Here is a 72089-nt window from a genome sequence, read left to right as displayed (position 1 = left end):
CTATGGGGAAGGCAATGCCCGTGCGGTCCTAGCGCCGACGGATTCTGTTGGCGCTGGCCGCACTCAGAATCTCTGGACAGATTTTGTCCAGCCGAAAATTCTGAAGTGTGAACACGGCCTTTGAGTACGTTCAGACAAGCGGATCCACAGCGTATTTTATGCTGCGGATCTGCCGCCGATGGACTCTAACAGGGTGACTCAGATGTGCCTGCTCGGAGCGGCAATCCATCGCTATGAGCAGAAACACTGCGATGTGCGAAATTATTTTTGCACAAAAAGTTATGCAGATTGTGGGTGTTGTTGCACCACCCAAAAAAATGAAACAACTAATGTACAAAACAGCAGATGTAATGCCACGACATACAACATCAAAGAAAAGCACTGGCAATAATCTTGTAAAGAAAATCCCAAAATATGCTTTCATGACAAAATGTATAAAAAGTCAAATAACATTTATGATGGCCCCAAAACACATAAATGAAGAAATACATCACAGACAACAGGGTACTGAGCATATGTCAATGTTTTGTTATAGAGTGAATCATCATGAAACATATAAATGGTAAAATGTGGCAAAAATTGCTGATATAAATAGATTAAATATCACAATGCTATTGAAAACAGAGACCTAAAGACCATGTTGCATCTTGATAGTACCGGCCATGTACAGTGCCTCACCAAATACATACAGATCCCGACGTATGTTTCGCACGTCTAAGGCTTCTTCAGGGGGAGCTGACATCATAGACCATAATGAATTGTCTCACAGAACCAAACATCCATTATGGAATCTTCCTCTGACTGGATTATTTCTTGTCTTACTTTTTATTTTATTTTTCTCTGTGTATTTGCAATAAAATCTCTTCTTCTAAGTAATGAATCTGCCATTAGATCAATAAAGACCTTTCTTAGACAATCTAGTGACGGCTGAATCTACCTTATAGTCTCTTATAGGGGTTATCCGGCCAAAGATCAGCACCGGCGGGGCTGCGTCTCCAGTCTTGGAAAGCTCTTTTTTTCCAGGACTGGGGACATGACATAAAGCCATGCACCCTTGTTACATCGCACCACACCCCCTCCATTCATGTCTATGGGAGGGGGCGTGGCATCCATCACGCCCCCTCCCATAGACATGAATGGAGGGGGTGTGGCGTTACGTCACATCCTTTGGATAGGGGATAATATGTCTTTGGCCGGATAACCCCTTTAACTGATGTAGATGTGAATGTTCTCTGTTTCTCAGTCCCAAATTACTAAAACCACTGATGATAATCTTCACAGGTTGGTGCACTATATTGTGTCAATAAAACTTTTCTTTATTGACACAACTCTGGTTCTGTGACACAATTTCCATGAAAGTCTGATCTAAGGCCAACAAACAGATTAGTTTGCAGAGAGGTCCTTGGTCTGCCTTATTTACTCTGACGAAGGCGATTAGTTCCTTCTTGGAGATGAAGAACTTAAGCACTTTATCCTCACAGTGAGGATGGGAATAGGCACAGTCACTTGACTATAGACAAGAATTTACCTAGGTAGGGCGCATGTGGCCTAGGTGTGGGTATGCCAAGCATTAGCAGGGATAGGAAATACGCACACTTTGCTGGCTGACTGGACTACCCAGCAAGAGCAGAGCTAGGAAAAAGCCAGGCCTAGACTTTATCTTGACTAGTTTGCCCAGCAGGAGAAAAGCCAAGAGACATGTGGCACTGACAAGAGCCAGGCCTACATTGACTTACAGGATTTTGGGTTCACCCCTTCTCCTGTAGGTTGGACTGGGGAATTCTACAAGCATTAGTTGGGTGGATCATGTGACCAATGCATTTTTTAACTGTATACAGTTAATGCAGATTTCAACCCTGTACACCTTTTGAATACCTCCTTTATGCAATGAGTCTGTGACGAAAAAAAATAGGGAACCGACGGACGGCTCCTCGCGTATTACCCAGGGGTAAGAGAGTGGTGAGTGGGGGCAATCCTGCGGAGTTTATAGATGGCTGCTCACCTTGTGATAGTATCAACATGGCATGTAACCCACAAACACAATTGGGGTGCTAGGGGTACGAGCCACTGCTGAGCCAAAGGGTTGCAGGAGTAGACAAAGTCATCTTGGAATAGGAGGAAGAAGTAGGCAGGAAAAGGACCCTTTCGCATTTCGGGAGGATCCCTCCTTTCCTCAGAGCACTTCCACCCTGATCTGAGGAAGGCAGGGATCCTCTCAAAACGCGTCATCTGTCCGTTTTTTATTTTCTATCAATAAAATGTCCTGCTGAGGACTTTTGCATCACCTCTGGCTTCGCCTTATCCTTCATACCTGAGTCAGCAGCGCCAACTTAAAGGGTCCTTTTCCTGCCTACTTCTACCTATATGCCATGAGGGCGCTGTTAGATTCAAAAACTTTTTATATGTTGTACATCTTGGCAAAACATGAATCTTTTTTAGTATACTTTATAGGAAAATGTTCTTTCCTTTTTATACAAATAATGGCTTATAAGAAAAACACCACTAGGGGTCCCCATACCATCCAGAACATAATCCTGTCTGGGTGCAGCATCATCTTTGTCCAAGCTGAAGCACAGGCAGGAACAAAGTCCAGGAAGTGAGGGTGGGACTAGTACTCCTCTGTGCTCACTCCTGTCCTATCAGACTGCAGCATGAATACAGATAGGAGGGAGTTAAAGAGCAACCAGTGGTGATTAGATGAAGAGACCCAGCACAGCACAGTAGACTCAGGGAGGAAGATCACAGGATGACAAACCAAGTGAGCAACAGAGAGAAAGTATTTATGAGAGAAATATAGGTGGTAGACAAATAACAATTATATGTACACAATCAGATTTAGGGACTGAGTAACATATAACTTGTTTTTGTGTGCAACATCACAGGTACTCAGGTAAAAAAAAAAATAGACAAAAAACACAAAAGGGGGAATTTATCATTGTACTTACCCTTTTTTGAGTATATTTGTTGCAGAGTTTTCCACAGAGATTTGCAGAAACATTTTGCAATCTAGTTATTTTTTTTCCCTTCCACACTCCTTTAAGTTATTTTACCAAAACTCCTTAGGATGAGTTACAACTTAAAGGACATCTGCAGTGACAACAACTTATCCCTTATCCACATGATAGAGGTAAGTGTCTGATCACGGGGGGTCTGACCACTGGGACTCCCTCGATCTCCCAAACGGGGCCCCCGCATTGCCGCACTGTGCACCGGTTAATGCGTGACCTCACTGAGGTTGATGGTACGCCCCCTCCCATGGGAGAGGCAGGAAGGCACGAATGTTCGGACCCCCGTGATCAGGATAGGGGATAAGTGGTTTTCACTGCATATTTCCTTTAAATTGAGGCAAATTTTTGCACAATCTCGCTCCAGCCCAGACCTCACTTAAAACGTACTTGGATCTAGTTTATTTATGATGATTTTGCACCTTTTTAATACATTTGGCACAAGTACACGTGACGCATGTGCAGACGGCAGGAAAAGTGACTTGATTTACATACAGAACAATGAATTCTCCCTGAAGGTTCCCTATAAATGTCAGGATCTCGTCTCTTGTTCTCCACTTGTCACTAACCGGTCCCTATGTAGCAGCTAATTGAAATCAATACAGTAAGAGACAGAATATCGCTACTTTATGGCCACTTGACTTAAGTCTTCAGCGCATTCCATCCCGATACATTAAGACCTTTTTGTAAGAACATTTCTGCTCTTGTACTTGTCAAGTGGCTGCGAATCTGTAACAGACAATAACATCTGATGAACGGCGCCTCATGGAAGGGTGATCCTCCCCCGAGCCGTCACTATAGGGAGAAGTTGAACAAACTCAGATTGGGTCCGACCTTCGGAGGGATCCCGGATTGCTGAACTTCCAAACATTGCCAGATTTGCGCAGACAGCTGTGAGTACAGTTCAGCCCAGCAAAGAGGGAGTTAATTTGGGCTGCTGAGTCACGTTAGTTAAATGGGCACTGTCACCAATTTTGTTTTTTTGATATGTTGTAGTACTTATGTACTACAACATATCTCTCATATACTTTCATTATTTTTTATTTTATTAAAATAGTTTATTTTATATTTGAAAGCCAGCCACTAGGGGTCTCCCTTCTATTGGCCGGCTGCAGCCTGCCGTGACGTCATGACTGAATTAGGACCGATGCTGGTCAATCAGCCTGCGCTCGCCAAATCAGCCTGTCAATCAGACAGACAGTGAGTGAGCTGAGAGCACAGAGGATGCGGCTCCCTGGCTCCCGGCCTCCGGACTGCCCAGAACTTCGGTAATTGATTTTGCCGGGGTGGGGGGTGGGGGGGGGGGGTGGTATAGAGTGGGTTGCGCACTTCGGCAACTGTTTTTTCGGGGGGGGGGGAGGGCTGGGATAGAGCATGATGCAGCATTTTGGTAATTGTTTTTTTCGGGGGGGGGGGGGGGGGATAGAGCGGGTTCGGCCGTAGCAAAGATATATTGTTTTCACCACAGTATGCACCCAGTAGTTTCCCCACTACAACTCCCAGCATGCCCTGACAGCCAATAGATGTCAGGGCAAGCTGGGAGTTGTAGTGGTGAAACAGCTGGAGGCACCCTGTGTAGATGAACATGAACTAAGGGCGGAAGTGTCGGCCCCAGCAGGCATAAGTGACGTCGCGCCTGCAGTGGAAGTCTGCCTGGTAGTGAACACACTGCCAGGCAGACAAAAAGCCATTTTTAATATAGTAAAAAAAAAAATTGAAAGCAGGGAGGGGGTTAGGGATAGATGGGCAATAGGCAGGGACAGAAAAAAAAAGGATGGTGGGAGCTATTCTTTAACACCTTGGAATGGGTGTATAATGTATATAGTAAGGAGAGTGATACTTACCAACTTGTCATTTGTCTGGGCCTCTTCATGTGTAACTCCACCCTCATTTTGATGTAATCTCTAGAGGAGGAGCTACACAAGAAGACACTCGGACGAGCAACAAGATGGCATCATTCTCTTCCCCAGCACTAATTAACTCACTCCTGTATATATGTGTGTGTATGTGTGTATATATATATATATATATATATATATATATATATATATATATATATATATATAAAGGGGATGAGTATTTATCTCAGGGAGAGATTACCACTCCTGGTATGACGGAGCTTCATAAGGCCATTTTGCACTCCGTGGAAATTCTGGGTAGGGGAATGCCCGGGGAGTGCAAAATGGCCTTATGAAGCTCCGTCATACCAGGAGTGGTAATCTCTCCCTGAGATAAATACTCATTCCCTTTAGCTGCTCTCAGGCCTCTTACCCCAGCCAAGACAGATCACCCTGCTCTGTACTGACGAGTGGCAAAAAACACGAAACAGCTGTCTGCAGATGGGTAGAAACTTCCCTTTTGGGTAGTAGTTTGGCTTGGCATAAATCCCGATTAGCTTTTCATATTCCTTAACAGGAGCTAAACTGATACCAGGGAACACTACCTGAATAAGGTGGTGTAATGAGTTGCTTTGCCTATTCCTATATATATATATATATATATATATATATATATAGATAGATAGATAGATATATATTTATATATATTATTATTATTATTATTATTTTTTACTATAACATTGCAAAAAAAAAGGATTTGGGGAAAAAAAACAATTATGTAAATATTTACGTAAAATAGAGACAACAAAGTGTTAGTAGGAGAAGCTGCTGCTGACAAAAAGCAGTTCGGCAGAGCAGCGGCGCCAGAGTGTACGCCGTAGCCAAATTGTACCAATCTGGGGATGAAAATATCTGATTTATCTGATTTAATCCATAGGGACCAATCACAGTTCCTGATTGGTCACAATTGCAAATCAGTAAAATCAGACACATTTTGTCCGGGTCAGGGTGCCCCCAGCTGTTGTAAAACTACAACTCCCATCATGCTCGGACAGCCTTTGGCTTTCCAGGCATGCTGAGAGTTGTAGTTTTGCAACAGCTGGAAGCACCCTAGTTGGGGAACACCAATCTGGGCCAAAGAATGGGTGACCTTTATTTAAATGGGAAATGCACTGCAGTACCTAGTGCCACCACTACACAATAAATGGCGCCACCTGATTGTGCCCTGTTTATTGTGTTTATCCCTGAACCGCAGCTCTGCTGATCATGTGATCTGTCATATTCTGAGGACATCAATATATAATATTGAGAAATTCTCCTGTAACAAACCTGCACTAAACTTCATTCCCCGCGGATGGCGCTGTCACTTTTTTTCTCGCCACATTTTTGTCGAGCTCTGAGAAATGTTGCAAATTTTACCACTAAAATGTTGCACTTCATTATCTGGGCCATTTCGGCGTTTACACTGAAACCTGGTGTGAATTTCTTCATAAATGCCTATAAATGGCTTAATAATACTTATTGAACTGGAAAAAATGTCAGCGTTCAGACTTGCAGCTTAACCCCTTGAGGACGCAGGAATTAATTAAATAATACATTTTTGTCGTTTTTTCCTCCTTGACCTTCTCATAGCCAAAACACTTTCACTTTTTCCAGCTACAGATCCATATGAGGCTTGTTGTTTTGTGCGCTACCAATTTAACTTTGTAATGACCAATCATTTCACCACAAAATCTACGGCAAAACTGACATTGTAAAATTTTTGGGGCGAAATTGAAAAAACATCACAATTTTGGCTTTCGTATCTACGCAATGCACTTTTTGTTGCAAAAATGACACCGTATCTTTATTCTGTAGTTCCATACGGTTACAACGATACCCAATTTATATTGTTATTTTATTTTACTACTTTAAAAAATTATAACTTTTTTCCAACATAAATTAACATGCTCAAAATCGTCCTCTTCTGACCCCTATAACGCTTTTATTTTTCTGTATAGGGGCTCATTTTTTGTGCTGTGATTTGTAAATTTCATTGATACCACTTTTGTTTTGATGGGACTTTTTGTTCGCTTTTTATGATTTTTATTTTTCTGGTATTTGAAGTGACCAAAAATGTGCAATTCTGGACAGTTTTATTACGTTTATGCCATTGACTGTGCAGTTTATTAACATTATACTTTAATAGTTTACGCATGCGGCGATACCACATATGTTTATGTTTATTTTTGTTAACATTATTTTATTTAAAAAAATGTTTTATTAGGGAAGGGGTTACTACACATCTTTACATTGTATTTTACCTTTTCTTCGCTACTTTTAAGTCCCCATAGGAGACTATTACATAGAATTCTGATATTGCATACACTGCTCAATGTTGTGCCCTAGCACAGCATTGATCAGTGTTATATGTGCTCCATTACTACAACCTGTCATAGCAAAGCATTGATCAGTGTTATCTATGCTCCATTACTACTGTCTGCCATAGAACAGCATTGATTAGTGTTATCAGCGCTCCATTACTATCGACTGGCAAAAAACAGCATTGATCAGTGTTATACGCACTCCATTACTAAATTATGCCGTAGCACAGCATTTATCAGTGTTATTGGTGCTCCATTACTACAGCCTGCCATAGCACAGCATTGATCAGTGTCATCTACGCTCCATTACTACAGTCTGCCCTAGCTCAGCATTGATTAGTGTTATCAGCGCTCCATTACTATCGACTGCCAAAAAACAGCATTGATCAGTGTTATACACGCTCCATTACTACAGCCTGCCATAGAATAGCATTGATCCGTGTTATCGGCGCTCCATTACTATAGCCAGCCATAGCACATCATTGATCAGTGTTATCTGTGCTCCTTTACTACAACCTGCCATAGAACAGTATTGTTCAGTGTTATCGGCGCTCCATTACTACAGCCTGCCATAGAACAGTATTGATCAGTGTTATCTGTGCTCCATTACTATAGTCTGCCATAGCACAGCATTGATCAGTATTATCAGTGCTCCATTACTACAGTCTGCCATAGCATAGCATTGATCAGTGTCATCTGCGCTCCATTACTACAGTCTGCCATAGCACAGCATTGATTAGTGTTATCAGCACTCCATTACTATAGTCTGCTATCGCACAGCATTGATCAGTGTTATCTGTGCTCCATTACTACAGCCTGCCAAAAAACAGCATTGATCAATGTTATCGGTGCTCCATTACTACAGCCTGCCAAAAAATATCATTGATCAGTGTTATAGGTACCCCATTACTGCAGCCTGCCATAGAATAGCAGTGATCAGTGTTATCGGCACTCCATTATTACAGCCTGTCATAGAACAGCATTGATCTTTGTTTTCGGCACTCCATTACTGCAGCCTGCCATAGAACAGCATTGATCAGTGTTATCGGCACTCCATTACTGCAGCCTGCCATAGAACAGCATTGATCAGTGTTATCGGCACTCCATTACTGCAGCCTGCCATAGAACAGCATTGATCAGTGTTATCGGCACTCCATTACTGCAGCCTGCCATAGAACAGCATTATGGGTGCTCAGTTGCTCCAGGCTGCCATGGCTTCCTGGGGATAAGTTTTTCTATAGGATACTTCTCCTTTCATGGACATCCCTGTGAACTGCCAAGGGTTCCGGCTTATGCTTAACACAAGTCAGAAATACAGTACATGTGTATATTTCATAGTGTGAATACAAACGAAAAATAAAATCACTAATTCTATCACGAGGATCGGTTCTATGTATATGAGGATCAGATCTCTATATATGAGGATCAGATCTCTGTGTATGAGGATCAGATCTCTGTATATGAGGATCAGATCTATGTATAGGAGGATCAGATCTCTGTATATGAGGATCAGATCTTTGTATACGAGGATCAGATCTCTGTATATGAGGATCAGATCTCTGTATATGAGGATCAGATCTCTGTATATGAGGATCAGATCTATGTATACAAGGATCAGATCTATTTATACGAGGATCAGATCTCTGTATATGAGGATCAAATCTCTGTATATGAGGATCAGATCTATGTATACGAGGATCAGATCTCTGTATACGAGGATCAGATCTCTGTATATGAGGATCAGATCTATATGTAGGAGGATCAGATCTCTGTATATGAGGATCAGATCTATATGTAGGAGGATCAGATCTCTGTATATGAGGATCAGATCTATGTATACGAGGATCAGATCTATGTATACGAGGATCCGATCTCTGTATATGAGGATCAGATCTCTGTATATGAGGATTAGATCTCTGTATATGAGGATCAGATCTATGTATAGGAGGATCAGATCTATGTATGCAAGGATCAGATCTATGTATACAATGATCCGATCTCTGTATACGAGGATCAGATCTCTGTATATGAGGATCAGATCTCTGTATATGAGGATCTGATCTATGTATATGAGGATCAGATCTCTGTATATGAGGATCAGATCTATGTATATGAGGATCAGATCTATGTATAGGAGGAACAGATCTATGTATATGAGGATCAGCTCTATAAATATCAGGATCAGATCTCTGCATATGAGGATCAGATCTATATATAGGAGGATCAGATCTATGTATAGGAGGAACAGATCTATGTATACGAGGATCAGATCTATGTATAGGAGGAACAGATCTATGTATACGAGGATCAGATCTATGTATACGAGGATGAGATCTCTGTATAGGAGGATCAGATCTATGTATAGGAGGAACAGATCTATATGTAGGAGGATCAGATCTCTGTATAGGAGGATCAGATCTCTGTATATGAGGATCAGATCTCTGTATATGAGGATCAGATCTCTGTATATGAGGATCAGATCTATGTATAGGAGGAACAGATCTCTGTATATGAGGATCAGATCTATGTATAGGAGGAACAGATCTATGTATACGAGGATCAGATCTCTGTATATGAGGATCAGATCTATGTATAGGAGGATCAGATCTATGTATAGGAGGATCAGATCTCTGTATAGGAGGATCAGATCTCTGTATATGAGGATCAGATCTCTGTATATGAGGATCAGATCTCTGTATATGAGGATCAGATCTCTGTATAGGAGGATCAGATCTATGTATATGAGGATCAGATCTCTGTATATGAGGATCAGATCTATGTATAGGAGGATCAGATCTCTGTATATGAGGATCAGATCTATGTATAGGAGGATCAGATCTATGTATACGAGGATCAGATCTCTGGATATGAGGATCAGATCGATGTATATGAGGATCAGATCTATGTATACGAGGATCAGATCGCTGTAGACGAGGATCAGATCTCTGTATATGAGGATCAGATCTATATGTAGGAGGATCAGATCTCTGTATATGAGGATCAGATCTATATGTAGGAGGATCAGATCTCTGTATATGAGGATCAGATCTCTGTATATGAGGATCAGATCTATGTATACGAGGATCAGATCTATGTATACGAGGATCCGATCTCTGTATATGAGGATCAGATCTCTGTATATGAGGATTAGATCTCTGTATATGAGGATCAGATCTATGTATAGGAGGATCAGATCTATGTATGCAAGGATCAGATCTATGTATACAATGATCCGATCTCTGTATAAGAGGATCAGATCTCTGTATATGAGGATCAGATCTCTGTATATGAGGATCTGATCTATGTATATGAGGATCAGATCTCTGTATATGAGGATCAGATCTATGTATATGAGGATCAGATCTATGTATATGAGGATCAGATCTATGTATAGGAGGAACAGATCTATGTATATGAGGATCAGCTCTATAAATATCAGGATCAGATCTCTGCATATGAGGATCAGATCTATATATAGGAGGAACAGATCTATGTATATGAGGATCAGATCTATGTATAGGAGGAACAGATCTATGTATACGAGGATCAGATCTATGTATAGGAGGAACAGATCTATGTATACGAGGATCAGATCTATGTATACGAGGATGAGATCTCTGTATAGGAGGATCAGATCTATGTATAGGAGGAACAGATCTCTGTATATGAGGATCAGATCTATGTATAGGAGGAACAGATCTCTGTATATGAGGATCAGATCTATGTATAGGAGGAACAGATCTATGTATACGAGGATCAGATCTCTGTATATGAGGATCAGATCTATGTATAGGAGGATCAGATCTATGTATAGGAGGATCAGATCTCTGTATAGGAGGATCAGATCTCTGTATATGAGGATCAGATCTCTGTATATGAGGATCAGATCTCTGTATATGAGGATCAGATCTCTGTATAGGAGGATCAGATCTATGTATATGAGGATCAGATCTCTGTATATGAGGATCAGATCTATGTATAGGAGGATCAGATCTCTGTATATGAGGATCAGATCTATGTATAGGAGGATCAGATCTATGTATACGAGGATCAGATCTCTGGATATGAGGATCAGATCGATGTATATGAGGATCAAATCTATGTATAGGAGGATCAGATCTATGTATACGAGGATGAGATCTCTGTATATGAGGATCAGATCTCTGTATATAAGGATCAGATCTATGTATATGAGGATCAGATCTATGTATAGGAGGATCAGATCTCTGTATATGAGGATCAGATCTATGTATATGAGGATCAGATCTATGTATATGAGGATCAGATCTCTGTATATGAGGATCAGATCTATGTATACGAGGATCAAATCTATGTATAGGAGGATCAGATCTATGTAAACGAGGATCAGATCTATATGTAGGAGGATCAGATCTATGTATACGAGGATCAGATCTATGTAAACGAGGATCAGATCTATATATATGAGGATCAGATCTATGTATATGAGGATCAGATCTATATGTAGGAGGATCAGATCTATGTATACGAGGATCAGATCTATGTATATCAGGATCCGATCTATGTATACGAGGATCCGATCTATGTATACGAGGATCAGATCTATGTATATGAGGATCAGATCTATGTATAGGAGGATCAGCCCAGTGCAGAACCTAAAAAGGTAAAGAAGATCACAGTAATGTCGGTGTAAATGACTATTTATTTATGTAAATCCATTATACAGCGCGGTAATGTGGATGTAATTGTGCAAATAAATAGACATTAGCACCATGACGTTCCTAAGATGCTGCGATCTTGTCTGAATATCAAGTTCACATGTGGTGAGAGGAGAACGAAGAGCAATGTGAACAGACGCTTATCTGTCAATCACAATGATTGCAACAAAATAGATAAAACATAAACACTGAAACCAATAAAAGGGAATAAAAAGGAGACATTCTGGGGCAGAAAGTGATGAATCCAACTGGATGAGAATCGTCTACAGCCATGTCCCACAATGCTCTATTCCAGGTCCGAGATGTTCAGCTCCACAGCAATCAAAGAACAAAACGGACAATGAGATGTAACAATCCACTGACTCCACTGTATATACCACGCAGAGGACCTGAGAAACAAACACTTCCTGACAAACCAATGGATTTGAGAATAGTGTCATACTAAGTAAATAGTATAATACTGCTCCTATATACAAGAATATAACTACTATAATACTGCTCCTATATACAAGAATATAACTACTATAATACTGCTCCTATATACAAGAATATAACTACTATAATACTGCTCCTATATACAAGAATATAACTACTATAATACTGCTCCTATATACAAGAATATAACTACTATAATACTGCTCCTATATACAAGAATATAAATACTATAATACTGCTCCTATATACAAGAATATAACTATTATAATACTGCCTCATATATACAAGAATATAACTACTATAATACTGCTCCTATATACAAGAATATAACTACTATAATACTGCTCCTATATACAAGAATATAACTACTATAATACTGCTCCTATATACAAGAATATAACTACTATAATACTGCTCCTATATACAAGAATATAACTACTATAATACTTCCTCCTATATACAAGAATATAACTACTATAATACTGCTCCTATATACAAGAATATAACTACTATAATACTGCTCCTATATACAAGAATATAACTACTATAATACTGCTCCTATATACAAGAATATAACTACTATAATACTGCTCCTATATACAAGAATATAACTACTATAATACTGCCCCTATATACAAGAATATAACTACTATAATACTGCCTCCTATATACAAGAATATAACTACTATAATACTGCTCATATATACAAGAATATAACTACTATAATACTGCTCCTATATACAAGAATATAAATACTATAATACTGCTCCTATATACAAGAATACAACTACTATAATACTGCTCCTATATACAAGAATCTAACTACTATAATACTGCCCCTATATACAAGAATATAACTACTATAATACTGCTTCCTATATACAAGAATATAACTACTATAATACTGCTCCTATATACAAGAATATAACTACTATAATACTACCTCCTATATACAAGAATCTAACTACTATAATACTGCTCCTATATACAAGAATCTAACTACTATAATACTGCTCCTATATACAAGAATCTAACTACTATAATACTGCTCCTTTATACAAGAATATAACTACTATAATACTGCTCCTATATACAAGAATATAGCTACTATAATACTGCTCCTATATACAAGAATATAGCTACTATAATACTGCCTCCTATATACAAGAATATAGCTACTATAATACTGCTCCTATATACAAGAATATAACTACTATAATACTGCTCCTATATACAAGAATATATCTACTATAATACTGCCTCCTATATACAAGAATATATCTACTATAATACTGCTCCTATATACAAGAATATAACTACTATAATACTGCTCCTATATACAAGAATATAACTACTATAATACTGCCTCCTATATACAGGAATATAACTACTATAATACTGTTCCTATATACAAGAATATAACTACTATAATACTGTGTCCTATATACAAGAATATAACTACTATAATACTGCCTCCTAGCTGAGAGGTTGTGTGTGTGTTGCTCTCCTGATGTCTGGAGAAAGCCCAGGGAGGGGCCACCCTGGGTGGGGAAGCTCCCCAAGCAAGGCCCAGGCTTCTCGGCCTATTCTGGGAATTAATCCCCAGACACCACAATCCATGGATGAAAATCCTAAAGTTTCTATGGATGTGAGAAATGTTCAGAATGTTGTCAGTTCTGGTGCAGTAAGAAGCACAGATGAGAAGAAAGCTGTGGAACTAAAGAAGGAATCATCAAGTCAGGTAATGGCTGCAGGTACAATCCACCCCTCCTGCAGTCAGACAGAGGAGAACATCCCTGGAGAAGCAGACCATGCAGGAGAATCTGCAGCAGCCTGTCCTGATACGTTCTGACCGCACACGATACGGGAGCGGGAGCAGCGCAAAAGTTACAAGCACGCCAGAGGGGACCAGAGGGAGTACACCAGGAAGGCTTCAGGGGGCCACAAGTGCGGTCACTGAGAAGAACCAGGGGCCCAGTCCCCAGTCTGGAGATTGTGGCCCCGCAGCAGTGACCACAGCCGCACCGAGACAGATACCACCTCAGAAGCAGAGTCCTGTGAGTACCCCACCAGCGCGGCCCCCCAATACTCAGCGGGCACCTGAACTATGTCTGGCCGAGCAGATCCCAGCTCTGGTAAAGAGACTTGAGACTTTAAAAAAGACAAAGTTACAGCTGCAGAAACAGATAGAATGTATATACAAGCTAAAGGCAGCAAACCCCAATAACCAGGCCGTCCATGACAAGAAGCTGAGCTCCCTCGCTGTGCAGCTCGCTGACACTGTGCAGGACATGGAGGACGTATTGGACCAGATGGGACCAGTCGCTGAAACCTTCAGAAACCAGCAGCGATTTGAGGGATATAAGGAAAGACCAAAGTCATCTACATCTACTGCTGCACCCAAGTCTACAGCCTCACCAGGGGACACCCAGCAGTCCTGTACAAGACAAGAGGACATCCAGCAGTCCTGTGCAAGACCAGTCCTCAGACCAGCCAGCTTCCCTTTTGAAAAAGGGGATTTGTACAGACAAGCAGAAGCAAGCGTCCAGCAACATCAGAGACCTGCAGAGACTCCTCCAGAGGTACCGCAAGTCCCAGCAGTCAGCACGGTGAAGCAAGACTATGGACTCCTACCAGAAGGTAACTCTGTAACCGTTGTGCAGTCACCACAAGCCCCTGGGGGCAGTAGAGAGCAGCAGGACTGTGGACTCTTACCTGAAGGCAGCAGTGCAGCAGAGAGTTCACAGGACATGGCTCTGCAGGGCTTGCTGGGCTCTGTAGTGCAAGATCATTCTGCCAGTGACTGCATTGATGTGAATGTATGTGATATTACTGATAATGTGTCTGCAGAGGGGGGCGCTTCACAGTCTGTGTGGGATCTGGGGTCATCTCTGGGGTCAGGTCCACCATTAGTTCAGCCTTCAGAGGCTTGTGACCCCCAGAGTATAGAGGTTGATGGTGGGGAGGGGGCTGTACAGTCTGATGCACAACACTTCCCCCCTTTAGTCACACAAGTATCAGACCCCCCTAGTACGGCTGGTCAGCAGCCACCACAGCGCCCCCAAGTACAGCAGGAGGGTAGAAGTAGTGGCGCCTCCTCTGGTAATGCCTGGAGTCGTGGGTCACCATTCATGTCCAATGTAAATTACACGGGTCAGGCTTTCAAGAGGAGGAACGTGGTCAGGTTCAGACATAGAGAGGCCAAGGAGGAGCTGCCTGACAGGAGGTTTGTGGTCCGTGAACTTCTGTGCCACCAAATGGGCTTCCTGCCATCTAACATCCTGGCAGTGATAAACCTTCCTGACAGGCAGGGCTATGACGTCAGCTTCAAACTCATGTCTGACCTGGACCGCTTCTGGGCCCATGTCACCCGGGTGAGAGATGCTGATGGCTGGAATAAGTTCAGCTTTGTCCCCATCTCCAGACCGGACACAGCGAATGTCACCATTATATTCTGGAACGAGTCTGTCCCCCCCCAGGATATTGTTGTGTGGTTAAAGAGACACTGTGACCTAATTTCAGACCTGACTAAGACCAGGGATGAGGACGGCATATGGACGGGCGGGTGGAAGGTCCTGGTGAAGTTACGGCAGATAAACAACATAACCCAACATTTGCCCAATTCTTTCTTCATTGGCCGGGAGAAAGGGGTTTGCTTCTATGCAGGTCAGCCCAGAAAATGCTTCAAGTGTGGGAAGACCGGTCATATCGCGAGTGTCTGCACCCTGGTGAAGTGTAATTTATGTGGGGAGATCGGCCATGTCAGCGCCACCTGCCAGAACATCCGCTGCAACCTCTGTGGTAAGACCGGTCACTCCCACAGGGACTGTCCTGACGCCTGGCATAACATCTGTAAGGACTTCCCTGATGAGGACCTGCTGGAGGGGGCAGAGGACCTGGAGGAGGAGACGTTGGTGTCAGGGTCAGCAGTGACACAACCCGAGCCTCAGCATAACATGGGTGACACTAGAGGTGACGATATGGGTGACAATATTGGTGACACAGTGCCCGACCAGTCCCAGCCAGGAGCCACTGAGGGGAACAGGGAGGTCACTGAGCAGGTTGTGGCCATGTCTTCTTCTGCCCCAGCATCAATAAACCCGCAGAAGAGACGGAAGAAAGACAAAGCCAGCCGTAAGCCTGAGGAGGGATGGACCACTGTCCAAAAACCTTCCAAAAAGAAAGTAGACCCCGGGTCAGGTGTAATGACCATCACAAATAGGTACAGTGTCCTATCAGAGTCAGACATTGAGGAAGAGATGGAGAGGGAGCTAAAGCGAGTGGTAGATGAATTTAATGAAGACCAAGAGGGTGATCCCCCCACAAAAAGGAGACCCCCACGAGCAAAACGTCTGTCCGAATCGGACATGGAAACAGGTGGTCAGCAGGAGGGCTCAGACTCAGATCTGTGATGATGGGGGTGACATCTCTGCTTTTTCTTCTTTCCTTTGTTATGATGGCCGACTTTACCCTTAAAGTGTTCTCCAGTAATGTGAACAGTGTCAGAGTGAGGAGGACCAGACACGTCGTATATGACCATCTAAAGTCTATTGATGCTGACATCTTCTTCTTACAGGAGACACGTTTAAATACTCTAGGACTGTTACGTGAGGCAGAGCGTGAATGGCGGTCTGGTCCATCCTTTTGGTCACTGGCTGTGGAACCAAGTGCCGGGGTCTCTATCCTGTTTACCACCAATGATGTAACTGTACATAGGCTGACAGAGGTATTGATGGGAAGGTGCCTAATGCTGGAAGTTACTATACGGGGTAGAAGGCTCCGACTTATTAATATCTATGGTTCACAGACAGTGACTGAAAGGGTTAACCTTTATAATGAAGTGAAGCCATATCTCTTCACGTCTGTCCCTGTCATCTTGGCCGGAGATTTTAATGCCTCCAGAACAACTAGTGACAGATCCTCTAATAGACCTCTAACCCGAGACTCCAAGGTCTTAAACAACATTATTCTACAGGCCGGGTTGTCAGATGTGTTTGTGCAGGGTGGTCGGAAACCAAAATTTACCTATTTCTGTGGTGGAAGAAGTAGTCGTATAGATTTAGCTCTGGTTAGTCCCACAGAGACCATTGGTGAGAAGGATGAGAAGATCGTCCCTTATTCTGACCATCTGGCCTTATATTTTTGTTTGGGTGTCACACAGTGTCCTGAGACAGGTAGAGGGTTGTGGAGACTGAATTCCAGCCTATTAGAGGATCCTTCTGTGCAGAGACAGGTTCACTCTCTTATACAGAGTCAGCTGGAGAGGGTGGACTTCTATGATGATATGGCCGCCTGGTGGGAGGATGTCAAGGATGAGATCAGAACCCTCTTACAGAGACTGTCAGTTATAAAGGGGAAGAGTAAGTATGGCCAGTATCTCAAGCTGCGGAAAGAATTGGAGTCACTATATTCGGCGGGTGGGGACCAACAAAGGATAGACCGGCTGAAATCTGAGATAAGGCAGTATCAGTACAGCAGGTATACCTCCCTGGTTCTTGAACGGGATTATGGGTCCTTAGGGTCTCCTGATCCCTTTGAGAATTGTCGAGAGCGGGTGGCAAATAAATCTGTCACCGGTCTCACTGACTCCCAGGGTGTTTTGCAGGAATCTCGGGAGGGTATCCTGGGGGTGGTGAGATCGTACTATGCTGACTTGTTTCAGAGGAAGGTTTTGGATAGAGACAAGATGACCCAATTCTTGGAGGCGACTCCGCTCCCTGATACTAATGATTTGGACTTTTCTCCTTTGACAGCAGAATTGACGGTGGCAGAGGTCAAAGAGGCCATTGATAAGTTACATCTGAAGAAGGCACCAGGTCCAGATGGGATAACAGCAGAATTCTATAAGACATTCAGAGACCTCTTGGCCCCAATCCTCGTGGATGTTTACACAAATTGTCTAGAAAGTCACCTGATGCCTCCATCCATGAGAGTGTCCTCGCTGATTCTGCTGTCTAAAGGTAAAGAGCCGAGTGACATCAAGAACTGGAGGCCAATTGCCCTCTTGAATGTCGACAGGAAGATTCTGGCAAAGATCCTGTTTTCTAGGTTAGTTTGTCTGTCCCCGGCACTGTTGGCAGGCTGTCAGTATGGCACAGTAAAAGGGCAGAACATCTCTGGGGCAGTGATCTCCATAAGGGAGATGTTTGAGAGATGTAAAGCCCTGAGGTGTGGGAGATATGTTGTGAGTCTTGACCAGGCTAAAGCCTTTGACAGAGTAGATCATGAGTATCTATGGGCCACTTTGTCAAAGTACGGTATTCCGGGACAATTCATCGACTGGCTGAAGACTTTGTATTGTGAGGCCGAGAGCTTTCCTCTGATCAATGGTTGGCAGGGTGACACGTTCAGGGTTGAGGCGGGGGTGAGACAAGGTTGCCCACTGAGCCCGCTGCTGTATGTATTTGCCTTAGACCCGTTTCTGAGGTCACTGCAGGAGTGTGGTTTTCAGGGGGTGCCGGTCCCCCACTGCCTGCCCCTGAGTGTTGTTGCCTACGCGGATGATGTGACTGTAGTGATATCTGAGCCTCGTGAGGTGGAGATGTTGTCTGCGGCCATCAGAAGTTACTCGGAGGCCTCAGGGTCTCTGGTCAACCTTGAGAAGAGTCAAGCTCTCTGGGTATCAGATACTGATCCAGATTTTGATCTGCCCCAATTTGTGAGAGCCTCCTCCTATATTAAAATCCTAGGGGTCAAATTCGGGAGGGACGATAACGCCAAACTAAATTGGGAAGAGAAGTTGGAAGCCGGAAATGCAAAGGTTCAGCGATGTAAGAACTGGAGGCTGACCTATAGAGAAAGGGTTAATATGTTGAAGACTTACCTGGTCCCCGTCTTTTTGTATGTCTCTGTTGTTTTTCCTTTGCCAGAATCTTTCTCTGCTCAGCTCTTTAGCCTGTTCTTCCAAATGTTCTGGGGGAACAGGTTGAACCTGATAAAAAGAGGGGTCACCTACCTACAGAGGAGAGAGGGTGGGTTGGATATGCTGAATCCAAGGGTGTTCTTTGACTCCATGTTTCTAAAAGTTAATTTTGGTTGCCTGGACTCAAACAACAGCTCCCTGTGGGTGAATAGTATCAGGGACTGGTTATTGCCTTTTGCAGAGTCTTGGGTGCGAGGCGGCAGTCTCAAGAGGGGGAGATGGACGCGTGACTACCTCCCCCCGTACCTGGAATACGGGCTCAGATGTCTGAAGAGATGGCGCATTGAGAAGTCCTATATAGAGAGTAAGCCAAGGAAGGATCTATACGTAAGGGTTTGTAGGGCTTTCTTCTGCTCTCCGCTTGCCTTGAGGGATTGTGTGACCAGCACTTTACAGGAAAGTCTAAAGTTCCTCAATGGGAAACGACTCCCCGCAAAATTCTTTGACATAGCTTGGCTGTCGCTCCATGGGAGGCTCTTTGTCAGGGGTAATCTAAAATATCTAAGCATTTCTGATAGGAACTGTCCTCTGGGTTGTCAGCAGGAGGAGACCATGGAGCATTTCATATCTGACTGCAGGGGCGGGAGGAGGATATGGGAAGAAGTGTCCAGTAAGCTGAACATCCCATTACTGCAGAACCTGACGTATCCTGACATCATCTACGCTGTACCATCCAGTAACAGGACTGTAGACAGGGGGACTATGTACATTATAATTACTATCACTAAATATTACCATTGGCACATGAGAACTAGAGTGTCCATACACAATGAGCCATTCCACCACATCACAGCAGTAAGTCAGATAATGTCCGAGCTCCAGTGGGTAAAGTCATTAGAGATACGGAGGAACCAAAATAATGGGAAATTATGGAGGAATGTCTCTTTGGTTTAACACGGATGATGTCATGTTATTTATTAAATTTTTTTTGTGTTTTTCCTTTTCCAGCAAATGTGGACTTTCTAAGTTTAATATTACTCTGTACATACTCTAGTTGAGTAGTCATTGTGTGTACAATGCTTGTTATTTTTGTTTTGCATTGTAAGAATTTATGTTAATTGTAATTTTGTTTGTTTTCACAATAAAAATTGCCTCCTATATACAAGAATATAACTACTATACTACTGCTCCTATATACAAGAATATATCTACTATATTACTGCTCCTATATACAAGAATATAACTAATATAATACTGCCCCCTGTATACAAGAATATAACTACTATAATACTGCTCCTACATACAAGAATATAACTACTATAATACTGCTCCTATATACAAGAATATATCTACTATAATACTGCCCCTATATACAAGAATATAACTACTATAATACTGCTCCTATATACAAGAATATAACTACTATAATACTGCCCCCTATATACAAGATTATAACTACTATAATACTGCCTCCTATATACAAGAATATTACTACTATAATACTGATCCTATATACAAGAATATAACTACTATAATACTGCCTCCTATATACAAGAATATAACTACTATAATACTGCTCCTATATACAAGAATATAACTACTATAATACTGCTCCTATATACAAGAATATAACTACTATAATACTGCTCCTATATACAAGACTATAACTACTATAATACTGCTCATATATACAAGAATATAACTACTATAATACTGCTCCTACAGTTAAAAATCAAAACAATAAAATACAATACGGTAGGTGTCGAGTAACATCTGGAGGCACACAAAACTACTAGAAAACAAACTAAACAGACACACAGAAAAGCATGGTCAGACAGGCCGGGTCAGCAACTAGAATATACAAGGTACTAATTTGCAAATACAGAAGAGAGGTCAAAAACAGAGCCAAGATCAATATCCAGGAAACAGAGAACAATAAACACTGGCTACTCAAAACTAAGTTCTTTCACCAGTGACTAGACACAGAGTGAGCTGGACTTAAGAAGCCAAGCCCACAGGTGCAGGCTCAGCCTGGTTAGCTGCTACAGCCCAGATTGGCTAAGGCGTAGCCAAGCAATCAAGCCAAGCCACAGCTCAGGGAAGGTTAAAGGGGTACTCCGCTGCTCAGTGTTTGGAACAAAATGTTCCGAATGCTTAGAGATGGCGCCGGGAGCTCGTGATGTCATAGTCCCACCCCTCATGACATCATGCCCTGCCCCCTCAATGCAAGACAATGGGAGGGGGCGTGACAGCCATCACGCCCACTGCCATAGACTTGCATTGAGGGGGTGGGGCATGATGTCATGAGAGGCGGGGCTATGATGTCACGAGCTCCCGGCGCCATCTCTAAGCATTCGGAACATTTTGTTCCAAACACTGAGCATACTTTTTTCGGAAGTATTTTATTTAGTTTTTCTTACATATTGTGTGCACAGGCGACCACTGTCCCATAGACTAAAATTGAGAACATTAAAGGGGTACTCCCGTAGGAAACTTTTTTTTATTAATCAACTGGTGCCAGAAAGTTAAACAGATTTGTAAATTACTTCTATAAAAAAAATATTAATCCTTCCAGTACTTTTTAGGGGCTGTATACTACAGAGGAAATGCTTTACTTTTTAGATTTCACTGATGTCATGACCACAGTGCTCTCTGCTAACATCTCTGTCCATAGCAGCATATGTTTACTATGGGGATTTTCTCCTGCTTTGGACAGTTCCTAAAATGGACAGCAGAGAGCACTGTGGTCATGACATCAGATAAGTCTAAAAAGTAAAGCATTTCCTCTGTAGTATACAGCCCCTAAAAAGTAATGGAAGGATTAAGATTTTTTAATAGAAGTAATTTACAAATCTGTTTAACTCTCTGGCACCAGTTGATTTAAAAAAACAAAAACTTTTCTACAGGAGTACCCGTTTTCTCTATTTGAGTCTATGGGCAGTGGTCGCCTGTGCAAACAATATAAAAGAAATACAAAATAAAAGACTTCTGAAAAAACACTGTGTGAACAGCGCCTTTGCATCTTCTTGTCCACAAACATAGTAGAGCAACCACAGCGGATTTGAGAGACAGCCGACACCCAGTGTACACAAACCTGAGCGCATTATTATACTGTTACGGTTTTACTGTTCACAGCGCCGGAATAATAACCAAAATGCATTTCTTGCTTCAGTAAAAAAGGCAATCAGGTTTAATGGCTGTCTGCAGGAGTCCTCTCTGTGAGAATAAAATAAACAGGGCGAACGGTGCGATCAGGAGGATTGCTCTCAGATTGGAACCCGACGATCATTCAATCTTCCAGCCCTGAGCGCGGCATCAGCTGCTGAAATTGGTTTATTGTGATAGATTTCATGTACATTGTAAAAGCAGAAAGAAATGCAATCTCCCGAATGTTCACTGCACGATGCCTGCCATACGGAGAGATACAGTGTACCGCTAAACCAGGCGACAGCTGGAAATAACAGGACTGGTAATATAGAGACAGGGGTATAGTGATGAGATACCTCTAAATGTATTAATGAAATCAAAACAATTCAGCACATTAATGGTCTACTCACATGTACAGTATTATGCGTGGATTTGATGCACAGGATTTGAAGCTGCGTTCAGTCATTGAAATCTGCAGAAGAAAATCCTGCGCATCAAATCTGCACAGAATACTGTACGTGTGAATAGACCATAAATGGTCCATCTAATTTTCATTAGGACTGTTATCTAATGACAAGAGCATAGCTACTATAATACTGTTCCTATATACAAGAATATAACTACTATAATACTGCTCCTATATACAAGAATATAACTACTATAATACTGTTCCTATATACAAGAATATAACTACTATAATACTGCCTCCTATATACAAGAATATAACTACTATAATACTGCTCCTATATACAAGAATATAACTACTATAATACTGCTCCCTATATACAAGAATATAACTACTGTAATGCTGCTCCTATATACAAGAATATAACTACTATAATACTGCTCCTATATACAAGAATATAACTACTATAATACTGCTCCCTATATACAAGAACATAACTACTATAATACTGCTCCCTATATACAAGAATATAACTACTATAATACTGCTCCTATATACAAGAATATAACTACTATAATACTGCCTCCTAGCTGAGAGGTTGTGTGTGTGTTGCTCTCCTGATGTCTGGAGAAAGCCCAGGGAGGGGCCACCCTGGGTGGGGAAGCTCCCCAAGCAAGGCCCAGGCTTCTCGGCCTATTCTGGGAATTAATCCCCAGACACCACAATCCATGGATGAAAATCCTAAAGTTTCTCTGGATGTGAGAAATGTTCAGAATGTTGTCAGTTCTGGTGCAGTAAGAAGCACAGATGAGAAGAAAGCTGTGGAACTAAAGAAGGAATCATCAAGTCAGGTAATGGCTGCAGGTACAATCCACCCCTCCTGCAGTCAGACAGAGGAGAACATCCCTGGAGAAGCAGACCATGCAGGAGAATCTGCAGCAGCCTGTCCTGATACGTTCTGACCGCACACGATACGGGAGCGGGAGCAGCGCAAAAGTTACAAGCACGCCAGAGGGGACCAGAGGGAGTACACCAGGAAGGCTTCAGGGGGCCACAAGTGCGGTCACTGAGAAGAACCAGGGGCCCAGTCCCCAGTCTGGAGATTGTGGCCCCGCAGCAGTGACCACAGCACCGAGACAGATCCCACCTCAGAAGCAGAGTCCTGTGAGTACCCCACCAGCGCGGCCCCCCAATACTCAGCGGGCGCCTGAACTGTGTTTGGCCGAGCAGATCCCAGCTCTGGTAAAGAGACTTTAAAAAAGACAAAGTTACAGCTGCAGAAACAGATAGAATGTATATACAAGCTAAAGGCAGCAAACCCCAATAACCAGGCTGTACATGATAAGAAGCTGAGCTCCCTCGCTGTGCAGCTCGCTGACACTGTGCAGGACATGGAGGACGTATTGGAGCAGATGGGACCAGTCGCTGAAACCTTCAGGAATCAGCAAAGATTTGAGGGATATAAGGAGAGACCAGCAACAAAGTCATCTCCATCTACTGCTGAACCCAAGTCTACAACCTGTCCAGATGACATCCAGCAGTCCTGTGCAAGACAAGAGGACATCCAGCAGTCCTGTGCAAGACCACTCCTCAGACCAGCCAGCTTCCCTTTTGAAAAAGGGGATTTGTACAGACAAGCAGAAGCAAGCGTCCAGCAACATCAGAGACCTGCAGAGACTCCTCCAGAGGTACCACAAGTCCCAGCAGTCAGCACGGTGAAGCAGGACTATGGACACATACCTGAAGGTAACTCTGTAACAGTAGTGCAGTCACCACAAGCCCCTGGGGGCAGTAGAGAGCAGCAGGACTGTGGACTCTTACCTGAAGGCAGCAGTGCAGCAGAGAGTTCACAGGACATGGCTCTGCAGGGCTTGCTGGGCTCTGTAGTGCAGGATCATACTGCCAGTGACTGCACTGATATGACTGTATGTGATTTATCTGATAATGTGTCTGCAGAGGGGGGCGCTTCACAGTCTGTGTGGGATCTGGGGTCATCTCTGGGGTCAGGTCCACCATTAGTTCAGCCTCCAGAGGCTTGTGACCCCCATAGTATAGAGGTTGATGGTGGGGAGGGGGCTGTACAGTCTGATGCACAACACTTCCCCCCTTTAGTCACACAAGTGTCAGACCCCCCTAGTACGGCTGGTCAGCAGACACCACAGCGCCCCCAAGTACAGCAGGAGGGTAGAAGTAGTGGCGCCTCCTCTGGTAATGCCTGGAGTCGTGGGTCACCATTCATGTCCAATGTAAACTATACGGGTCAGGCTTTCAAGAGGAGGAACGTGGTCAGGTTCAGACATAGAGGGGCCAAGGAGGAGCTGCCTGACAGGAGGTTTGTGGTCCGTGAACTTCTGTGCCACCAAATGGGCTTCCTGCCATCTAACATCCTGGCAGTGATAAACCTTCCTGACAGGCAGGGCTATGACGTCAGCTTCAAACTCATGTCTGACCTGGACCGCTTCTGGGCCCATGTCACCCGGGTGAGAGATGCTGATGGCTGGAATAATTTCAGCTTTGTCCCCATCTCCAGACCAGACACAGCGAATGTCACCATTATATTCTGGAACGAGTCTGTCCCCCCCCAGGATATTGTTGTGTGGTTAAAGAGACACTGTGACCTAATGTCAGACCTGACTAAGACCAGGGATGAGGACGGCATATGGACGGGCGGGTGGAAGGTCCTGGTAAAGTTACGGCAGATTAATAACATTACCCAACATCTGCCCAATTCATTTTTCATTGGTCGGGAAAAAGGGGTTTGTTTCTATGCAGGTCAGCCCAGAAAATGTTTCAAGTGTGGGAAGACCGGTCATATCGCGAGTGTGTGCACCCTGGTGAAGTGTAATTTATGTGGGGAGATCGGCCATGTCAGCGCCACCTGCCAGAACATCCGCTGCAACCTCTGTGGTAAGACCGGTCACTCCCACAGGGACTGTCCTGACGCCTGGCATAACATCTGTAAGGACTTCCCTGATGAGGACCTGCTGGAGGGGGCAGAGGACCTGGAGGGGGAGACGTTGGTGTCAGGGTCAGCAGTGACACAACCCGAGCCTCAGCATAACACTAGGGGTGACAATATGGGTGACACTGTAGGTGACACTAGGGGTGACAATATGGGTGACAATATTGGTGACACAGTGCCCGACCAGTCCCAGCCAGGAGCCACTGAGGGGAACAGGGAGGTCACTGAGCAGGTTGTGGCCATGTCTTCTTCTGCCCCAGCATCAATAAATCCGCAGAAGAGACGGAAAAAAGACAAAACCAGCCGCAAGCCTGAGGAGGGATGGACCACTGTCCAAAAGCCCTCCAAAAAGAAAGTAGACCCCGGGTCAGGTGTAATGACCATCACAAATAGGTACAGTGTGTTGTCAGAGTCAGACGCTGAGGAAGAGATGGAGAGGGAGCTAAAGAGAGTGATAGAGGAATTTAATGAAGACCAAGAGGGTGATCCCCCCACAAAAAGGAGACCCCCACGGGATAAACGTCTGTCCGAATCGGACATGGAAACAGGTGGTCAGCAGGAGGGCTCGGACTCAGATCTGTGATGATGGGGGTGACATCTCTGCTTCTTCTGCTTTCTTTTGTTATGATGGCCGACTTTACCCTTAAAGTGTTCTCCAGTAATGTGAACAGTGTCAGAGTGAGGAGGACCAGACACGTCGTATATGACCATCTAAAGTCTATTGATGCTGACATCTTCTTCTTACAGGAGACACGTTTAAATACTCAAGGACTGTTACGTGAAGCAGAGCGTGAATGGCGGTCTGGTCCATCCTTTTGGTCACTGGCTGTGGAACCAAGTGCCGGGGTCTCTATCCTCTTTACCACCAATGATGTAACTGTACATAGGCTGACAGAGGTATTGATGGGAAGGTGCCTAATGCTAGAAGTTACTATTCGGGGTAGAAGGCTCCGACTCATTAATATCTATGGTTCACAGACAGTGACTGAAAGGGTTAACCTTTATAATGAAGTGAAGCCATATCTCTTCACGTCTGTCCCTGTCATCTTGGCCGGAGATTTTAATGCCTCCAGAACAACTAGTGACAGAACATCTAAAAGACCTCTAACACGAGACTCCAAGGTCTTAAACCAAATCATTCTACAGGCCGGGTTGTCAGATGTGTTTGTGCAGGGTGGTCGGAAGGCAAAGTTTACCTATTTTTGTGGTGGAAGAAGCAGTAGGATAGATTTGGCTCTGGTTAGTCCTACAGAGACGATTGGTGAGAAAGATGAGAAGATCGTCCCTTATTCTGACCATCTGGCCTTATATTTCTGTTTGGGTGTCACACAGGGTCCTGAGACAGGTAGAGGGTTGTGGAGACTGAATTCCAGTCTATTAGAGGATCCTTCTGTGCAGAGACAGGTTCACTCTCTTATACAGGGTCAACTAGAGAGGGTGGACTTCTATGATGATATGGCCGCCTGGTGGGAGGATGTCAAGGATGAGATCAGAACCCTCTTAAAGAGACTGTCAGTTATAAAGGGGAAGAGTAAGTATGGCCAGTATCTCAAGCTGCGGAAAGAATTGGAGTCACTGTATTCGGCGGGTGGGGACCAACAAAGGATAGACCGGCTGAAATCTGAGATAAGGCAGTATCAGTACAGCAGGTATACCTCCCTGGTTCTTGAACGGGATTATGGGTCCTTAGGGTCTCCTGATCCCTTTGAGAATTGCCGGGAGCGGGTGGCAAATAAATCTGTCACCGGTCTCACTGACTCCCAGGGTGTTTTGCAGGAATCTCGGGAGGGTATCCTGGGGGTGGTGAGATCGTACTATGCTGACTTGTTTCAGAGGAAGGTTTTGGATAGAGACAAGATGACCCAATTCTTGGAGGCGACTCCGCTCCCTGATACTAATGATTTGGACTTTTCTCCTTTGACAGCAGAATTAACGGTGGCAGAGGTCAAAGAGGCCATTGATAAGTTACATGTGAAGAAGGCACCAGGTCCAGATGGGATAACAGCAGAATTCTATAAGACATTCAGAGACCTCTTGGCTCCAATCCTCGTGGATGTTTACACAAATTGTCTAGAAAGTCACCTGATGCCTCCATCCATGAGAGTGTCCTCGCTGATTCTGCTGTCTAAAGGTAAAGAGCCGAGTGACATCAAGAACTGGAGGCCAATTGCCCTCTTGAATGTCGACAGGAAGATTCTGGCAAAAATCCTGTTTTCTAGGTTAGTTTGTCTGTCCCCGCCACTGTTGGCAGGCTGTCAGTATGGCACAGTAAAAGGGCGGAACATCTCTGGGGCAGTGATCTCCATAAGGGAGATGTTTGAGAGATGTAAAGCCCTGAGGTGTGGGAGATATGTTGTCAGTCTTGACCAGGCTAAAGCCTTTGACAGAGTAGATCATGAGTATCTATGGGCCACTTTGTCAAAGTACGGTATTCCGGGACAATTCATCGATTGGCTGAAGACTTTGTATTGTGAGGCCGAGAGCTTTCCTCTGATCAATGGTTGGCAGGGTGACACCTTCAGGGTTGAGGCGGGGGTGAGACAAGGTTGCCCACTGAGCCCGCTGCTGTATGTATTTGCCTTAGACCCGTTTCTGAGGTCACTGCAGGAGTGTGGTTTTCAGGGGGTGCCGGTCCCCCACTGCCTACCCCTGAGTGTTGTTGCCTACGCGGATGATGTGACTGTAGTGATATCTGAGCCTCGTGAGGTGGAGATGTTGTCTGCGGCCATCAGAAGTTACTCGGAGGCCTCAGGGTCTCTGGTCAACCTTGAGAAGAGTCAAGCTCTCTGGGTATCAGATACTGACCCAGATTTTGATCTGCCCCAATTTGTGAGAGCCTCCTCCTATATTAAAATCCTAGGGGTCAAATTCGGGAGGGACGATAACGCCAAACTAAATTGGGAAGAGAAGTTGGAAGCCGGAAATGCAAAGGTTCAGCGCTGGAAGAACTGGAGGCTGACCTATAGAGAAAGGGTTAAAATGTTGAAGACTTACCTGGTCCCCGTCTTCTTATATGTCTCTGTTGTTTTTCCTTTGCCAGAATCTTTCTCCGCTCGGCTCTTTAGCCTGTTCTTCCAAATGTTCTGGGGGAACAGGTTGAATCTGATAAAAAGAGGGGTCACCTACCTACAGAGGAGAGAGGGTGGGTTGGATATGCTGAATCCAAGGGTGTTCTTTGACTCCATGTTTCTAAAAGTTAATTTTGGTTGCATGGACTCAAACAACAGCTCCCTGTGGGTGAATAGTATCAGGGACTGGTTATTGCCTTTTGCAGAGTCTTGGGTGCGAGGCGGCAGTCTCAAGAGGGGGAGATGGACGCGTGACTACCTCCCCCCGTACCTGGAATACGGGCTCAGATGTCTGAAGAGATGGCGCATTGAGAAGTCCTATATAGAGAGTAAGCCAAGGAAGGATCTATACGTAAGGGTTTGTAGGGCTTTCTTCTGCTCTCCGCTTGCCTTGAGGGATTGTGTGACCAGCACTTTACAGGAAAGTCTAAAGTTCCTCAATGGGAAACGACTTCCCGCAAAATTCTTTGACATAGCTTGGCTGTCGCTCCATGGGAGGCTCTTTGTCAGGGGTAACCTGAAATATCTAAGCGTTTCTGATAGGAACTGTCCTCTGGGTTGTCAGCAGGAGGAGACTATGGAGCATTTCATATCTGACTGCAGGGGCGGGAGGAGGATATGGGAAGAAGTGTCCGGTAAGCTAAACATCCCATTACTGCAGAACCTGATGTATCCTGACATCATATATGCTGTACCATCCAGTAACAGGACTGTAGACAGGGGGACTATGTACATTATAATTACTATCACTAAATATTACCATTGGCACATGAGAACTAGAGTGTCCATACACAATGAGCCATTCCACCACATCACAGCAGTAAGACAGATCATGTCCGAGCTCCAGTGGGTAAAGTCATTAGAGATACGGAGGAACCAAAATAATGGGAAATTATGGAGGAATGTCTCTATGGTTTAACACGGATGATGTCATGTTATTTTATTAAATTTTTTTGTGTTTTTCCTTTTCCAGCAAATGTGGACTTTCTAAGTTTAATATTACTCTGTACATACTCTAGTTGAGTAGTCATTGTGTGTACAATGCTTGTTATTTTTGTTTTGCATTGTAAGAATTTATGTTAATTGTAATTTTGTTTGTTTTCACAATAAAAATTGCCTCCTATATACAAGAATATAACTACTATAATACTGCTCCTATATACAAGAATATAACTACTATAATACTGCCCCTATATACAAGAATATAACTACTATAATACTACTCCTATATACAAGATTATAACTACTATAATACTGCTCCTATATACAAGAATATAACTACTATAATACTGCTCCTATATACAAGAATACAACTACTATAATACTGCTCCCTATATACAAGAATATAATTACTATAATACTGCTCCTATATACAAGAATATAACTACTATAATACTGCCCCTATATACAAGAATATAACTACTATAATACTGCCCCTATATACAAGAATATAACTACTATAATACTGCTCCTATACACAAGAATATAGCTACTATAATACTGTTCCTATATACAAGAATATAACTACTATAATACTGCTCCTATATACAGCAATATATCTACTATAATACTGCCTCCTATATACAAGAATATAACTACTATAATACTGCCCCTATATACAAGAATATAACTAATATAATACTGCTCTTATATACAAGAATATAATTACTATAATACTGCCCCTATATACAAGAATATAACTACTATAATACTGCTCCTATATACAAGAATATAACTACTATAATACTGCTCCTATATACAAGAATATAACTACTATAATACTGCTCCTATATACAAGAATATAACTACTATAATACTGCCTCCTATATACAAGAATATAACTACTATAATACTGCTCCTATATAAAGAATATAACTACTATAATACTGCTCCTATATACAAGAATATAATTACTATAATACTGCCCCTATATACAAGAATATAACTACTATAATACTGCCCCTATATACAAGAATATAACTACTATAATACTGCCCCTATATACAAGAATATAACTACTATAATACTGCTCCTGTATGCAAGAATATAACTACTATAATACTGCTCCTATATACAAGATTATAACTACTATAATGCTGCTCCTATATACAAGAATATAACTACTTTAATACTGCTCCTATATACAAGAATACACCTACTATAATACTGCTCCTATATACAAGAATATAACTACTATAATACTGCTCCTATATACAAGAATATAACTACTATAATACTGTTCCTATATACAAGAATATATCTACTATAATACTGCTCCTATATACAAGAATATAACTACTATAATACTGCTCCTATATACAAGAATATAACTACTATAATACTGCCTCCTATATACAAGAATATATCTACTATAATACTGCTCCTATATACAAGAATTTAACTACTATAATACTGCCTCCTATATACAAGAATATAACTACTATAATACTGCTCCTATATACAAGAATATACCTAGTATAATACTGCTCCTATATACAAGAATATATCTACTATAATACTGCTCCTATATACAAGAATATAACTACTATAACACTGCTCCTATATACAAGAATATATCTATTATAATACTGCTCCTATATACAAGAATATAACTACTATAATACTGCCCCTATATACAAGAATATAACTACTATAATACTGCTCCTATATACAAGAATATATCTACTATAATACTGCTCCTATATACAAGAATATAACTACTATAATACTGCTGCTATATACAAGATTATAACTACTATAATACTGCTCCTATATACAAGAATATAACTACTATAATACTGCTCCTATATACAAGAATATAACTACTATAATACTGCCCCTATATACAAGAATATAACTACTATAATACTGCTCCTGTATGCAAGAATATAACTACTATAATACTGCTCCTATATACAAGATTATAACTACTATAATGCTGCTCCTATATACAAGAATATAACTACTATAATACTGCTCCTATATACAAGAATACACCTACTATAATACTGCTCCTATATACAAGAATATAACTACTATAATACTGCTCCTATATACAAGAATATAACTACTATAATACTGTTCCTATATACAAGAATATATCTACTATAATACTGCTCCTATATACAAGAATATAACTACTATAATACTGCTCCTATATACAAGAATATAACTACTATAATACTGCCTCCTATATACAAGAATATATCTACTATAATACTGCTCCTATATACAAGAATTTAACTACTATAATACTGCCTCCTATATACAAGAATATAACTACTATAATACTGCTCCTATATACAAGAATATACCTAGTATAATACTGCTCCTATATACAAGAATATATCTACTATAATACTGCTCCTATATACAAGAATATAACTACTATAATACTGCTCCTATATACAAGAATATATCTATTATAATACTGCTCCTATATACAAGAATATAACTACTATAATACTGCTCCTATATACAAGAATATATCTACTATAATACTGCTCCTATATACAAGAATATAACTACTATAATACTGCTGCTATATACAAGATTATAACTACTATAATACTGCTCCTATATACAAGAATATAACTACTATAATACTGCTCCTATATACAAGAATATAACTACTATAATACTGCTCCTTTATACAAGAATATAACTACTATAATACTGCTCCTATATACAAGAATATAGCTACTATAATACTGCTCCTATATACAAGAATATAACTACTATAATACTGCTCCTATATACAAGAATATAACTACTATAATACTGCCCCTATATACAAGAATATAACTACTATAATACTGCCTCCTATATACAAGAATATAACTACTATAATACTGCCCCTATATACAAGAATATAACTACTATAATACTGCCTCCTATATACAAGAATATAACTACTATAATACTGCCCCTATATACAAGAATATAACTACTATAATACTGCTCCTATATACAAGAATATAACTACTATAATACTAGTCACGGAAAGCTAAACATGGCATCTCTTGGAAAAGAACTCTCTGAGGATCTGAATAAAGAATTGTTGCTCTACATAATGTTGGCCTTTGCTATAAGTAGATTTCCAAGACTCTAATACTGAGTTGTATCACGGTGGGAAAGACCATACAGCAGTTTTTCATTGCACATGTTCTCCTGAGAAGTTGAGTGCACGTGCTTAGAGGTTTTCTTTGGGGAGTCTACGTATGAGTGCTGCCAGTATTGCTGCAGAGGTTGAAGGGGTGAGAAGTTCCATATGGGAGATACTGTGAATACATGAATATGAGGGGTGGACTCAATTATGGAAGATGCTGTCCTCTTATCCCATATTCCAATTACAGAGGACCTGACCTCCATCCGCTCTCGTCCTCCTTTCCTTTATTCCATTTACAGAGGACTTGGCCTCCAGCCGTCCTCGTCCTCATATTCTTTATTCCTTATACAGAGGACTCGGCCTCCAGCAGCTCTCGTTCTAATATTCTATATTCCTTTTACAGAGGCTTGGCCTCCAGCCGCCCTCATCCTCCTATCCTTTATTCCTTATACAGAGGCTTGGCCTCCAGCCGCCCTCGTTCTCATATTCTTTATTCCTTATACAGAGGCTTGGCCTCTAGTCACCCTTGTCCTCCTATCCTTTATTCCTTATACAGAGGCTTGGCCTCTAGTCACCCTTGTCCTCCTATCCTTTATCCCTTATACAGAGGCTTGGCCTCCAGCCGCCCTCGTCCTCATATTCTTTATTCCTTATACAGAGGCTTGGCCTCTAGTCACCCTTGTCCTCCTATCCTTTATTCCTTATACAGAGGCTTGGCCTCTAGTCACCCTCGTCCTCCTATCCTTTATTCCTTATACAGAGGCTTGGCCTTCAGCCGCCCTCGTCCTCCTATCCTTTATCCCTTATACAGAGGCTTGGCCTCCAGCCGCCCTCGTCCTCCTATCCTTTATTCCTTATACAGAGGCTTGGCCTCCAGCCGCCCTCGTCCTCCTATCCTTTATTCCTTATACAGAGGCTTGGCCTCTAGTCACCCTTGTCCTCCTATCCTTTATTCCTTATACAGAGGCTTGGCCTCTAGTCACCCTTGTCCTCCTATCCTTTATCCCTTATACAGAGGCTTGGCCTCCAGCCGCCCTCGTCCTCCTATCCTTTATTCCTTATACAGAGGCTTGGCCTCTAGTCACCCTTGTCCTCCTATCCTTTATTCCTTATACAGAGGCTTGGCCTCTAGTCACCCTTGTCCTCCTATCCTTTATTCCTTATACAGAGGCTTGGCCTCTAGTCACCCTTGTCCTCCTATCCTTTATTCCTTATACAGAGGCTTGGCCTCCAGCCGCCATTGTCCTCATATTCTTTATTCCTTATACAGAGGCTTGGCCCCTAGTCGCCCTCGTCCTCCTATCCTTTATTCATTATACAGAGGCTTGGCCTCTAGTCACCCTTGTCCTCCTATCCTTTATTCCTTATACAGAGGCTCGGCCTCTAGTCACCCTTGTCCTCCTATCCTTTATTCCTTATACAGAGGCTTGGCCTCTAGTCACCCTTGTCCTCCTATCCTTTATTCCTTATACAGAGGCTTGGCCTCTAGTCACCCTTGTCCTCCTATCCTTTATTCCTTATACAGAGGCTTTGCCTCCAGCCGCCCTCGTCCTCCTATCCTTTATTCCTTATACAGAGGCTTGGCCTCTAGTCACCCTTGCCCTCCTATTCTTTATTCCTTATACAGAGGCTTGGCCTCTAGTCACCCTCGTCCTCCTATCCTTTATTCCTTATACAGAGGCTTGGCCTCCAGCCGCCCTCGTCCTCCTATCCTTTATTCCTTATACAGAGGCTTGGCCTCCAGCCGCCCTTGTCCTCATATTCTTTATTCCTTATACAGAGGCTTGGTCTCTAGTCACCCTCGTCCTCCTATCCTTTATTCCTTATACAGAGGCTTGGCCTCTAGTCACCCTCGTCCTCCTATCCTTTATTCCTTATACAGAGGCTTGGCCTCTAGTCACCCTTGCCCTCCTATTCTTTATTCCTTATACAGAGGCTTGGCCTCTAGTCACCCTTGCCCTCCTATTCTTTATTCCTTATACAGAGGCTTGGCCTCTAGTCACCCTTGTCCTCATATTCTTTATTCCTTATACAGAGGCTTGGCCTCTAGTCACCCTTGCCCTCCTATTCTTTATTCCTTATACAGAGGCTTGGCCTCCAGTCGCCCTCGTCCTCATATTCTTTATTCCTTATACAGAGGTTTGGCCTCCAGCCGCCCTCATCCTCATATTCTTTATTCCTTATACAGAGGCTTGGCCTCTAGTCACCCTTGTCCTCCTATCCTTTATTCCTTATACAGAGGCTTGGCCTCTAGTCACCCTTGTCCTCCTATCCTTTATTCCTTATACAGAGGCTTGGCCTCCAGCCGCCCTCGTCCTCCTATCCTTTATTCCTTATACAGAGGCTTGGCCTCTAGTCACCCTTGCCCTCCTATTCTTTATTCCTTATACAGAGGCTTGGCCTCTAGTCACCCTCATCCTCCTATCCTTTATTCCTTATACAGAGGCTTGGCCTCTAGTCACCCTTGCCCTCCTATTCTTTATTCCTTATACAGAGGCTTGGCCTCTAGTCACCCTCGTCCTCCTATCCTTTATTCCTTATACAGAGGCTTGGCCTCCAGCCGCCCTCGTCCTCCTATCCTTTATTCCTTATACAGAGGCTTGGCCTCCAGCCGCCCTTGTCCTCATATTCTTTATTCCTTATACAGAGGCTTGGTCTCTAGTCACCCTCGTCCTCCTATCCTTTATTCCTTATACAGAGGCTTGGCCTCTAGTCACCCTTGCCCTCCTATTCTTTATTCCTTATACAGAGGCTTGGCCTCTAATCACCCTCGTCCTCCTATCCTTTATTCCTTATACAGAGGCTTGGCCTCCAGCCGCCCTCGTCCTCCTATCCTTTATTCCTTATACAGAGGCTTGGCCTCCAGCCGCCCTTGTCCTCATATTCTTTATTCCTTATACAGAGGCTTGGTCTCTAGTCACCCTCGTCCTCCTATCCTTTATTCCTTATACAGAGGCTTGGCCTCTAGTCACCCTTGCCCTCCTATTCTTTATTCCTTATACAGAGGCTTGGCCTCTAGTCACCCTTGCCCTCCTATTCTTTATTCCTTATACAGAGGCTTGGCCTCTAGTCACCCTTGTCCTCATATTCTTTATTCCTTATACAGAGGCTTGGCCTCTAGTCACCCTTGCCCTCCTATTCTTTATTCCTTATACAGAGGCTTGGCCTCTAGTCACCCTTGTCCTCATATTCTTTATTCCTTATACAGAGGCTTGGCCTCTAGTCACCCTTGCCCTCCTATTCTTTATTCCTTATACAGAGGCTTGGCCTCCAGTCGCCCTCGTCCTCATATTCTTTATTCCTTATACAGAGGTTTGGCCTCCAGCCGCCCTCATCCTCATATTCTTTATTCCTTATACAGAGGCCTCCAGCTGTTTCTGTTTGAGCAGAATACAGAGTAAACATTCCCTGATTCGCGCCATATTTTTCTTCTCTTTCGCCGCTTCCCGCAGAGAAATAAATGAACTTTTGGTATAATGTCAGGGAGCTCGTGTATCAACAATGTCAGTCCTGGGAACGGCGCGAGGAGAAGCGCATCCACAAATGGCAGCGAGATGTTTCCACTTGACCTGATGCATGATGGGATCTTCATGGCTTTTAGATGTAGCGGACGCCGGAATCATTTACATTCTCTATTTTTGTCTGATTGATACAAATGTGAGATACAATGTTTCTCTTTTGATTTGTAAATATTCTGTTGGAATTAGATTTCTTAAAGGGACAGATACCAGATTTACTATAATATTTACCATAGAGACCAAAATGCCCATCCTAAGTGGCCCCAGGAGGGCAGGGGCCCGGCTCAGGTTTGTCACATCCATTACTGTAAATGCTGAGACCTTTAGCCCATGTACCCCAGAGTGTTAGCAAACAAAGATGGAAGGAATTAAAGGGGTATACTGGGATTTTTATTTGACTATGCTACAGGGGCTGTAAAGTTAGTGCAGTCCCTAATATAGTGTATGTATGTGTGTTTTATGGTGGTCCCGCAATTCTGCTGTGATTGTTGCCTGAGTGTTTATTTTTAACAGCATACAAGATGAGTGTCATCTGAGGTTTTCCCAGGTAGCAGTGAGGCCTGAGACATCACATCACTAGTCAGGTGATCAGAGGGAGCCTGTCTATGCTTCCATGGGTGGAGCAACTGCTGGGTGGGAGGAAGATAATTCTGTAAGGAATTGTAGTTTTGCAACAGCTGGAGGCACCCTGGTTAGAAAACACTGGTCTATTGCATGGAAGGATCACAGGTGTGTTTCAATTGGGGGGGGGGGCTGATGTGTGAGATGGAGAATAGTGACCTCACACTTACAAACAAGGAATAATGGGACTTGGAGTTGAAGGGAGGGAACTCCAACAGGAAATAGCCAGTTCACAACAAGAGTTATGGTAATCTAACAAAATAGCCATCTAGCCCCAAGACAAGCAGGAATCCTTCCTAAGCATGCCCATTACTGTCTGGTAGGTAAGTACTAAAATCACCTTATGGTGGAGAACCCCTTTAACCCAACTATCCTTAAAATGGAAACAGAGCAAATAAGCGCCACATCCCCCCATATATTGAATAGGGATGTGATAGCAGTAAACAGCAGCAGCAAATAGATACAGGGCAGGGAAGACATCTTGAAGGTGCGGTGCACACTCCTCAACGGGGGCGCTAGGGGTCTCAGCATTACACATACTGTATGTACTATACCTGGAACTGCTGAATGGGCGGAGCCCTATAACGGAGCCCTATAAAAGTCATATATATAAAAGCTAAAAGAAAATGAGAACCCACGCAACAAGAATATTACCCCCCCCCCCCTTCTTCATTTTTAGAGGCGTCCTTGTTATCTAGGGAAGTGAAGGTTTTGTTATATTCTGCACTCCCCTAATGTTCCACAGATGCTATTTTGGGGGCCCTGTAGGGATCAGGTGACCACTCGCCCATTGCTCTGGATCTCGTATTTTCACTGTTCTCTTTGAATAGTTTAGACTGTAGTTCCTATTGATATATTATTATAGTGTATGCGCTGGGAGTCTGCACCCAGTATTTCTTGTACCTCTCTAGTTTTTCGGTTTTGTCCCTTTTTCCTTGCTCCTCAGGAATTCCTTGTTTTTTTTTGTGTTTTATTTCTTCAGTTTTGTATTTATGTTTTTGCAGTTTTACTAAGTTTATCTTGTTTTACTTTTCAGTGTTTCAGATTCTGCTCAGCCTTGTTTCTCTGGGTCGATGTTTCTGCTAGGGAGACTTAGTCCAGAGTTTCCATTGGGACATTTCAGGGACAAAGTGGTGTCCAGTGTTAGGTTAGAGTTTAGGGAAAGATCAGGGACAGTTATTGTGTATTGTGTTTTGTCATCTTCTACTACTTTCCTGATTGTCGTCATAATCCTCCCTTTGTTGTCCCATCAACCATTACAACTTCGATACATTGTTTTGTACCTTTTTTGTTTGTAAATGCTTACTTGTCATACTACACTGCTCAAAAAAATAAAGGTAACAACCAACACAATGTAACTCCAAGTCACTGACACTTGTGTGAAATCCCACTGTCCACTCAGGAAGATCACTGATTGACAATCAATTTCACATGGAACAGACAACAGGTGGAAATTATAGGAAATTAGCCAGAATCCCCTAATAAAGGAGTGGTTCTTCAGGTGGTGGCCACAGACCACTTCTCAGTTCCTATGCTTCCTGGCTGATGTTTTGGTCACTTTTGAATGCTGGTGGTGCTTTCACTCTAGTGGTAGCATGAGACAGAGTCTACAACCCACACAAGTGGCTCAGGTAGTGCAGCTCATCCAGAATGGCACATCAATGCGAGCTGTGGCAAGAAGGTTTGCTGTGTCTGTCAGCGTAGTGTCCAGAGCATGGAGGCGCTACCAGGAGACAGGCCAGTACATCAGGAGACATGGAGGAGGCCGTAGGAGGCAACAACCCAGCAGCAGGGCCGCTACCTCCTCCTTTTTGCAAGGAGGAGCAGGAGGAGCACTGCCAGAGCCCTGCAAAATGACCTCCAGCAGGACACAAATGTGCATGTGTCCACTCAAACGGTCAGAAACAGACTGTATGAGGGTGGTATGAGGGCCCGACGTCCACAGGTGGGGGTTGTGCTTACAGCCCAACACCGTGCAGGACATTTGGCATTTGCCAGAGAACACCAAGATTGGCAAATTCACCACTGGTGCCCTGTGCTCTTCACAGATGAAAGCAGGTTCACACTGAGCACATGTGACAGACGTGACAGAGTCTGGAGACGCCGTGGAGAACGTTCTGCTGCCTGCAACATCCTCCAGCATGACCGGTTTGGCAGTGGGTCAGTAATGGTGTGGGGTGGCATTTCTGTGGGGGGCCGCACAGCCCTCCATGTGCTTGCCAGAGGTAGCCTGACTGCCATTAGGTACCGAGATGAGATCCTCAGACCCCTTGTGAGACCATATGCTGGTGCGGATGGGCCCTGGGTTCCTCCTAATACAAGACAATGCTAGACCTCATGTGGCTGGAGTGTGTCAGCAGTTCCTACAAGAGGAAGGCATTGATGCTATGGACTGGCCGCCCGTTGCCCTGAATCGGATTGAGCACATCTGGGACGTCTCGCTCCATCCACCACAGACTGCCCAGGAGTTGGTGGATGCTTTAGTCCAGGTCTGGGAGGACATCCCTCAGGAGACCATCCTCCACCTCATCGGGAGCATGCCCAGGCGTTGTAGGGAGGTCATACGGGCACGTGGAGGCCACACACACTACTGAGCATCATTGTGATTTATATTAAGGACATTACATAAAGTTGGATCAGCCTGTAGTGGGGTTTTCCACTGTGATTTTGAGTGTGACTCCATATCCAGACCTCCATGGGTTGATAAATGTGATTTCCATTGATAATTTTTGTGTGATTTTGTTGTCAGCGCATTCAACTATGTAAAGAGGAAAGGATTTCATACGATTAGTTCATTCAGATCTAGGATGTGTTATCTTAGTGTTCACTTTATTATTATTATTATTATTATTTTTTTAGCTCCTTTATTCGGCCCTACTCTAAGTCCTGGGGGTATCTTAGTACTCAGAGCCTCAGATACGACCCAGGAGAGGTAACTGCTACAGAAGAAGCCTAATTCTGCCATCTAGTGACCAGCCAACCTGTTCCTGCTCTGCCTGTGTCAGGGCCATTTCAGTGCCAGGCTCAGTCTGAACAGGGCTATAAGCCCCTGACACCCGTAGATGCCGTAACCATGTGTAATATCTCCATCTTACATCCATCTGTCTGGATTACAGGTTTTACTTAGTGTTATGTGATCGCTGAGGTGTATGACGTATTATTAGTCTCAGCTCCATGATAATTATTACAATTAAATCCGGAGGATTATACACATCAATAATCGTAATGTTTCATTTGCTTCTTCTGTCAATCATAAATCCCAGAGTTCCGTCCTCTGCGCCCAGAGAAATAAGAAGGAGGTAAATTATATAATAACTTCGTACAATAACCACCTCGCGCCTACAGCGCAAATTGTTTCTCCTCTTCTTAATAAGTAACAATGATACAACATCAACTATCAGGGGCAGAGATGGCGCCGTGGAGTCACATGACACTGAATCAGCGCGGACCAGAAATTCCATTTAATGCCAATTAGACGCCTAAAATACTGGAACCAACATAAATGAATTATATTAATTATCTATTGTGATCAAATTACAATAAAAAAATTCCAGTCCCTTCAAAGAAATCTCCAGAGTAACAAAGATTATCGGCAGAAAAATAATTATTTAACCCTTCATCTACCAGATTATACAAAGATAAACTTGAGGCTGCTCTGGGGCAGATTTGCCGTTGTGATTCTTAGACAATGTTGACCTTCACTGCACAGTCAATGATTATGTTGCGCCAAAATTCTGGTGCATTCTTGGAGCGCGTTGTCTTTCCTAAAACACACCCCGACCCTTTTCAGCTAAGTCCCACCCAATTCCCTGGTAAGCCACGCCCCTTGTCATGCAAGGCATAAAGTGTCATTATCCTTTTTGTTGCACCACAATTTTGGCATATTTGCAACAGTAAATCCCCCCTCCCCCTTAGTCTACATCCAAGCCAACAAGAAAAGGCTGATGAAGGGCCTTAAAAAATATACCAGGTCTGTGTAGAGCTTCTGCAGATCGTCTCTAATTCTGGAGGACCCAGCCCATCTGCACATTACATGGAATCAGGGCCGGTTCTGCCTATAGGCAAAATAGGCAGCCGTCTAGAGCGCCCTCTTGATGGGGGCACCGTTCTGTAAGCTGCAACAAAGATAGCAAGCATCCGAAGCACCATCTGAAGAACCCGCCCATCTGAAGCACCCGCCCATCTGAAGCACCCGCCCATCTGAAGCACCTGCCCATCTGAAGCACCCGCCCATCTGAAGCACCCGCCCATCTGAAGCACCTGCCCATCTGAAGCACCCGCCCATCTGAAGCACCCGCCCATCTGAAGCACCGCCCATCTGAAGCACCCGCCAATCTGAAGCACCCGCCCATCTGAAGCACCTGCCCATCTGAAGTACCTGCCCATCTGAAGCACCCGCCCATCTGAAGCACCGCCCATCTGAAGCACCTGCCCATCTGCAGCACCTGCCCATCTGAAGCACCTGCCCATCTGAAGCACCCGCCCATCTGAAACACCCGCCCATCTGAAGCACCCGCCCATCTGAAGCACCCGCCCATCTGAAGCACCGCCCATCTGAAGCACCTGCCCATCTGAAGCACCTGCCCATCTGAAGCACCCGCCCATCTGAAGCACCCGCCCATCTGAAGCACCCGCCCATCTGAAGCACCTGCCCATCTGAAGTACCCGCCCATCTGAAGCACCCGCCCATCTGAAGCACCCGCCCATCTGAAGCACCTGCCCATCTGAAGCACCCACCCATCTGAAGCACCCGCCCATCTGAAGCACCCACCCATCTGAAGCACCCGCCCATCTGAAGCACCTGCCCATCTGAAGCACTCTCCCATCTGAAGCACCCGCCCATCTGAAGCACCCGCCCATCTGAAGCACCTGCCCATCAAGCAAAACTCTGCCACGCTAACCCCACACCACCCATGCTAAAACAATCAAAATTTTTCAGCCTGCTGGAGGAGTGCAGCCCCCCTTCCAAGGCAAACAGGGGCGATCACTAAGGTCAGATGCCTCCAACATCGTGCGCAAAAATCCTTGCACCATAGGCAAAATAGGCAGCCGTCTAGAGCGCCCTCTTGATGGGGGCACCGTTCTGTAAGCTGCAACAAAGATAGCAAGCATCCGAAGCACCATCTGAAGCACCCGCCCATCTGAAGCACCCGCCCATCTGAAGCACCCGCCCATCTGAAGCACCTGCCTATCTGAAGCACCCGCCCATCTGAAGCACCCGCCCATCTGAAGCACCGCCCATCTGAATCACCTGCCCATCTGCAGCACCTGCCCATCTGAAGCACCTGCCCATCTGAAGCACCCGCCCATCTGAAACACCCGCCCATCTGAAGCACCCGCCCATCTGAAGCACCCGCCCATCTGAAGCACCGCCCATCTGAAGCACCTGCCCATCTGAAGCACCTGCCCATCTGAAGCACCCGCCCATCTGAAGCACCCGCCCATCTGAAGCACCCGCCCATCTGAAGCACCTGCCCATCTGAAGTACCTGCCCATCTGAAGCACCCGCCCATCTGAAGCACCCGCCCATCTGAAGCACCTGCCCATCTGAAGCACCCACCCATCTGAAGCACCCGCCCATCTGAAGCACCCACCCATCTGAAGCACCCGCCCATCTGAAGCACCCGCCCATCTGAAGCACCCGCCCGTCTGAAGCACCTGCCCATCTGAAGCACCCCACACCACCCATGCTAAAACAATCAAAATTTTTCAGCCTGCTGGAGGAGTGCAGCCCCCCTTCCAAGGCAAACAGGGGCGATCACTAAGGTCAGATCCCTCCAACATCGTGCGCAAAAATCCTTGCACCATAGGCAAAATAGGCAGCCGTCTAGAGCGCCCTCTTGATGGGGGCACCGTTCTGTAAGCTGCAACAAAGATAGCAAGCATCCGAAGCACCATCTGAAGCACCCGCCCATCTGAAGCACCCGCCCATCTGAAGCACCCGCCCATCTGAAGCACCCGCCCATCTGAAGCACCCGCCCATCTGAAGCACCTGCCCATCTGAAGCACCCGCCCATCTGAAGCACCCGCCCATCTGAAGCACCCGCCCATCTGAAGCACCCGCCCATCTGAAGTACCAGCCCATCTGAAGCACCCGCCCATCTGAAGCACCCGCCCATCTGAAGCACCCGCCCATCTGAAGCACCCGCCCATCTGAAGCACCCGCCCATCTGAAGCACCCACCCATCTGAAGCACCCGCCCATCTGAAGCACCCGCCCATCTGAAGCACCCGCCCATCTGAAGCACTCTCCCATCTGAAGCACCCGCCCATCTGAAGCACCCGCCCATCTGAAGCACCCGCCCATCTGAAGCACCCACCCATCTGAAGCACCCGCCCATCTGAAGCACCCGCCCATCTGAAGCACTCTCCCATCTGAAGCACCCGCCCATCTGAAGCACCCGCCCATCTGAAGCACCCGCCCATCTGAAGCACCCACCCATCTGAAGCACCCGCCCATCTGAAGCACCCGCCCATCTGAAGCACTCTCCCATCTGAAGCACCCGCCCATCTGAAGCACCCGCCCATCTGAAGCACCTGCCCATCAAGCAAAACTCTGCCACGCTAACCCCACACCACCCATGCTAAAACAATCAAAATTTTTCAGCCTGCTGGAGGAGTGCAGCCCCCCTTCCAAGGCAAACAGGGGCGATCACTAAGGTCAGATCCCTCCAACATCGTGCGCAAAAATCCTTGCACCATAGGCAAAATAGGCAGCCGTCTAGAGCGCCCTCTTGATGGGGGCACCGTTCTGTAAGCTGCAACAAAGATAGCAAGCATCCGAAGCACCATCTGAAGCACCCGCCCATCTGAAGCACCCGCCCATCTGAAGCACCCGCCCATCTGAAGCACCTGCCCATCTGAAGCACCCGCCCATCTGAAGCACCCGCCCATCTGAAGCACCTGCCCATCTGAAGCACCCGCCCATCTGAAGCACCCGCCCATCTGAAGCACCCGCCCATCTGAAGCACCTGCCCATCTGAAGTACCTGACCATCTGAAGCACCCGCCCATCTGAAGCACCTGCCCATCTGAAGCACCCACCCATCTGAAGCACCCGCCCATCTGAAGCACCTGCCCATCTGAAGCTCCCGCCAATCTGAAGCACCCGCCCATCTGAAGCACCCGCCCATCTGAAGCACACGCCCATCTGAAGCATCCGCCCATCTGAAGCACCTGCCCATCTGAAGCACCTGCCCATCTGAAGCACCTGCCCATCTGAAGCACCCACCCATCTGAAGCACATGCCCATCAGAAGCACTCGCCCATCTGAAGCACCCGCCCATCTGAAGCACCTGCCTATCTGAAGCACCCGCCCATCTGAAGCACCCGCCCATCTGAAGCACCTGCCTATCTGAAGCACCCGCCCATCTGAAGCACCCGCCCATCTGAAGCACCGCCCATCTGAAGCACCTGCCCATCTGAAGCACCTGCCCATCTGAAGCACCTGCCCATCTGAAGCACCCGCCCATCTGAAACACCCGCCCATCTGAAGCACCCGCCCATCTGAAGCACCCGCCCATCTGAAGCACCGCCCATCTGAAGCACCTGCCCATCTGAAGCATCTGCCCATCTGAAGCACCCGCCCATCTGAAGCACCCGCCCATCTGAAGCACCCGCCCGTCTGAAGCACCTGCCCATCTGAAGCACCCGCCCATCTGAAGCACCCGCCCATCTGAAGCACTCTCCCATCTGAAGCACCCGCCCATCTGAAGCACCCGCCCATCTGAAGCACCCGCCCATCTGAAGCACTCTCCCATCTGAAGCACCCGCCCATCTGAAGCACCCGCCCATCTGAAGCACTCTCCCATCTGAAGCACCCGCCCATCTGAAGCACCCGCCCATCTGAAGCACCTGCCCATCAAGCAAAACTCTGCCACACTAACCCCACACCACCCATGCTTAAACAATCAACATTTTTCAGCCTGCTGGAGGAGTGCAGCCCCCCTTCCAAGGCAAACAGGGGCGATCACTAAGGTCAGATCCCTCCAACATCGTGCGCAAAAATCCTTGCACGATAGGCAAAATAGGCAGCCGTCTAGAGCGCCCTCTTGATGGGGGCACCGTTCTGTAAGCTGCAACAAAGATAGCAAGCATCCGAAGCACCATCTGAAGCACCCGCCCATCTGAAGCACCCGCCCATCTGAAGCACCCGCCCATCTGAAGCACCTGCCCATCTGAAGCACCCGCCCATCTGAAGCACCTGCCCATCTGAAGCACCCGCCCATCTGAAGCACCTGCCCATCTGAAGCACCCACCCATCTGAAGCACCCGCCCATCTGAAGCACCCACCCATCTGAAGCACCCGCCCATCTGAAGCACCTGCCCATCTGAAGCTCCCGCCAATCTGAAGCACCCGCCCATCTGAAGCACCCGCCCATCTGAAGCACCCGCCCATCTGAAGCACCCACCCATCTGAAGCACCCGCCCATCTGAAGCACCCACCCATCTGAAGCACCCGCCCATCTGAAGCACCCGCCCATCTGAAGCACTCTCCCATCTGAAGCACCTGCCCATCAAGCAAAACTCTGCCACGCTAACCCCACACCACCAATGCTAAAACAATCAAAATTTTTCAGCCTGCTGGAGGAGTGCAGCCCCCCTTCCAAGGCAAACAGGGGCGATCACTAAGGTCAGATCCCTCCAACATCGTGCGCAAAAATCCTTGCACCATAGGCAAAATAGGCAGCCGTCTAGAGCGCCCTCTTGATGGGGGCACCGTTCTGTAAGCTGCAACAAAGATAGCAAGCATCCGAAGCACCATCTGAAGCACCCGCCCATCTGAAGCACCCGCCCATCTGAAGCACCCGCCCATCTGAAGCACCTGCCCATCTGAAGCACCCGCCCATCTGAAGCACCCGCCCATCTGAAGCACCTGCCCATCTGAAGCACCCGCCCATCTGAAGCACCCGCCCATCTGAAGCACCCGCCCATCTGAAGCACCTGCCCATCTGAAGCACCTGCCCATCTGAAGTACCTGCCCATCTGAAGCACCCGCCCATCTGAAGCACCTGCCCATCTGAAGCACCCACCCATCTGAAGCACCCGCCCATCTGAAGCACCTGCCCATCTGAAGCTCCCGCCAATCTGAAGCACCCGCCCATCTGAAGCACCCGCCCATCTGAAGCACACGCCCATCTGAAGCATCCGCCCATCTGAAGCACCTGCCCATCTGAAGCACCTGCCCATCTGAAGCACCCGCCCATCTGAAGCACCCACCCATCTGAAGCACATGCCCATCAGAAGCACTCGCCCATCTGAAGCACCCGCCCATCTGAAGCACCTGCCTATCTGAAGCACCCGCCCATCTGAAGCACCCGCCCATCTGAAGCACCGCCCATCTGAAGCACCTGCCCATCTGAAGCACCTGCCCATCTGAAGCACCTGCCCATCTGAAGCACCTGCCCATCTGAAGCACCCGCCCATCTGAAACACCCGCCCATCTGAAGCACCCGCCCATCTGAAGCACCCGCCCGTCTGAAGCACCTGCCCATCTGAAGCACCCGCCCATCTGAAGCACCCGCCCATCTGAAGCACCCGCCCATCTGAAGCACTCTCCCATCTGAAGCACCCGCCCATCTGAAGCACCCGCCCATCTGAAGCACTCTCCCATCTGAAGCACCCGCCCATCTGAAGCACTCTCCCATCTGAAGCACCCGCCCATCTGAAGCACCCGCCCATCTGAAGCACCTGCCCATCAAGCAAAACTCTGCCACGCTAACCCCACACCACCCATGCTTAAACAATCAACATTTTTCAGCCTGCTGGAGGAGTGCAGCCCCCCTTCCAAGGCAAACAGGGGCGATCACTAAGGTCAGATCCCTCCAACATCGTGCGCAAAAATCCTTGCACCATAGGCAAAATAGGCAGCCGTCTAGAGCGCCCTCTTGATGGGGGCACCGTTCTGTAAGCTGCAACAAAGATAGCAAGCATCCGAAGCACCATCTGAAGCACCCGCCCATCTGAAGCACCTGCCTATCTGAAGCACCCGCCCATCTGAAGCACCGCCCATCTGAAGCACCTGCCCATCTGAAGCACCTGCCCATCTGAAGCACCCGCCCATCTGAAGCACCTGCCCACCCGAAGCACCCGCCCGTCTGAAGCACCTGCCCATCTGAAGCACCCGCCCATCTGAAGCACCCGCCCATCAAGCACCCGCCCATCTGAAGCACCCGCCCATCTGAAGCACCTGCCCATCAAGCAAAACTCTGCCACGCTAACCCCACACCACCCATGCTAAAACAATCAACATTTTTCAGCCTGCTGGAGGAGTGCAGCCCCCCTTCCAAGGCAAACAGGGGCGATCACTAAGGTCAGATCCCTCCAACATCGTGCGCAAAAATCCTTGCACCAGGCCTGCATGGAATGAATATTTCTTACAATGACAATGGTGTAGTGCTTCATTTCCCCTGTAGGGGCACTGCAGGGTAATTCAGGATGTGTTGTTAGGATCCCTTATAGATTGCATGTCATCCTTGAGGGTCCCAGCAGCAGAGCCCCCCGTCATCAGGTTATTTTCAAGAAACTTGTTTCACATAAAGGAAATGTCCAATACATAAAATGCCTTAAAGGGGTACTCCACCCCTAGACATCTTATCCCCTATCCAAAGGACCACTGGGGACCCCCACAATATAGCACGCAGCACCCACCTGTTACTGCTCCGGAAGCGCTGGAGGGTCTGGCTCCCGACCACGGGGACGGAAGATCATGACGTCAGGACTCTGCCCCCGCAGGATGTCACGCCCCGCCCCCTCAATGCAAGGCTATGGGAGGGGGCGTGATGGACGTCACACCCCCTCCCATAGACTTGCAATTAGGGGGCGGGGCGTGACGCCACACGGGGGCAGAGTCGTGAGGTCACGGTCTTCCATCCCCGCGGTCGGGAGCCAGACCCCCGCGCAGCAGGACCCCCGCGATCAGACATTTTATCCCCTATCCAAAGGATAGGGGATAAAATGTCTGATCGCGGGGGTCTGGCTCCCGACCGCGGGGACGGAAGACCGTCTAGGGGTTGAGAACCTCTTTAATTTGAAGATGGCTTTCCCCTTTAAAGTAACAAGATTCATAGTTTTCGTGTTCCCTTTCCGTAATAAGTTATAAATGTGAGCGGAACAACTGGGCTCCGAGCAGTAAACAGTCTGGACAGAAAACAAAAGCCGTTCACAATGTGACTTATAAAGAACAAATCCCGGGATCTGCAAAAGGTCAAAAGCTACAAGACAAATAAAGTGCAGAAAAGACGGAGCCTCAGGAGGAACAATAAATGTGAGGCAGGAATCGGCCCAATCGTTCAATCAAACTGGGCCCCGAGGGAGAATGTGTAACCCTGTATACCAGGAGCGCACATTAAACATACATAGATGGACAGAAGAGCATTGGGGGCTCAGACGTGGACTCCTGATGTCTCTTATTTATATGTTGACCATGGACGTCCATTAGGGTAATTTAAAGGGGTATTCCAGGCAAAAACTTTATTTTATATATCAACTGGATCCGGAAAGTTAAACAGATTTGTAAATTACTTCTATTAAAAAGTCTTAATCCTTCCAATAGTTATTAGCTTCTGAAGTTGAGTTGTTGTTTTCTGTCTAACTGCTTTCTGATGATTAGCGTCCCGGGAGCTGTGCAGTTCCTATGGGGATATTCTCCCATCATGCACAGCTCCCGGGACATGACATCATCATTGAGCAGTTAGACAGAAAACTTCAGAAGCTAATAACTATTGGAAGGATTAAGATTTTTTAATAGAAGTAATTTACAAATCTGTTTAACTTTCCGGAGCCAGTTAATATATAAAAAAAAAGTTTTTCCCTGGAATACCCCTTTAAGGTAGGTTAGGGAAGTGGCCCATGAGGCTTTTATAGGGCCCCACCGCAGATATGGCTTAAGAGGGCAAACTGGTCAGATGCCGAGGGCCACCATATACTTGGAGAGAATGGGAATCTGGGGATCAGGGTTGATGAAAGGATTTTTGCAGCCCCTTGACGCCACCTATTGGCCCTTCCTTTGACACGCCCACCTTACTAATGGGGTGACACACTGTAACAAACCTCCTCCTCATGCTGCTGGCTGAGCGAGTGGTTCGGATGCTGGTTGTCTAACTTTCTTGCTGCATGCAGAGTAGCTCCCCCCTCCATCAAGAGGGCGCTCTAGGCGGCTGCCTATTTTGCCTATTGGCAGAGCCGGCCCTGCCAGGGATCGCACTGAAGCCAGTAAGGGCCCATTCACACTACGGAATATCTGAGGTGAATCCTGCGGCATGAACAAAAAACATGGTGTGAACGGGTTTTCTATTGACACTAGCGGAAATTCCGAAGTGTGAAAGGGAGTGCGGAATCCCATAGAAGTCTTTGTGGCTTTAATTTGAGGCGGAATTCCGCAAGCAGAAATTCTGCCGTGTGAACAGATCCTAAGGCTAGGTTCACACTGCGGAATCTCCAAACGACAAAAAAATTCTGTCTAGACATTCCGAGTGCGGCTGGAGCCGACTGACTCAGTCGCTGATAGGACCGCGCGGACAGTGCAGTCCCCAATAGACTGCAAAGTGTTCCGTGAGTAGATCCGCCTGAAGAATGAGCACCGCCAAAAAGATTCTGCACCCAACAGTGATCTTCAACCTGCGGACCTCCAGATGTTGCAAAACTACAACTCCCAGCATGCCCGGACAGTCGTTGGCTGTCCGGGCATGCTGGGAGTTGTAGTTTTGTAACATCTGGAGGTCCACAGGTTGAAGACCACTGGATAGGAGGTAATACTCACGTGTCCCCGCCGCTCCGGACCCATCACCGCTGCCCTGGATGTCGCTCTATCGCTGTCCCCGTGGTGTCCCCGACGCTCCGGACGTCTTCTTCCCCGGGATCCACGCTCTCCGTCGCCATCATCCTATTGGATGACGGGACGGCGTGCGCGACGATGTGATGGCGATGAAGGAGAGCGCCGGCCATGCAGGGGTCCCGGCACGGAACAGACACCGAGGAGGCAGGTAAGGTCCCTCCCGGTGTGCTGTAAGCTGTTCGGGACGCCGTGATTTCACCGCTGCGGTCCCGAACAGTCCGACTGAGCAGCCCGGTTACTGTCACTTTCGCTTCAGACGCGGTGGTCAGCTTTGATCGCCGCGTCTGAAGGGTTAATACAGGGCATCACCGCGATCGGTGATGTCCTGTATTAGCCGCAGGTCCCGGCCGTTGATGGCTGCAGGGACCGCCGCGATAGGTGTGTATTCGCCATATAAGACGCACCAACTTTACCCCCCAGTTTTGGGGAAGAAAAAGTGCGTCTTATACGGGGAAAAATTACGGTATTTTGGTATTGAGCAGCAGTATTATGGGCTGACTATCAGGCAGTATTATGTGTTCTCTATAATGGAACAATATAAGGTAAATGAGGAGGACCTTCTACACATAACTGGAGTGACTGATAGGATGATATTTGTCGTCACCAATGAGAGTAAAGCAGTCCGCCCACAATTCTACCGAAAGAAGGACCATGTCCGGGATTTGAATTTCCGTGGTGAAATTTTCTGCCATTGAAATCCAGCAGTGCGCAGAGTGCGAGAGAATTACACTGAAAACTATGGGAGGCTGCAGCACAATTTACAAGCAGAATTTCTCTACTCAGAAATACCGTAGTGTGAATGCGCCCTAACATGTGACTAACAAGAAATAGTAGAAGAGATGGGGGGGAATACTTTATCCCATCATTGTAGTAAGACATACAATATATACAATATATACAATATATACAATATATACAATGTATACAATATATACAATATATACAATGTATACAATATATACAATATATACAATATATACAATGTATACAATATATACGATATATACAATGTATACAATATATACAATATATGCAATATATACAATATATACAATGTATACAATATATGCAATACATACAATATATACAATATATACAATATATACGATGTATACAATATATACGATATATACAATATATACAATATATACAATATATGCAATATATACAATATATACAATGTATACAATATATGCAATACATACAATATATACAATATATACGATATATACAATATATACAATATATACAATATATACAATGTATACAATATATGCAATACATACGATATATACAATATATACAATATATGCAATATATACAATATATACGATATATACAATGTATACAATATATGCAATATATACAATATATACGATGTATACAATATATGCAATATATACAATATATACGATATATTCAATGTATACAATATATGCAATATATACAATATATACGATATATACAATGTATACAATATATGCAATATATACAATATATACGATATATACAATGTATACAATATATGCAATATATACAATATATATGATGTATACAATATATACAATATATACAATATATACAATGTATACAATATATACAATATATACGATGTATACAATATATACAATATATACAATATATACGATGTATACAATATATGCAATATATACAATGTATACAATATATACAATATATACGATGTATACAATATATACAATATATACAATATATACGATATATACAATGTATACAATATATGCAATATATACAATATATACGATGTATACAATATATACGATACATACAATGTATACAATATATACAATATATACAATATATACAATGTATACAATATATACAATATATACAATATATACAATGTATACAATGTATACAATATATACGTGTATAGTGGCATTTTTGGCTCATACTTTTTAGCGGTTCAACACTGTATTATTTACACATTTCTTCCTCCATCACTGCGTTCACGATATCCTCTGGGTGGTCTCCACTGTATAGAACCACTAAGTGCCCCCCCCCCCACAGATGGTACATTAGACTGAGGGTCCTTTTTGCCAGGGTTCACTTACTTTCTGCTGTTATGTGACAACCCATTCTGCCCCCTGATGAGTCCATTCTGCCCCTGATGAGTCCATTCTGCCCCTTTATGAGTCCATTCTGCCCCTGATGAGTCCATTCTGCCCCTTGATGAGTCCATTCTGCCCCCTGATGAGTCCATTCTGCCCCCTGATGAGTCCATTCTGCCCCTTTATTAGTCCATTCTGCCCCTTGATGAGTCCATTCTGCCCCCTGATGAGTCCATTCTGCCCCTGATGAGTCCATTCTTCCCCTTTATGAGTCCATTCTGCCCCTGATGAGTCCATTATGCCCCTTGACGAGTCCATTCTGCCACCTGATGAGTCCATTCTGCCCCCTGATGAGTCCATTCTGCCCCCTGATGAGTCCATTCTGCCCCCTGATGAGTCCATTCTGCCCCCTGACGAGTCCATTCTGCCCCCTGATGAGTGTATCCGTGTCACTTCATGTATAATGTCAAGACAATTAAATATAATGGCTTTAAGTGACCGGACGCCATAGTTACAGCCGGAGATCACATCCTCTATCCGGCCACCATTACCCACTATTACCGATACAAAACCCTGAGATTTCCAGCTGGGGAGGACGTGGAGATTTATCAAATCCCGTCCAGAGGAAAAGTTACCTAGAGCAACCAATCAGATCGCTTCTTTCATTATTCAGAGACCTTGTTAAAAATGAAAGGAGCGATCTGATTGGTTGCTATGGGTGACGCAGCAACTACTCTGCACAGGTTTCTATGAATCTCCCCCTTGGTGCTGAGGAGGATGGGAGATTCACGGAGTCTCAGAAGGAGAGAATATAGGTCTGCAAAGTGTTCCATGTCTATACATCTACAGTAATATCTATACATCTATAGTGATATCTATACATCTATAGTGATATCTATACATCTACAGTAATATCTATACATCTATAGTGATATCTATACATCTACAGTAATATCTATACATCTATAGTGATATCTATACATCTACAGTGATATCTATACATCTATAGTAATATCTATACATCTACAGTAATATCTATACATCTATAGTAATATCTATACATCTACAGTGATATCTATACATCTATAGTGATATCTATACATCTACAGTAATATCTATACATCTATAGTGATATCTATACATCTACAGTAATATCTATACATCTATAGTGATATCTATACATCTACAGTAATATCTATACATCTATAGTGATATCTATACATCTACAGTAATATCTATACATCTATAGTAATATCTATACATCTACAGTAATATCTATACATCTATAGTAATATCTATACATCTACAGTGATATCTATACATCTATAGTGATATCTATACATCTACAGTAATATCTATACATCTACAGTGATATCTATACATCTATAGTAATATCTATACATCTACAGTGATATCTATACATCTACAGTAATATCTATACATCTACAGTAATATCTATACATCTATAGTGATATCTATACATCTACAGTAATATCTATACATCTACAGTGATATATATATACATCTATAGTGATATCTATACATCTATAGATTTATCTCTTCCAACATGTCATCCTTCACTTACTTGGATAATTAATGACCCCCAATCTACTAAATATAAAGAATATAATGAATAAAATGAAACTAATTGTAAGAACTCAAAGGGTTAACCTTCCCTGAGATATGGCTTGGACTGGTTGCTTGGCTACGTCTTAGCCAATCCGGGCTGTAGCAGCTGAGCCTGCACCTGTGGGCTTTGCTACTTAAGTCCAGCTCACTCTGTTTTTAGTTGCCAGTAAAAGAACTTGTTTGAGTAACCAGCATTGTTCACTGTATTCTGTGTATTGTTCTTGGCTTTTGACCTTTCTTCTGTTCTTGGGAATCTAATCTCCTGTTTGACTCTGACTTGACTGTGCGTTTGTTTAGTTTTGTGTGCCTCCAGCTGTTCCCTTACTCTGTCTGTTTTGTACATTACTGTTTTGACTTTGTCCGTCCCTGCACGTTAACAGGTAGGGAATGTCCTCCTAGTTGTGGATCCATTGTTTAGAACGGGTACGCAAGTGGGTAAAATTTTTCAAGAAAATGAAGTATTTCTCACAGAAATACTCCCTTTTTCTCACATGTTTATTCCATTTGTGTGTATTGGAACTAAAGCAAAAAAGGAGGAAAAAAAGCAAATTGGACATAATGTCACCAAACTCCAAAAATGGGCTGGATAAAATTATCGGCACCCTTTCAAAATTGGGGAAAAATAAGATTGTTTCAAGCATGTGATGCTCCTTTATACTCACCTGGGGCAAGTAACAGGTGTGGGCAATATAAAAATCACACCTGAAGGCAGATAAAAAGGAGAGAAGTTCACTTAGTCTTTGCATTGTGTGTCTGTGTGTGCCACACTAAGCATGGACAACAGAAAGAGGAGAAGAGGACTGTCTGAGGACTTGGGAACCAAAATTGTGGAAAAATATCAACAATCTCAAGGTTACAAGTCCATCTCCAGAGATCTAGATTTGCCTTTGTCCACAGTGCACAACATTATCAAGAAGTTTACAACCCATGGCACTGTAGATAATCTCCCTGGGCGTGGACGGAAGAGAAAAATTGATGAAAGATGTCAACGCAGGATAGTCCGGATGGTGGATAAGCAGCCCCAAACAAGTTCCAAAGATATTCAAGCTGTCCTGCAGGCTCAGGGAGCATCAGTGTCAGCGCAAACTATCCGTCAACATTTAAATAAAATGAAACGCTATGGAGGAGACCCAGGAGGACCCCACTATGGAGGAGACCCAGGAGGACCCCACTATGGAGGAGACCCAGGAGGACCACGCTATGGAGGAGACCCAGGAGGACCCCACTATGGAGGAGACCCAGGAGGACCCCTCTATGGAGGAGACCCAGGAGGACCCCACTATGGAGGAGACCCAGGAGGACCACGCTATGGAGGAGACCCAGGAGGACCCCACTATGGAGGACATCCAGGAGGACCCTACTATAGAGGACACCCAGGAGGACCCCACTGCTGACAGAGACAAAAAAAAGAGAGACTACATTTTACCAAAATTTATTTGAGTAACCAAAATCCTTCTGGGAAAACGTCTTGTGGACAGATGAGACCAAGATAGAGCTTTTTGGTAAAGCAAATCATTCTACTGTTTACCGAAAACGGAATGAGGCCTACAAAGAAAAGAACACAGTACCTACAGTGACATATGGTGGAGGTCAGTGATGTTTTGGGTTGTTTTGCTGCCTCTGGCACTGGGGGCCTTGAATGTGTACAAGACATCATGAAATCTGAGGATTACCAATGGGTTTTGGGTCGCACTGTACAGCCCAGTGTCAGAAAGCTGGGTTTGCGTCCAAGATCTTGGGTCTTCCAGCAGGACAATGACCCTAAACATACGTCAAAAAGCCCCAGAAATGGATGACAACAAAGCGCTGGAGAGTTCTGAATGAGTCCAGATCTAAATCCCATTGATCACCTGTGGAGAGATCTTATAATTACTGTTGGGAAAAGGCGTCTTCCAATAAGAGACCGGGAGCAGTTTGTAAAGGAAGAGTGGTCCAACATTCCGGCTGAGAGGTGTAAGAAGCTTATTGATGCTTATAGGAAGAGTGGTCCAACATTCCGGCTGAGAGGTGTAAGAAGCTTATTGATGGTTATAGGAAGCGACTGATTTAACTTATTTTTTCCAAAGGGTGTGCAACCAAATATTAGGTTAAGGAAGACAATAATTTTGTCCAGACCATTTTTGGAGTTTGGTGACATTATGTCCAATTTGCTTTTTTCCTCCCTTTTTTGCTTTAGTTCCAAATACACACAAAGGGAATAAACCTGTGTTACTGCAATCCTTTCCTGTGAGAAATACTTCATTTTATAGAAAAATTTCAGGGGGGCAACATTTACGGCCATGACTGTACAAGGACATAGACATAAAAACAAGAATATATTTTGAAGGAAATGTAGATGGCGCCCCCTGTGGTCACGGTATCACTGCTTCTCTATCTTCTGTACATTATTCCACCCCAGGACATGTTATAAGATTATTCCAGATCTGGATCTCAGTTGTTTTACGTTTCTTCTCTTCCATAATTTTCTAAACTTCAAACATATTTTTGGTTTCAAAGATAAAGATTAAATCACTTTATAGACAATAAATGATGAAATCAGAAGGTTAGAACATGTCTGCAAGTCTAAAGATATATATCATTGTTCTGAACAGTGAGGAAGATGGTGACCGGGTGATGGAGGAGCCTCTGAGTGATTGGGTGATGGTAAGAGGGAGAGGAGGAGGAGCCTCTGAGTGATTGGGTGATGGTGAGAGGGAGAGGAGGAGCCTCTGAGTGATTGGGTGACTGTGAGAGGGAGAGGAGGAGCCTCTGAGTGATTGGGTGATGGTGAGAGGGAGAGGAGGAGGAGCCTCTGAGTGATTGGGTGATGGTAAGAGGGAGAGGAGGAGGAGCCTCTGAGTGATTGGGTGATGGTGAGAGGGAGAGGAGGAGCCTCTGAGTGATTGGGTGATGGTGAGAGGGAGAGGAGGAGGAGCCTCTGAGTGATTGGGTGATGGTGAGAGGGAGAGGAAGAGCCTCTGAGTGATTGGGTGATGGTGAGAGGGAGAGGAGGAGCCTCTGAGTGATTGGGTGACTGTGATAGGGAGAGGAGGAGCCTCTGAGTGATTGGGTGATGGTGAGAGGGAGAGGAGGAGGAGCCTCTGAGTGATTGGGTGATGGTGAGAGGGAGAGGAGGAGCCTCTGAGTGATTGGGTGACTGTGAGAGGGAGAGGAGGAGCCTCTGAGTGATTGGGTGACTGTGAGAGGGAGAGGAGGAGCCTCTGAGTGATTGGGTGACTGTGATAGGGAGAGGAGGAGCCTCTGAGTGATTGGGTGATGGTGAGAGGGAGAGGAGGAGCCTCTGAGTGATTGGGTGACTGTGAGAGGGAGAGGAGGAGCATCTGAGTGATTGGGTGACTGTGAGAGGGAGAGGAGGAGCCTCTGAGTGATTGGGTGACTGTGATAGGGAGAGGAGGAGCCTCTGAGTGATTGGGTGATGGTGAGAGGGAGAGAAGGAGGAGCCTCTGAGTGATTGGGTGATGGTGAGAGGGAGAGGAGGAGCCTCTGAGTGATTGGGTGACTGTGAGAGGGAGAGGAGGAACCTCTGAGTGATTGGGTGACTGTGAGAGGTAGAGGAGGAGCCTCTGAGTGATTGGGTGACTGTGAGAGGGAGAGGAGGAGCCTCTGAATGATTGGGTGACTGTGATAGGGAGAGGAGGAGCCTCTGAGTGATTGGGTGATGGTGAGAGGGAGAGAAGGAGGAGCCTCTGAGTGATTGGGTGATGGTGAGAGGGAGAGGAGGAGCCTCTGAGTGATTGGGTGACTGTGAGAGGGAGAGGAGAAGCCTCTGAGTGATTGGGTGATGGTGAGAGGGAGAGGAGGAGGAGCCTCTGAGTGATTGGGTAATGGTGAGAGGGAGAGGAGGAGCCTCTGAGTGATTGGGTGACTGTGAGAGGGAGAGGAGGAGCCTCTGAGTGATTGGGTGACCGGGTGCGGGTGATGGAGGAGCCTCTGAGTGATTGGGTGACTGTGAGAGGGAGAGGAGGAGCCTCTGAGTGATTGGGTGACTGTGAGAGGGAGAGGAGGAGCCTCTGAGTGATTGGGTGACTGTGATAGGGAGAGGAGGGGCCTCTGAGGGATTGGGTGACTTTGAGAGGGAGAGGAGGAGGAACCTCTGAGTGAGTGGGTGACTGTGAGAGGGAAAGGAGGAGCCTCTGAGTGATTGGGTGACTGTGAGAGGGAGAGGAGGAGCCTCTGAGTGATTGGTTAATGGTGAGAGGGAGAGGAGGAGCCTCTGAGTGATTGGTTGACTGTGAGAGGGAGAGGAGGAGCCTCTGAGTGATTGGGTGACTGGGTGCGGGTGATGGAGGAGCCTCTGAGTGATTGGGTGACTGTGAGAGGGAGAGGAGGAGCCTCTGAGTGATTGGTTGACTGTGAGAGGGAGAGGAGGAGGAGCCTCTGAGTGAGTGGGTGACTGTGAGAGGGAGAGGAGGAGCTTCTGAGTGATTGGGTGATGGTGAGAGGGAGAGGAGGAGCCTCTGAGTGATTAATTGACTGTGAGAGGGAGAGGAGGAGGAGCCTCTGAGTGGGTGACTGGGAGAGGGAGAGGAGGAGCCTCTGAATGATTGGGTGACTGTGAGAGGGAGAGGAGGAGGAGCCTCTGAGTGATTGGTTGACAGTGAGAGGGATGGGAGGAGCCTCTGGATGATTGAGTGACAGTAAGAGAGATGGGAGCAGATAAGGAGCCTCTGGATGATTTGATAAAAGTTAGAGGGAGGGGAGGAGCCTCTGGATGATTCGGTGACAGAGGAATGGAGGAGGAGCCTCTGGATGATTCGGTGACAGAGGAATGGAGGAGGAGCCTCTGGATGATTGGGTGACAGTGAAAGGGAGGGGAGGAGTCTCTTGATAATTTGGTGACAGTAAGGTGCAGAGGAGGAGCCTTTGGGTGATAATAGTATCAAAAAAAGTCTGAAGCAAAAAAAATAAAGCTGAGTTTAGAAGAAAAGAAGACAACATGGTGACTGCACATAACAACGTGGTGACTGCACATAACAACGTGGTGACTGCACATAACAACGTGGTGACTGCACATAACAACGTGGTGACTGCACATAACAACGTGGTGACTGCACATAACAACGTGGTGACTGCACATAACAACGTGGTGACTGCACATAACAACGTGGTGACTGCACATAACAACGTGGTGACTGCACATAACAACGTGGTGACTGCACATAACAACGTGGTGACTGCACATAACAACGTGGTGACTGCACATAACAACATGGTGACTGCACATAACAACGTGGTGACTGCACATAACAACGTGGTGACTGCACATAACAACGTGGTGACTGCACATAACAACGTGGTGACTGCACATAACAACGTGGTGACTGCACATAACAACGTGGTGACTGCACATAACAACGTGGTGACTGCACATAACAACATGGTGACTGCACATAACAACGTGGTGACTGCACATAACAACGTGGTGACTGCACATAACAACGTGGTGACTGCACATAACAACGTGGTGACTGCACATAACAACGAGGTGACTGCACATAACAACGTGGTGACTGCACATAACAACATGGTGACTGCACATAACAACGTGGTGACTGCACATAACAACGTGGTGACTGACTGCACATAACAACGTGGTGACTGCACATAACAACGTGGTGACTGCACATAACAACGTGGTGACTGCACATAACATCGTGGTGACTGCACATAACAACATGGTGACTGCACATAACAACGTGGTGACTGCACATAACAACGTGGTGACTGCACATAACAACGTGGTGACTGCACATAACAACGTGGTGACTGCACATAACAACGTGGTGACTGCACATAACAACGTGGTGACTGCACATAACAACGTGGTGACTGCACATAACAACGTGGTGACTGCACATAACAACGTGGTGACTGCACATAACAACGTGGTGACTGCACATAACAACGTGGTGACTGCACATAACAACGTGGTGACTGCACATAACAACGTGGTGACTGCACATAACAACGTGGTGACTGCACATAACAACGTGGTGACTGCACATAACAACGTGGTGACTGCACATAACAACGTGGTGACTGCACATAACAACATGGTGACTGCACATAACAACGTGGTGACTGCACATAACAACGTGGTGACTGCACATAACAACGTGGTGACTGCACATAACAACGTGGTGACTGCACATAACAACGTGGTGACTGCACATAACAACGTGGTGACTGCACATAACAACGTGGTGACTGCACATAACAACGTGGTGACTGCACATAACAACGTGGTGACTGCACATAACAACGTGGTGACTGCACATAACAACGTGGTGACTGCACATAACAACATGGTGACTGCACATAACAACGTGGTGACTGCACATAACAACGTGGTGACTGCACATAACAACGTGATGACTGCACATAACAACGTGATGACTGCACATAACAACGTGGTGACTGCACATAACAACGTGGTGACTGCACATAACAACGTGGTGACTGGACATAACAACATGGTGACTGCACATAACAACGTGGTGACTGCACATAACAACGTGGTGACTGCACATAACAACGTGGTGACTGCACATAACAACATGGTGACTGCACATAACAACGTGGTGACTGCACATAACAACGTGGTGACTGCACATAACAACGTGGTGACTGCACATAACAACGTGGTGACTGCACATAACAACGTGGTGACTGCACATAACAACGTGGTGACTGCACATAACAACGAGGTGACTGCACATAACAACGTGGTGACTGCACATAACAACATGGTGACTGCACATAACAACGTGGTGACTGCACATAACAACGTGGTGACTGACTGCACATAACAACGTGGTGACTGCACATAACAACGTGGTGACTGCACATAACAACGTGGTGACTGCACATAACATCGTGGTGACTGCACATAACAACATGGTGACTGCACATAACAACGTGGTGACTGCACATAACAACGTGGTGACTGCACATAACAACGTGGTGACTGCACATAACAACGTGGTGACTGTACATAACAACATGGTGACTGTACATAACAACGTGGTGACTGTACATAACAACGTGGTGACTGCACATAACAACATGGTGACTGCACATAACAACGTGGTGACTGCACATAACAACGTGGTGACTGCACATAACAACGTGGTGACTGCACATAACAACGTGGTGACTGCACATAACAACGTGGTGACTGCACATAACAACGTGGTGACTGCACATAACAACGTGGTGACTGCACATAACAACGTGGTGACTGCACATAACAACGTGGTGACTGCACATAACAACGAGGTGACTGCACATAACAACGTGGTGACTGCACATAACAACATGGTGACTGCACATAACAACGTGGTGACTGCACATAACAACGTGGTGACTGACTGCACATAACAACGTGGTGACTGCACATAACAACGTGGTGACTGCACATAACAACGTGGTGACTGCACATAACATCGTGGTGACTGCACATAACAACATGGTGACTGCACATAACAACGTGGTGACTGCACATAACAACGTGGTGACTGCACATAACAACGTGGTGACTGCACATAACAACGTGGTGACTGTACATAACAACATGGTGACTGTACATAACAACGTGGTGACTGCACATAACAACGTGGTGACTGCACATAACAACGTGGTGACTGCACATAACAACGTGGTGACTGCACATAACAACGTGGTGACTGCACATAACAACGTGGTGACTGCACATAACAACGTGGTGACTGCACATAACAACGTGGTGACTGCACATAACAACGTGGTGACTGCACATAACAACGTGGTGACTGCACATAACAACGTGGTGACTGCACATAACAACGTGGTGACTGCACATAACAACGTGGTGACTGCACATAACAACTCGGGCCAGTAAGGATTGATTACTTGGCTCGATTCAGCACCTACAGCGTTACGGTCAGACATGCAGCCGGTCACCCCAAGGGTTTTCTGTATAAAAGACTCAGAGGTCTGGATGTAAGGCTGGAGTCTGATCTGCCTCCTCTATTATGCAGGAGATCCTTGGCCATGATGTCCACAGTGAATGTCGGTCGGGTCCTCGGCTCATGGACTCCTTCCAATGATTTCCTCCGCTATATGGAATATAACAACCTGCAATAGAATGAATCTAAGACGTCATCTCCTTTCTAAGCCTTAGATATGTTCCAGGCCTGGAGATAAGTTACATGGCGTCAGCATCTCCATGACAGCCGCTCATCACATCCCATCTCTATGTACAATTATCTATGCGACTGTGATTCATGGAGGCCCGATCCTCCGGAGACAGAAGCCGGTGACAACAGTAATGAGCGCATCTCATCGGTCGCTGACAAGACAAGATAGATGAACGTTATTTAAAGAAACACCAAACCCATTCAGGAAAGGGGAAGAATAGACAATATTTAGCTACTTGTCAGTCTCCATGACTGGAAGAGGCTCCTGATCGGCAGCTTCACCCGCTGCTTTACATAATACACACAACATCATACAGAATGCATTAACCCTTCACAGCACATCCAGGTTTGATGACGGTGTTTACGTTTTTTCTTGCATAACTTTCTTATGTCGCTGTAGGAGGGATTGGTTTTTCCAGCAGATGTATCTTTAATGGAATGGAAAATGTTCACAATCTAAGTTGGGTAGAATGGAAAACATAATGTTATTGTGACACTTTTTTCAGGTTTTGTTTTGTGTTATAAATGACATTTTTGCGCCTGTGCGTCAGTACGATTACAGCGATACCACGTTTATGTGTTACTGTATTTTCCAGACTTATACATTATTATTCTTTCCCTTCATGGGGTTATGTTACTTGTTTTGTCTTTGGGGGAGCTGTAGTTATTTGTATTTTGGGATACGTAATACTTTTTGATCACTTTTTATTCCTTTTTTTATATATATCTTCATAATTCTGACTTTTAGGATTACCGTATTTTTCGCCGTATAAGACGCACTTTTTCTTCCCCAAAACTGGGGGGGAAAAGTTGGTGCATCTCATACAGCGAATACACACCTATCGCGGCGGTCCCTGCGACCACCAACGGCCGGGACCCGTGGCTAATACAGGACATCACCGGTCGCGGTGATGCCCTGTATTAACCCTTCAGACGCGGCGATCAAAGCTGACCGCCGCGTCTGAAGCGAAAGTGACACTAACCCGGCTGCTCCGTTGGGCTGTTTGGGACCACCGCGGTGAAATCGCGGCGTTCCGAACAGCTTACAGGACATCGGGAGGGACCTTACCTGCCTCCTCTGTGTCTGTTACGTGCCGGGATCCCCTGCATGGCCGGCGCTCTCCTTCGATATCATCACGTCGTCGCGCACGCCGTCCCGTCATCCAATATGATGTGATGACGGTGACGGAGAGCGTGGATCCCGGAGAAAAAGACGTCAGGAGCGTCGGGGATGGAGCGACATCCAGGGCAGCGGTGACGGGTCCGGAGCGGCGGGGACACGTGAGTACTACCTCCTATACCAGTGGTCTTCAACCTGCGGACCTCCAGATGTTGCAAAACTACAACTCCCAGCATGCCCGGACAGCCAACGGCTGTCCGGGCATGCTGGGAGTTGTAGTTTTGCAACATCTGGAGGTCCCCAGGTTAAAGATCACTGTTGGGTTCAGAATCTTTTTTTTTCTAGATTTTGCACCTTTAAAATAGGGTGCGTCTCATATGCCGGTGCATCCTTTAGGGCGAAAAATATGGTAACATTATGTATTTATCGTAAATGGGAAAAGGATTTTTATTTTTTACTTTTTTATTTTTTATTTTTTTTTATATTTGTAGACACTTTATTTAACTGTTTTGTATTTCTGCTTTACCTTTTAGTCTCACAAGAGTACTTGACCAATAGGGGGTGTAATTGCTAATAGTACTACAATACCAATGTATAGCACAGAACTGTATATTCAATGCTCTCCTATTACATCCTGCCTTTAGCCTCCAGATGTCCTAGCATGGCAGACCAATGGGGGACTTCTATAGGCCCCCCACAGCCATGTCAATTAATCGGCCCCCTGACTTTACATCACAGACTGGGCTGATTATATGACTGCCCGCTTCCCTCTTCTAACTGCTTAGATGCCACAGTCACTATTGACAGAAGCATCTAAGGGGTTAAAAGTATCACTGATCCCGGACACCACAGGTGGGTGTCATCTGTTGTAGACTGCCGACACCTGCTGTGAGTGGAGTGAGTTCAGCTCCTGAGTATACTCCATATTTTACTCCCTCACGTCGTGACCTCAGATGTCGGGGAGGGGTATTCTCATCATATTAATTCATCCCATATTCACAGGATAGTGGATAACAACAGTTTTGACCTCCATCAATCCTGTGATGTGCGAAACAATTGAAGACCGAAATAAATGATGTGGACCGCAATGGTGTGACCACCGCTCAATGTATTTTCTAAGGGGCCGACAAACATTTCCAAATTTAGCACTCAGAATTGTTCGGCAGCCCCAGAGACAGTGATGATGATACAGACCAGGGGATGTCACACTTGATAGACATGTTAGGTAGAGATAGCTGGTACTATGTCACTGTCACAGTCTTGGAACCATGTGAAGAATAAAGCCTTGGGGATTGTTTTAGTTTTAGTCCTGGTTCTTTATCCCTAGTGGTAGGTGCTGGGCTCAGAGGCATGCAGCGGTTCTGGCCTGTACTACACTGCACTTACAGGATGAGTTTAGATACTTGGGACTTTAGACTACAACTTAAGACTTGACTTGAGACTGAGTTGACTTGGCTGCACTTCTGTTCCGGCAGCTATCCAAGTGTAAGTGCCTACTTCAGGGGTCTTCACGGGTGTTCAGTGGTAACCTTTGCAAATTTACGTTTCCTTGAGTTACTCTGAGATATCACTGACCTGGGTAAATCCAGAAGGGAGACTCCAGATTTTAGCCCATTGCTTTGGACAGGCCGGCCCGGAGGATACCTAAACCTAGTCCTTACATTGCTAGAGGGCTCATCAGCTTTGCTCTTGTCCTTAAAGCATCTGTGGTGTCGGGGTGTGAGGAGCAGGGTAGATGTTATTGTGGTAGCCCTTGTGGGGTGTATGGTAGGGATGGTATGGTGTTGATATATGAGGGGTTAATATTAACCCTCTTACTCGTGACGCCAGGGTGAGGGCTGGTATGCTGAATCTATGTTCCGGCCTATCACCGCCCTTCCCAGAAGTGATAGGTGCAATGAAATGACTGAAGGTCCACAAGCAGATTTAACTTGAACTTGAATAACTTTACTGCAGTGCTTGCAATATCCAATGTGTAGTAACAGTCTCATATAACAGTTCTTAGGTTGCTTAGCGACTGGCAGAAGTTGCGGACCTTGCATTAAACTTGTAGTCTCTGAATTTAGGGAGTGATGTGCAGATCCGTCCGGATTTAGGGGAAATATTGGGTCCGGTGATACTGCAGAGTGCTTAGAGGATGACACACTCTATAATTTAGATCATTCAGCCGTTGCCGCAAGGCTCAGGCCTAACTCACTGCGATTACTGCGATATAGGTCTTCTCTCATCAAGAGCCAGGAGAAAGAGAGCGAGAAGATGACCGCCGCTCCCTTATATGGGCAGGGGGCGTGGTGATTCTGATTGGTCCGAACGTCTGCCATTCACCAGTACATGGTGTGATGGGATTACTGACATAAGAGTGCCTCCAAAGGTCCATAAGCTAAAACTATAGAGTTCCCCTTGTCACATGACCCGCAGGTCCTGCAACGCTAATAGAAACAGGTAATTAACCATTTATATACAGCAATAATACTATATACATTATTCTATGGACAAATTAGAAATCTATATACTATAATTGAGGCGACTAGGGGCGAACTGACTAACAGATATTACTAAGTCCTAGGGACTCTGGCTATGGCGACCCATAGATAAATAAGTACCGTATGAAATGCGGTACTGGGACACCACATTATAACCCAAGGGGCAGATGTTATTAACCCCTTCTTGTCGTGACACCAGGGCGTGGTTTAACCTTAACCATCTGAAGGTAATACCGCTGGTCCTGGGCTAGGCACGGGTGCAATTAAGACACCGACGCCAAGTTACGGACAAACGGTAGCTTTACTGAGGGTAGACAGATGACACAGTCTATGCAGTGCAGCCAATAGCCCAAAGAAGTGACCAGTGACACAGGAGAACCTTGCAGGCTTGCTGGGACTTGCAGTACTTATACAGACTTGGGTGCAAGCCACGGTGATTAGACAGTAGACTTGACTGACGATTAGATGACTTTGGCTTACTTGCAATTGACAGGTGGCTGCAGACTTTAGGCTTGAGGCCTCCAATGGCCGAACACACACACTGAGACAACTGCACTGGACCTCAGGAGAGATTGCAGCGCCTCCCCTAGTTATATAGGGGGGCTGTGCAAGGAGCCCATAGGTCACTTGGGGGATCACCTGGTCACTAGTGCCTCCTGGGTAACAATCACATGGTATAACTTTACTCACATGGTATAATATTTAAATGTACACTTTATAGGGAATAACATATGTACATAGGGGATAACACTGCAGGGGCCCTGGGGACATAGAGGGACTCTGCCTGACAGGGCAGGAGAAGGGGAAACACCATCCCATACTGGGCCACCACACATCCATTGTGTTGGTACTTCCCCTGTAAAAGGACACACCAGAAAGGTTGTAACGTATTGCCTAGACTTACAATATTGTAGTTGGAGGCAGACTAAGACTGAAGGCGTGACGCCCCCTCCCATAGACATTAATGGAGGGGGCGTGGCATGACGTCATGTCCTTAGTCCCGGAAACCCGGAGGTTTCCGAAACTGGAGATTCAGCAGCCGCATATCATGAGGGTGCTGCAGGGAGATCGCGGGGGTCTCAGCAGCGCCCCCCCCCCCCCCAACCATCAGACATCTTATCCCCTATCCTTTGGTTAGGGGATAAAATGTTTTTGCCCGGAATACTCCTTTAATATTCAGCTTCCTGATCCTGCAGCTCCATTTTGCCGGAACATTCTTTACGTTGGCTGTCACGATTAATGTTCTGCAATGAAATCTCAGCATGAACATGTGTTGTCCTGGAGTCACATCTCACAATATAAACACAAAGCATGTATTTTTTATAAGACAATCAATAGGGACAACGATACATCAGGCAAATGGCGCGAAAAGGATCAATACAGCGTCCAGGATAGAAGACACCGAAATGTATTGTGACCCATTACACAAAACATCCAATAATTTGCCTCCAACGAGAACATTATGGGCCGCGCTCCGACATTACAGACGTAAATAATCCGGGAATACGCCGGCGCTTCACTCTCTTCCATCTGCGAAAATCCTCATTCTGCTTTTAAGTTCGTAAATACAGTACATAAATAGGTAATAAATAAGTAACGATGATGTCATCACCTTCACGTTATATGGATATTGTGTTAAAGGGACAGTAACACTCACTATAATATCTCTCTCTCTTTTCAACTCAAATCCCAATTAAAAGGGTTAAAAGCATAAAACAAGCTCAGTACAGTATGTATAGAGCGCCTCCTCGGGGATCACTCGGGATATATAGCGCCTCCTCGGGGATCACTCGGGATATATAGCGCCTCCTCGGGGATCACTCGGGATATATAGCGCCTCCTCGGGGATCACTCGGGATATATAGCGCCTCCTCGGGGATCACTCGGGATATATAGCGCCTCCTCGGGGATCACTCGGGATATATAGCGCCTCCTCGGGGATCACTCGGGATATATAGCGCCTCCTCGGGAATCACTCGGGATATATAGCGCCTCCTCGGGGATCACTCGGGATATATAGCGCCTCCTCGGGGATCACTCGGGATATATAGCGCCTCCTCGGGGATCACTCGGGATATATAGCGCCTCCTCGGGGATCACTCCGGATATATAGCGCCTCCTCGGGGATCACTCGGGATATATAGCGCCTCCTCGGGAATCACTCGGGATATATAGCGCCTCCTCGGGAATCACTCGGGATATATAGCGCCTCCTCGGGGATCACTCGGGATATATAGCGCCTCCTCGGGAATCACTCGGGATATATAGCGCCTCCTCGGGGATCACTCGGGATATATAGCGCCTCCTCGGGAATCACTCGGGATATATAGCGCCTCCTCGGGGATCACTCGGGATATATAGTGCCTCCTCGGGGATCACTCGGGATATATAGCGCCTCCTCGGGGATCACTCGGGATATATAGCGCCTCCTCGGGGATCACTCGGGATATATAGCGCCTCCTCGGGAATCACTCGGGATATATAGCGCCTCCTCGGGAATCACTCGGGATATATAGCGCCTCCTCGGGGATCACTCGGGATATATAGCGCCTCCTCGGGGATCACTCGGGATATATAGCGCCTCCTCGGGGATCACTCGGGATATATAGCGCCTCCTCGGGGATCACTCGGGATATATAGCGCTTCCTCGGGGATCACTCGGGATATATAGCGCCTCCTCGGGGATCACTCGGGATATATAGCGCCTCCTCGGGGATCACTCGGGATATATAGCGCCTCCTCGGGGATCACTCGGGATATATAGCGCCTCCTCGGGGATCACTCGGGATATATAGCGCCTCCTCGGGAATCACTCGGGATATATAGCGCCTCCTCGGGAATCACTCGGGATATATAGCGCCTCCTCGGGGATCACTCGGGATATATAGCGCCTCCTCGGGAATCACTCGGGATATATAGCGCCTCCTCGGGGATCACTCGGGATATATAGCGCCTCCTCGGGGATCACTCGGGATATAGCGCCTCCTCGGGGATCACTCGGGATATATAGCGCCTCCTCGGGGATCACTCGGGATATATAGCGCCTCCTCGGGGATCACTCGGGATATATAGCGCCTCCTCGGGGATCACTCGGGATATATAGCGCCTCCTCGGGGATCACTCGGGATATATAGCGCCTCCTCGGGAATCACTCGGGATATATAGCGCCTCCTCGGGGATCACTCGGGATATATAGCGCCTCCTCGGGGATCACTCGGGATATATAGCGCCTCCTCGGGGATCACTCGGGATATATAGCGCCTCCTCGGGGATCACTCGGGATATATAGCGCCTCCTCGGGAATCACTCGGGATATATAGCGCCTCCTCGGGGATCACTCGGGATATATAGCGCCTCCTCGGGGATCACTCGGGATATATAGCGCCTCCTCGGGGATCACTCGGGATATATAGCGCCTCCTCGGGGATCACTCCGGATATATAGCGCCTCCTCGGGGATCACTCGGGATATATAGCGCCTCCTCGGGAATCACTCGGGATATATAGCGCCTCCTCGGGAATCACTCGGGATATATAGCGCCTCCTCGGGGATCACTCGGGATATATAGCGCCTCCTCGGGAATCACTCGGGATATATAGCGCCTCCTCGGGGATCACTCGGGATATATAGCGCCTCCTCGGGAATCACTCGGGATATATAGCGCCTCCTCGGGGATCACTCGGGATATATAGTGCCTCCTCGGGGATCACTCGGGATATATAGCGCCTCCTCGGGGATCACTCGGGATATATAGCGCCTCCTCGGGGATCACTCGGGATATATAGCGCCTCCTCGGGGATCACTCGGGATATATAGCGCTTCCTCGGGGATCACTCGGGATATATAGCGCCTCCTCGGGGATCACTCGGGATATATAGCGCCTCCTCGGGGATCACTCGGGATATATAGCGCCTCCTCGGGGATCACTGGGGATATATAGCGCCTCCTCGGGGATCACTCGGGATATATAGCGCCTCCTTGGGGATCACTCGGGATATATAGCGCCTCCTCGGGGATCACTCGGGATATATAGCGCCTCCTCGGGGATCACTCGGGATATATAGCGCCTCCTCGGGGATCACTCGGGATATATAGCGCCTCCTCGGGGATCACTCCGCATATATAGCGCCTCCTCGGGGATCACTCGGGAAGACACCGCAGATCTTGGGTCTACGCCAAAGAAGAGGTAGTGCAGAGTTGGTGGGCAGTGGGGAAGAAGCTCCTGAGGGGCAATGCTAAGTAAGAAGCCAGAGGTCCAGTGTAAACCAATCAGAAGGGACATTCTCAGCCCCAAAATGTGTCACAAACCCCGGGTCAGCGCCAGTACAGCCTCAGGGGTAACCCCAAACTAAAGACCCCCCTAAGAACAATGAGTGAGATTTATCAAGGGATTTAAGCAGCTTGTTTAGCTTAAAAGTTGCACAAAAAGTCGCACGTGCGCTTAAGCAATTTTTTGTGCGAATTTTGTGGGTAAACAAAGAATACCAGTCTACCCTATCTAAGCAATTTTCAGTACTTACTTTGCAGTAGTCCAGGATTTATCATTCCGGAAGTCGCACGTAAGCAAATAAAAGTTGCAAACCCCCTTCAAAAAGTCTCAATTGTAAGCAAGGTCAGACCTGGCCTACAAACTTGCCTATGACACCATTTTCAAAAAGTCGCAGAAAAAGTCGCAGGTGAGACTTTTTGAGCGCTTTTTTAACTTTCATTTTCTCAGGCACGGTGGAAGGACCGGGTAGGAGACATACAGGAGGTTAAGATGACAAGCTTGTCACCCGCCCGCACATCTCCCGCCCACACAACACTACTAAAACTCCTTACTGTAAGGACGCAGATGACAAGCTTGTCTCCCGCCCATTCCGAATGACTACAACTCCCAGCATGTCCTTACTGTAAGGACGCAGATGACAAGCTTGTCACCCGCCCGCACATCTCCCGCCCACACAACACTACTAAAACTCCTTACTGTAAGGACGCAGATGACAAGCTTGTCTCCCGCCCATTCCGAATGACTACAACTCCCAGCATGTCCTTACTGTAAGGACGCAGATGACAAGCTTGTCACCCGCCCGCACATCTCCCGCCCACACAACACTACTACAACTCCTTACTGTAAGGACGCAGATGACAAGCTTGTCTCCTGCCCGTTCCAAATGACTACAACTCCCAGCATGTCCTTACTGTAAGGGTATGCTGGGAGTTGTAGTCATGCAGTGGGGGCAGGAGACAGGCCAGTACATCAGGAGACGTGGAGGAGGCCGTAGGAGGCAACAACTCAGCAGCAGGACAGCTACCTCTGCCTTTGTGCAAGGAGGAGCAGGAGGAGCACTGCCAGAGCCCTGCAAAATGACCTCCAGCAGGACACAAATGTGCATGTGTCCACTCAAACGGTCAGAAACAGACTCCATGAGGGTGGTATGAGGGCCCGACGTCCACAGGTGGGGGTTGTGCTTACAGCCCAACACCGTGCAGGATATTTGGCATTTGCCAGAGAACACCAAGATTGGCAAATTCACCACTGGCGCCCTGTGCTCTTCACAGATGAAAGCAGGTTCACACTGAGCACATGTGACAGATATGACAGAGTCTGGAGACGCCGTGGAGAATGTTCTGCTGCCTGCAAATTCCTCCAGCATGACCGGTTTGGCGGTGGGTCAGTTGTGGGGTGGCATTTCTTTGGGGGCCGCACAGCTCTCCATGTGCTTGCCAGAGGTAGCCTGACTGCCATTAGGTACCGAGATGAGATCCTCAGACCCCTTGTGAGACCATATGCTGGTGCGGTTGGCCCTGGGTTCCTCCTAATACAAGACAATGCCAGACCTCATGTGGCTGGAGAGTGTCAGCAGTTCCTACAAGAGGAAGGCATTGATGCTATGGACTGGCTGCCCGTTCCCCTGAATCCGATTGAGCACATCTGGGACGTCTCGCTCCATCCACCACAGACTGTCCAGAAGTTGGTGGATGCTTTAGTCCAGGCCTGGAGGACATCCCTCAGGAGACCATCCCCCACCTCATCAGGAGCATGCCCAGGCGTTGTAGGGAGGTCATATGAGCATGTGGAGGCCACACACACTACTGAGCCTCATTGGGACTTGTATTAAGGACATTACATAAAGTTGGATCAACCTGTAGTGAGGTTTTCCACTGCGATTCTGAGTGTGACTCCATATCCAGACCTCCATGGATTGATAAATTTGATTTCCATTGATAATTTTTGGTGATTTTGTTGTCAGCGCATTCAACTATGTAAAGACGAAAGGATTTCATACGATTAGTTCATTCAGATCTACGATGTGTTATCTTAGTGTTATCTTTATTTTTTTGTGCAGTATATTTGGAGTGGATTATTATATGAATAATGGGTCATTAAGTGAATTTTCACGACCTATTCTACTAAGGTCGAGTATATTTTTGTCTCTTACACACCTTTGGGTTATGGTGGCTTTTAATAGGATGATTAATTATTAAGTTTTAGTGACACCCCATTGTTTGTAAATTTTCTATTCTCAGAGATCTGTGAGGTTTACATTAAGCTTGTGTGTGGCCTTCACTACACTACATCACGTTTATAGCAATATGTCAACCCATACACAGACATCCCTAATACCATGGAAGATCCTCCAGCCTGGATCAGCCATAACATTAAACCTGCCTAATATTGTGTGGTGTCCCGATACCGTATCCTATCGGGTACCTTTTATTGTGGGTCCCCATAGCTAGAGTCCCT

Source organism: Hyla sarda, chromosome 8, assembly GCF_029499605.1.
Source record: "Hyla sarda isolate aHylSar1 chromosome 8, aHylSar1.hap1, whole genome shotgun sequence".
In the NCBI taxonomy this organism is placed as follows: domain Eukaryota; kingdom Metazoa; phylum Chordata; class Amphibia; order Anura; family Hylidae; genus Hyla; species Hyla sarda.
Note: the sequence above shows the minus strand (reverse complement) of the source record.